Raw genomic sequence first — 72,089 nt, 5'->3', positions numbered from 1 at the left:
CATCTCAAAAAAAAAATATGTTAGATAATGGAGAACAATTGCAGATTTATTTTATCAAGGTCTTGATAGGATAAATAGAATGCTTTAGGTAAAAATATCTGGCAGAAACATTTAAGAAGATCTAAAGAATCAAATCAATAAATCCAACTGGAACAATAGAAGAAGAGAGAATGTTGGCCTCATTTTGGCTAACGTCAGTGGAAACGGAGAAAAATAAGAAATATAAAAACACTTTTCAAATGTTAAGGAAAAACAAACTAGGGAGAAATAAGCTACTGGAATATTTTATTTAGGGAAATGACATAAGTTAACTTGAAAATTAACAGGATTCCTCTAGATGTTAAGTGGGAAATGGGCTTTTGGAGAACACGTTTGAAAAGCAGGGAGACTAGTTAGTCATCTGTTACACTCATTCATTCAAGAGCTGATGATGGCTTAGAATAGGTGGAATCTGTAGAGGAAGTGAATGGTGATCATATCTGGAGTGTATTATTGAGACCTCCATGGTAAGAAGCTTGATGAACCTGCTGAGTTACCCAACACAGAGAAAATCAGAAAGCAGAATACAATGAAAGGAAAATGAGACAATCCAGTGAAATTTAAAAAGTGACGAGGAAATGGAAATGAGACCATGTGAGTGTGGGGTTGCCCAAGTTCAATTAGGACAGATGACAATAAATATAATAATTATTGCTAATCTTTTTATGGTGTTAATTATGTGCTAGGCACATAAATGTTTTACATATAAATTCTTTTAAATCTCATTGCAGCCTTATGAGTTAGATACTACTTTTATTCTTGTTTTATAGATGAGGAACTGAGGTATAAATGTTAGTAACCTACCAAAATTCATACATGTATTGTGTGAATAGTGCTGGAGCTGATATTTAAACCAGGCAGTCTGATTTGAGTCTGTGCTCTTAACCACGATGTAATACACTAGTATAGTTACCAGAAAGTACATCAGGATGTAGGTAATTACTTAGAAGTATGAATAGAGGCTTGGTTTTGGTCAGTATCAGTAGGAACAGAGGGCAAGGTAGAATATTGTCTGCAGGAATTAAGGAGAGAATGGGAAGTGTGATTGTTGAGTAGAAATTAATTATCTGAAGCACTTTACAAGAAATAAGATAGAGGATAATAAATTAGAATAAAATGATGGCTCCAATAAATACAGGGTCTAAGATTTGGAGATATATTTACCAGATACTTGAGGATATTAAATACTGATGTTAAATTGTTTTGGGGGTGACAAGGACCCTATTTAAAAGGTACCATTACCTATTAGAGATTTATACTAATATTTATTGATGGAATAAGATCTCAGGAATTTGCTTCAAAATGATGTGAAAAGAATGGAAAGTGAGTGGAGAACAGATGAAATATTGGCCTTAGGTTGATAGTTGTTAAGCAGAGTGACAGGCACACAGAGGTTTATCGTACTCCTTTGTAGACTTAGGTATATGTTTCAAATTGGCTTTGTTTGTAGTGGATTGAATAGCCTCCCCCAAATATTCAGGTTTATTCAAAACCTCAGAATGTGACCTTGTTTGAAAATAGGGTCTTTGCAGATGTTATTTGTTAAGGATCTTGAGATGAAACCATCCTGGGCTTAGGATGGGACCTAAAAACAATTGTTTGTGTCCTTATAAAAAGGGGGAGAGGATGCAGAGGCTCAGAGAAAATGGCCATATATAGACTGAAATTATGCAGCTACAAGCTAAGACATGCCTGGGGCCACCAGAAGCTGGAAGAGGAAGGGTATTCTTTCTTAGAGCTTTCAGGGGGAGCATGGCCTTGATGACTCCTCTCAATGTCCTAAATGAAATTGATAGGAATCATGGACAGAATACACCTAAAGAGGCCAGTTTCACTCTCTAAAAGCCATGCAAGGAGGAGCATTCATGTGGGAAGCTGATTCAGGGCAATGGTGCTCAAGTAGATAAGGAGTTATGTCAAATATTGACAATTATTTCCAACGGTCCAAGGCCTTTAAAAAAGTCCTGTAGAATATTTCTCAAAGATGCTGATATGGTTTGGATCTATGTGTCCAGCCAAATGTCATGTCCGGTTGTAATCCTCAATGTTGGAGGTGGGGCCTGGTGGGAGGTGATTGGATCAGAGCGGCAGTTTCTCATAGTTTACCACCACCACACTTGGTCCTATCATCACGATAGTGAGTTCTCATGAAACCTGTAGATGTCTATTAGGCCCGCTTGGTCCAGAGCTGAGTTCAAGTCCTGAATATCCTTGTTAATTTTCTGTCTTGATGATCTAATATTGACAGTGGGGTGTTAAAGTCTCCCACAATTATTGTGTGGGAGTCTAAGTCTGTTTGTAGGTCTTTAAGAATTTGCTTTATGAATCTGGGTGCTCCTGTATTGGGTGCATATATATTTAGGATAGTTAGCTCTTCTTGTTGCATTGATCCCTTTACCATTATGTAATGCCCTTCTTTGTCTCTTTTGATCTTTGTTGGTTTAAAGTCTGTTTTATCAGAGACTAGGACTGCAACCCCTGCTTTTTTTTGCTTTCCATTTGCTTGGTAAATATTCTTCCACCCCTTTATTTTGAACCTATGTTTTTATTAGAGATGGGGTTTCACCGTGTTAGCCAGGATGGTCTCGATCTTCTGACCTCGTGATCCACCCACCTTGGCCTCCCAAAGTGCTGGGATTACAGGGGTAAGCCACTGTGCCCAGCCCATTTTAAAAAATAATTTCTATTTCTTTGTTGATATTCTCTATTTAATGTCACATTGTCATCAGACTTTACTTTTTTTGTTGGGTTCCTTCACTTGTTTAATCATGATTTTATTGAATTATCTGAATATATTTATACTAGCTGCATTATTATTATTAATAATCAGTAGAGATGAGGTCTCACTATGTTGTCCAAGCTGGACTCAAACTCCTGGGCTCAAGCAATCATCCCACCTTACCCTTCCAAGTAGCTGGAACTAAAGGTGTATGCTACTGCTCCTGTATATAATAGCTGCTTTGAAGTGTTTGTCTGCTGTGTTCAAAATATAGACTCTTTCAAAGGCATTTTCTGTTGTCTCCTTTTTCTCCTGCATAGGAATCACACTTTTCTGTCTCTTTACATATTTCATATTCATTTTTGTTGAAAACCAGACATTTTAGATAATGTGTTGTAGCAGTCCAGATACTGATTATCTCCCCCAGGAGCTTGTTGTTTTTTTTTACTTGTATATGTGTTTAGTGGCTTGGCTGGACTATTTTAATAATGTTTGTTTCCCTGTAGTATACAGCATCTTATATACTTGTTACTTTTCCGATAGTGCAGCCTTGGGCGTGGACAGAGTTATCCTGTGATGATAGCAACGTTTAATAGAGCTCTCTATGACTATCTCTTTCCCTGATCTCCCTGTTAAGCTATCTGCATCTCTTGGTATCACACCTAGCTTTTGGCTTCCACTAATTGTTTGATCATTGCCTCATTGTTTTTGTCAGTGCCCTAAGGCACAAAGTGTTCCACAGTTTGATATAATTAAATTCAGTTTCTTACAAGAGTAGTCTTTGAGGCCCATCCTTGAGGTTTGTTCTGACTCCAGGAGGGCTTAGATGTTTCCCTCACCCCCTCAATCTGTCTGGTAAACTTCTATCTGGGCTTTAGCTTGCTCTCATAACACTCAGCTTCCTCTTAATCGCTTACAATTAAAATACCTATTATATTTGAAAGTACCCTCATGCTTGAACTTCCCCACTCAACTGTTCCAAATACAATCAGTTCCTTGGGGAAAGCTTCAAAGTTCCTCTCTGTTCTTATAGTCTTCCTCTCTCTGTCTGGGCAAACCTACATGCCAGTTCTCTGGAGATGGAGTCAGGGACAGTGGCCCCCTTCTCTTGGTATGATACGTCTGCTTTACTAGCAGAGCACTGGGTAGGAGCAATAGCCTCTGGTCTTCTTGACTTGCTTCTCCTGGCATGAAAACTCTGCCCTAACAGTGAGCTAAGGCAAGTAGGTCTCCAGTATTCTTGGCTTGTAACACATGGGGTAGAGCCTCTGCTTTAGGAGTGGAGGCTGGGAGGAGAAACAGCCCCATTGTTTTTTGATTTCTGAGACAGGGTCTCATTCTGTTGCCCAAGCTGGAGTGTAGTGGCATCATTTCAACTCACTGCAGCCTTGACCTCCTGGGCTCAAGCAGTCCTCCCTCCTCAGCCTCACAAGTAGTTGGGACTATAGGTGCACACCCCCATACCTGGATAATTTTTTTTTTTTTTTTTTTTTTTTTTTACTTTTGTAGAGACAAAGTCTGGCTATGTTGCCAGAGCTGGTCTTGAACTCCTGTGCTCAAGCAATCCTTCACCTTGGCCTTCCAAAGTGCTGGGATTATAGGTGTAAGACATTGTGCTTTGTGAGAGCCCTATTCTTGCCTACAATAAAGCTTCTGTAACACAGAGCTAAGAGAATGAGAAAAGTTGGAGGCCTGCCCATCATGGAGAGATGCCACAGTTCTAGACTGGAAAATGAGAAAGAAGAAGCCCTGTTTCTTGGCCACATCTCCTTGGAATAAAGCTTTCATCTTGCTGAGCTATGGGTAGGGGAAGAGGAGATTGTGGCTTAAATGCCACAGAATCTTAAAGTTCTTACCAAGATTTATTGGATTTTCTTAAATAATTTTTTTTTTCATTTTCAGTGATCCTTAGGACAATTTACAGAGCTTTGAAATGTTTTTTGGTTGTTGTTTGTTTTTTATATTTTTTTTCTACTTACCATTTATGGTAGTTTTTTGGAAAGAGAAGGTCTGTGGAGTTCCTTAAACCCCCACGTCCCCTGTGTTTCACAGATGAAACAAACAAAAGAATACTCCAAAAGGTGAAGAGAAGGCACACTAGTTAGGGACTTTGGGATTCAACGTGCTGAGTTTCCTGGGTTTTCTTTTTGGCTCCTATATCCCAGGCCTGGAGTTGAAGAATATGGTAACCTAGAAACATCAATTGATGCAGACTAAAAAGTCCTACCCCCAACTCACCTCTCAAAAGCCTTGTTGCTTTAGCTAGAGAAAACCTAAAAAATTCATAAAAAATAACTGCTGTACTGCAGTGAAACACCATGGAAAAATCTGTAGCTTCATCCTGACTTCTATGGATTAAATTGTACTCTCCCCAACAAAATTCATATGTTAAAGTCTTAACCCTGGGAACCACAAATATCTGAGACAGATCTCGGTCAATTTGGAAAGTTCATTTTGCCAAAGTTAAAGACACGTGCCCATAACACAGCCTTAGGAGGTCCTGATGACATGTGCCCAAGGTTGTCCAAGCACGGTTTGAATTTATACATTTTAGGGAGACATGAGACATCAATCAATATATGTAAGATGAACATTGTCTTAGTCTGAAAAGGCAGGACAATTTGAAGCAAATGCAGGACAACTCAAAGTGGGAAGGGGGTTTCCAGGTCATAGGTAGATAAGAGACAAATGGTTGCATTCTTCTCAATTTCTGATTAGCCTCTCCAAAGGAGGCAATCAGATATGCATTTATCTCAGTGAACAAAGGGATAACTTTGAATAGAATGGGAGGCAGGTTTGCCCTAAGCAGTTCCAAGCTTGATTTTTCCCTTTAGCATAGAGATTTGGGGACCCCAAAATTTATTTTCCTTTCACATTCCCCACTTTTCTTTTGAAAATCTTTTGGAAAAAGCATTTTAGAAGAAAACAAGTCTCTGGTTTCAGGTTTTGTCTCATCTCTTATAGCTAGGATGGTTTATTCCTAGATGAGTAGGTCCCACATTATTAGGAAAGCTCATTTTTAGCAGGTTGTGAAGTCTCATGCCCTATGAAGATAAAAAAAATAGGAGAGGAAGGGAGAAAAATAACAACAAAAAAAGAACGCTTCTGGAATATCAATATAGGCAATATTACTCTTAAGTCCATACATCAGTAGGCAGGTATAAAAGTGGCTTATGTATGTAAATAGGTTGCTGTTATTTTCTTCTGACATATAAGTTGTCTAGTTTCAGTTCACAGGGCTTTAAGAAAACACAGCTTAGTTTTCTGTGATTTCAGGAAAAAAAAAAAAGAAAGAAAAGAAAGAAGGAAAAAAATTGAAAACATTATTTTGGAGACTTATGGCCAGGAAAAATTAGAATTCAGTCCAAACTGTAGAAAATAATAAAAATAGAAAAACATTAGGCAAGACCAGAATCTAACAACAGGTATACTGTAGTTTTTGAAACATAATTTTTCTCTCTCCAGTTTCCCATTTTTTCTAAAGACAAATCATGGTAGGATGAACTTGCTTTATTATACTTGGCCAGAATATTTGTATAAGGTGTAGCAAGAATAATTATTTTTCATATAGGTTTTTAAAATTGCCTTTGATGGAACTTTGTTCCATAGAAGGAATCTCAGATAAGACTTTTTTGAAAGCTGAGCCCAGCCATGGATTTATACCATCAAATACCTATGAGTTGGGTAAATTCCTCTCCTTGTGAGGTCCTATGATAACTTGGGGCTCCTTAGCCTGTCAGAAAGTGACATTCTTTACTTACCACAAATCAGGAACCCTGTAGAGGAACTGTATAGGCAAGGTATGAGGCTAGTTTTCCCAAGGGGCTTTTATTGGCTCTATAAATCAAGTTTGAGTCCTTAAATGAAAGCACACCATTCCAGTCAAAGCCTTCGTAAAATAAAGTTTCTCCAATAGTGTCCTGTTGCAAAAGAAAGCATTCTTACTGTGCTTGTGCAAATAACTAAATTGTTATAAGTTAAGAATACTGACAAATAGTTTCCAAATTCTGGAGAAATCAGGTAAAGAGAAATATGCTCCACATTTTGTTCTTAGGAGTATATTAAGTTGTTAAAAGCTGTCAATAGCTTAAAAAAAGTTTCCTCGACTCTGAAAAAACAAAACAAAGGATCAGCAACATTTTAGGCAAAAAGTAAAAAAGATTACTTCGGTCTTCTATTAGTTCAGTCTATGCAGTTAATTCCTGTTCTGCTTGATAGTCATGAACATTTCAGCTCTCCATGAGTCCTGAAAGGTTTTCCTCTATTCTCATGTCACAATCTCCAAAGTTATCGGAACCCTGCATTCAAGAACACCTGTTAGAATTTTACAGGTGATTATAAAACCACCTTCTAAAGAGAACCAAAACAAGACAACAATTGTTCATGAATGACAAAAAGTTTTAGGCAACCATAGTCAAAGAAACGATTGACAAGGAAATCTGTTACCTCTGTAGCAAACAATAATTTAACATGACAATTATATCTGATAACATACACTAAAAGTCATATCAGAATTATAGGAGTTTCCTATAATTGTATAGAAATTATATAAATGTATAATGTATGTATACAAATACAGCCCAAAGAAAGCCAAATACCATTTCATATGTGACAATGCTTCCTGTATGATTTTGATACTAAATAAGCCAAATATGTAATTTTTGGATTTTATAGAACCTAATATCTTAAAGGATTAATTACATCAGAAAAAGACATGATTTGGGAAGTTTGTCAAATATCAAATGTTTAAAACACTTGATATCACAAAATAGGATCACAGGTCATTGTAAAATAAGTCATTTATTTAACCAAAGTGATAACTCAAGGATTTCAAAAAAGGCAAAAAGCCTTCATTGTTTGAGAGAGAAGACTTAATTTTCCAAAAAATAAGCCCTAATTAAGACAGCATGAAGCCAATTAATTTGTTTTTCAAAATTTTATAAATGATCTATAGAATTTTAATCATCTTGGCCATAAGATGTAATTTCCATAAGCCTTTTAAACCTTTATAACCTTTATTAAGGAGTTGGTTAATACTTCAAAAAAACCTTGCTAATCTGACACAGGGGCCAATATTCCAGTGTTGCATCAGTGTACCTTTGATATTAATGGTTAATTTATATAGAAACTGAAGTTACTTTATCTCTCAAAATCAGCCCTTACAATCTCATCTGCCCACCTCTTCTGTGATAGTCTCTGGGCCTTGGAGGAGTTGAATAGCTTTAATTTCTGGCTCTGTGTCTCATGAACACAGTGTACTTTGATTGGCATCTTCTATGGGGTCTGAAGATGAGGCTTTAACTGCTGTCAGTATTAAGATTTAGCAGGACTTGGTGTGCTTTTAGACCCAGGTTGTCAAAGCCCTTTAACTTAATGGCACAGGACTTTAAATGGACATACAGAAAGTTACAGGAATATAATAACTTTAATTAAAAATTTTTTATCTCAGTTTTTTCTAAGCAAACCCAACTTAATAGCAGTGATATAGAAATTATTTAGGTAAAGATTAAGATCTGTTTATTAGGCCAGTCACTCAAGGTAAAAGAAAAGACCTTCTGCAGGGTGACTGCTGTTTCCTATGGGGAATATTATGTTATAAGGAAACATTTCCTTTAGACCTTTAATATAAAATTTTTTTAAAAGTGTCAGGCCCAAATTAGAACCTGAAGAAAAAAACTTACAGGATCTGAAAATGAGTTGAAGGACAGAGTTTTAATTAATCTCTCCAAATTATTTAGATATTTTGCAAAACCTGCTTATTAGGTCTAGTAAATATTTTGTGCAGTTTTTGAGATCTTCTACATAGAAGGATATGTTGTCTACAAATAACAACACTTTTATTTCTTCCTTTCCAGGTTGCAGGCCCACTCCCTACTTTGCTTTGCTTATTGCACTGGCTAAATTCACCAGTATGTTAACCAGAGAGAGTCAAGTAAATATTCTTGCCTTTTTTCCAGCCATTAAATATGATGTTTACTGTAGGTTTTCTATCTACGCCCTTTAACTATTTGAGGAGGCTGCCCTTTATTCCCAGTTTACTTAAAGGTTTATTATTTTTTTCAATCTACATTTTTTTTGAGACAGGGTCTCATTCTGTCACCCAGGCTGGAGTGCAGTGGTGCAACCACTGCAGCCTTGAGCTCCTGGGCTCAAGGTGTCCTCCCACCTTGTCTTCCTAAAGTATGGGGATTACAAAAGTGAGCCATAATTTTCTTGTTTTGTTGGTCCTATTTTGTGTGTTTTCCTATTTCTTCATCTTCTCTTACTTTTATCATGTCCTTTTTACTTTTTTAGCGTTAGATCACAGCGTTTTTTTATTCTAACCTATTGAGACTGTTGCTTAGGTATTTTCAGGCTTTCTTTTTTTTTTGTCTGATATATACTTACTGCTACACATTTTCCTCTATTATAGGTTTAGGCAGAATAAATTTTGTGAATAGTATGCAGTAAATTTGTTTTTTCTTTGTTTTACCCATTTGGATAACTGAGTCAGAGGCATTATTGAAATGGTGAGTTTCCTCCCATTGTTCTAGAATGCTAACTTTGTCATAATCCAAGTGTCTGCAGGTAATTATCAATTTTCAGATTCTCTTTTACCATTGATCTACATGACTACTCATGTAATACCACATTGTCTTAATTACCACTGTTCTAAAAAGCCTGTGGCTTCTGTTTTGTGTGTGTTCTCTCTCCCTTGACTCACTTGGTCTGTACAGAAGTCAGCTATCATATCATGAAGCAGTCTTAGAGAGAGGGAAGTCACCTGCCATATCATGAAAACAGGAAGATAACCTAAGGAAGGGCCCACATAGTGAGGAATTGAGGCCTGTAAGCAGCCATGTGAGCAAACTTGGAAACTGATATTATAAGGCTTGCCCACAGCTATTTGATTGAGTTTGGAAGCATATCCTCCTATACTTGAGCCTTGAAATAATTGCAGCCCTGGCCTATGGCTTGATTGCAACTTCACAGAGACTAAACCTGAACCACCCAGCCCCGCTGTTCCCATTCTTGACTCACAGAAACTATGAGACAATAAATATTTACAATTTCAAGTTGCTAAGTTTTGGGTAATTTGTTACACAGCAATAGATAACCAATACATGTAGTTTTGCTAGATATTGCCAACCCCTCTAAATAGGGGCTATAAGTTTGCTGTCCCACCAGTAATACATGATATTTCCCATGGTCTAACCAACAGTGTTGCCAAACTTAGAATAATATTTTACAAGCAAATAGATGAGAAATGTTATCATACTATGGCTTTAATTTTCTTCCTTTCGTTATGAGGGATGCTTCCTGTTCCTTCAACATCTTCTTTTTAAATTAGGTACTATATAAGGACAGCTTTCCATCATTCTTAAGATAACTCAAGTTTTTACAATTCCTACAAGGCCCTCCACATAGGAACAGTAGTAGAGTCTGGCCTTTTCCTGAGTCTACAACTTCCACTGGCATCAACCCTTGAGGCTGAGGATTCTGAATTAATCATTACTATATACCCTTACCACTAAATTCAGTGTCTACACTGTCTTAAGCTCAAAGCAAGAAACAAATATTGATAAAACTGTGGAAGCCTAAATAGATATGAGAAGTTAAGTGCTCACAACCAACCATTTCTTACCCTCTTTGCCTTGACCAAACTTTAGTCAGACTTCTCTCCTTCCCACAGGCCCCTACATTTTGGCTTCCCCTGAGTTGAAACACGGCACTAATGCACTATGATTCAGAACATCTCCCCTTAACCGCTTATTCTGAATTCCATGACAACAGAAACAATTTCTGTAGAAATGCCCCGGTTTTGCCACCTGCACACCCCTACCTCATATCCTCCTCCGTACAAAGTTCCTGCTAACCCTTCTTATTCCTCCCTATAAAAAAAGTCATTTTGTTTGATACTGTGATTCTTGCAGATTTGAGATTGGAGCATTCTTCCTAATGCAACAGTGTTCTTTCTAAATACATTGTCTTCTTATCTAAGTCTGCCTTTTTTTTGACATGAGAAATAAAATTGCTAAATGTAAAATTGCTGCCTGTTTCATAATATATCAAAAAGCATCACTCGTGTGAAACTTATGATTCAAAATTGTATTCATTCATACAAATGAAACATTGGTCTGTGAACATGCATTTTGCTTTTTTAAAGCTTGATGTAAGGGCTAAGTGTTAAGATAACAATTTTAATATTCTCTTTGGCTGGTTCATTTTTTAAAAATCATGTTGTTGTTGTTTCTGAAATCTAACCTTCTCAGTCTCTTCCTATGTCCGTTCCGGTTTTCAAGTCTCTTTTCTGTCTCAATCTCTCTGTCTACCACGCTCTACCCCTTAGCTTCCCACTTCTATTCCTATGTCTGTTTTTTTTTCTCTTCAGTGTCCCATCTCTCCTCCTTTCTAGGCTTGCTCCTTTGTCCCCACTTCCCCCATTTTCTCTCTGATTCTCTGCTTCTCACTGTCCCTCTCTTTGTGCCTCGGTCTCTTCTTCCCTGCCTCTTAATTTCCCTTTTTCCTTCAGTCGACCTGTTATTACTTATTACTGCAATATCAATTTCCCTTATAAGGATTCCTTACCGTTGTTATTGGCATAATTACAGTTCACAGTGATTGTTCAGCCCCCAGATTTTGTCCCTCTCTCCCACAGTGGAATCTCCCTGGAGAGGACCGCACCATTCCACGCTTCCCCTCTCAGCAAATCGAATCTCCCGGCATGGGGCTGTACCATGCACAAACACGTCCATGGTACCATTTAAAATTCCTCCCCTTTCGTCAGAAGCATGCTTCCAGTAGAGGAAGGTTCACTCCAACTTCCTCTTCAATTCTCCTTGTAAAATCTGTCTGCAAAAGTGTGCACCTTACTGATCCTTTCGTAGTCCGCCTTTCCGTATCGTCTTCCCCTTCCTTCGCTGCCGCGTTGGTACAGCCCACCCTCGGGCTCAGCACCGGGCGAATCCTCCGCTAGTACGGAGACGACCGGGCTCTCAAGATGGCGGCCCCATGCGGAAACAGCCTCAGGGGGCAGCCATGCTGTTTCCTGAACAAAGCCTCTGAAGATGCGGAACGGGCAAAACCGCCCCGTACGGAACAACGCAGCCTAGGGAGCCTGGTGTTGTGCTCCCGGACAGGAAGCAGGAGAGTTTGCCAATATGGATGTGACAGCGGTTCCCATTATGCTGTGATGGGGGTTTTGGGACCTGATAATCCAGCTGGGAGTCAGAGGCGGGATGTGTGCGGTGAAGGGTGAGTCTGTGGTATTGGTAATGGGAGGAGAGGAGCCCGTGAGGGTCAGTAGTAGGTTTATGAAGTCACTCGTGGGGGAAGTAGGTGGGATTAGTGTTGGATTTATGTGGGAGTCCACGATGTGATTAGTAACTGGGAAGTGAGAAGTGAGGGGGTGTCTATGGGGTCAGGAATGGCGTGCAGGTGGACTGACTGGTGGGTTTAACTGGGTTCAGTGATTTACGGGGCTCTGAGGAATCAGTGATGGGAGGCTGTGGACTAAATGATGGGGACATCCATGTGTTCAGTGATGTGATGGACATGGGGGAGTTCAGTAGGGTACATAATTGCTAGGCTTGAGAATTCCGAGATTTAGATGGGGACAGTAATGGGGCCACGGTGTTGTGGTGGTTAGCCACATTTTACTGGGGAAGGCCTTTACTTACGTTAAATTTCCACAGGTCATAAGCAGCTGAGTTCTTTAAGGTCAACCCCTTTTCACATCTTTTCGTAGTCTACCATTGCCCCCTAAGCATTTCTGATGGTACCCCCAACAAGACCAAACAAATCAAAACTGATAGAATCATAATAAAAAGTTTGATTTCAGTCCTCCACTTTCTCAGTTTGTTGAAATCATTTTATATTTTATTCAAGAGACATTTATGGAGCATCTGCTGAGTGTCCAGAGATGAGTATGACTGTTTCTTTTGTTTCCTTCTAGATCTCTTTTGATATAGCCTGGGATACCCCCTATAAAATAATCTCTCTATCATGGGAACCCCCACTTCCTCTGGGCTAGTTCAGCTCTGTCTGCATGACTTGTCCTGGGACTGAGGAAAGTTTACCGGGTATGTACCTTCCTGCATTGTGGTATATTCTCTTTTTTTCAGTGATTCCAACCTATCACCGTTTTTGTATGCAGACAATAGCGCTGTTGAAAAAGAGCAATACAAATTTAAACAGAAAACATTAAAATTAACCTTTGAGTTCATGCACATTGATTTAGCAAGAGTTTTCTGAGTTGGGGGAAAATATAAGAGAGTTCTTGGAAGATTATTGGAATTCAGCTGCTGGTTCTTTTTAGGAATAGGGAATGCATGCCTCAGTTTTCCATTTGGTCATTCCCATTCTTATTGCCAAGGAGCTCCATCTTCACTTATATCTTTACATAGCTATCCATGATTATTGCCTCATGAAAATCTTATATAAATAGAATTGCTGATTCCCAGGGGGAACAATAAGTTGTTAGTAAATCAGCTGGAAACATATCTTCACATCTATCCAATTATAAACCTTGGTCAACTTCTATGTGATCATATCATAAGTACAAGAGGAGTAAAGAATGATCCCTCCTCCACATGGTGCTTGCTGATCCTTCTGTTAGGCTCAAACAATCTTATCCCACAGGATAGCCCATTAGCTACCTGACTTCTGGTGTTAGTTGTTGAAGACTGGTGAATGTGAAAGCTGCAGTCTGGGTTTGGTCTATGAAAAACATTCTGATCACCAGTTTTGCTTTTTCAGTCATCTGGCCTTTTGGAAAAGAGCAAAAAATGATGAAGTCCCAGGTGAGTTGCTGTTTTTTAAAAAAAAATTCTTCTTTGGTTTTTCATACAATCAAATGGAAAGTAAAGATAGCTAAAATCTGGATTAAGGAAAAGGTGGTAACAATAAAGATCAAGACCTCAAAAGCGTTGCTAGGTAATATGTAAAAAACCTGGCTGGAAACCATTTTTATAAATTAATGTACTAATTGTTCTGATCTTTCTTGCAGACATCATGAGTTACACGATTTGCATTTCCCTAAAGAGAAAGATAAATTTCCCATGGTAAGAAAATATTTCTTGCCATATAAGACTAAAAAAAAAATTCCTTTTTGGCTTTTACTCTAGGAGGTGGAGTGCACAGTGTCCTCACCAACACACCTTTGGTAAATGCCACAGTAGGTTTCTTGTAGTGGTGTCTTAAAATGATCTTTTTAGAGGGGATGTATCATAATGTCTAGCCAAACTCCTTCAACCTTATTCTTGAGTGAGGGATGGCAAATTATTATCCATGGGCCAAATCCCATTCTCCAACTGTTTTTATAAACAAAGCTTTATTGGAGCACAGCCATGCTGTTTGTTTACATGTTGTCTATAGCTTTTTTCTAACTACAATGGCAGAGATGAGTAGTTACAACATAAACTGTATGGCCTGGAATGCCAAAAATATAAACTTTACTGAAAAAATTTGTTGACCTCTGCTTTCAAGGAACAAACTAATTACAGATGCTTCCTATTGTCCAGCTTTATCCACAGATAAATTCATTAACGTAAGATAGGCACATTTTGAATGTTTTTCTAAACTATATATTTCTCTCAAAAAAAGCCATTCTTAAATTTTATTTATCTGGCAAATCTTTGGAGGGCAAAGGTCTCTGATGCTCCGTATCTTTTGCTGTGCTTTCAGAATTTGTAGGATTACTGTCAAGTTCAAGGCTGTTCCTTCTTTGCTCTCCCATTTTTAAAAGTTTGTATTATTTTTTCTTTCTGCCAGCATTGGCATATAAACATTTAAAATTATATAAAAGATAAAAATTTAAAACAAAGAGATCTTTTAACTTAAACTCACTTTCTACCACGATAATCAGTGTTAACCATTGCTTCTAACCTTCCAAACCTTTTTTGATACGAATATAACTGTGATTAACTGTTTACGTGTAAAAGTACAAATGTGTGAGAATGTCTTATTTTCATACACTTTTCTTTTGGAAAAAGAATGTTATGGTAAACATTTTGTTCTGCAACTTGATTTTTAACTTACTGTCCAATATAAAGCTCTTTTGTATACATTTAGAATATCTTTCCATATCAGTACATAGAATTCTCCTTTATTATTTTATCAGATGCATAATATTTCCTTGTGGCCTGGTTGTCTGGGATTGTTTCTTCATCTTACAGATAGAGATTATAATCCTTATAGGGTTGTTGTGAGAATTGAGTAAAAACCATGCTTGAAACTATAACCGGGGCATGGTTTATACTGTATTGAAGTATCAGCTGTTATTACATCATCAGTATCATTATCATTGTCAAATCTTGAAGTCAGCTTTTGCATTAGGAGTCCTTATGTATATTTTACAGTAGAGTTTAGAGTTCTGTTGCAAAAAAGACTTTTTTGTTGTTTTTGTTTTTGGATTTCAGTAGCTTTGCTTGAGAGCTGTGCTGTCTAATATAGTAGCCATCAGTCAAATGTGGTTACTGAACACTTGGAATTGGCTAGTTTGAATTGAGACATGTTGTGTTAAGTCCATACCAGATTTCAAAGTTATGTTTCCAAAAAACTCACTAGTAGTTTTTAAGGACTGATTACATGTTGAAACAATATCTTGAGTAATATATTGGAATAAATATATATTATTGAAAATAATTTTTTGAATGTGGTTCCTAGAAAATGTAAACTCACTATCTGGTTAGCTTTATATTTCTGTTACACAACACTGCTTTGAAGGAGGATGGATTTTTTAATTAGCCCAATACATCCAACTGCTGTGGCTAATTAGTTGATTAATTGCTTCTTCCTTCAGGAAGAGGGCTGTATATTAGTTCCCTATCATCCAGAAGTGAAGTCATTTTTACACATATCCTCCTTTTCAGCCTGTAACACTTACTTCCCTTTCATTTCTTCCATCTCTTAATTGTACTTCCATTTCCGCAGGGACCCGAGCTGTAAAAATGGTTCCTAGTTGACAAAGGTATAATTTTCCACTGATTGTGTACTATATTTTTCTCAAAATTAAGAAATTTATACCTACTTATTATATTGAAGCATTTGGGTATCATTAATAAAGCAAAATCAGAATGTTAGAATGATAACATCTATGAATTTACCTCTCAGAATGGATTTCCTCTGTATTCCAGATTTATTGTCTTTCTTATGTTACTTTTCTTCAGATTAAAAAAATGTAGACTAATACACAAAACAGTTTTTAACTAAACATAAGTTTTTGTTTTTCCTTTATAATCATTATTCATTTCTTTTTAACAAACATTTCTTAAGTACCCAGTTTATGTCATATGCACTGGCTAGCTGTTGAATATCCTGAGCAGATTTAGGTATAGTTTTCTTCTGGGAGGACTGCAGAGAAAAAAGAGATGTGGAAACCAACATTAACACATTGGCAGAGATGTAAAGAGATGTAGAAACTAACATTAACACATAAAAGTTCTGTAGCAGACATGGGAGCAGGTACTGTTATAGCAGAGAGTGGGGAACAACCAGATTTCTAAGGAAGTAGGTAATAGGCTTAAATGATTATTGAACTTTGGCTCATGAGGGAAGTAGGCTGAGGACAGGAAGCAGTGTTTGTAAAAGTAGGGCAGAGTGATTTTAGGAAGGCTAGGAATTTTAAAACTAAAATGGAAAGTGCTTCATAGAAAGGTCGACTAAGGTTGGTATTGAAGTGACAAAATATAAAAGATCATGTTTACAGTATCAAGGAGGCAGTTTGGACTGCAGTAGTCAAGAACTAGACTATTGAGTGAGAATAAATCTTGCAGATATGAGAGTTCATCAATCATATATTTAGTATGTAATCTTTGGCAAGTATTTACTTAACCACTGTAATCCTCAGTTTTCTTATATGTAAAATAGGAAAATTAATAGGATTGTCACAGACAACTATGTGTTTGGCAGCTTGACAGAGTGAATATGGAATTGGTGTGGGATGAGAGAAAACTTGAGATTTGAGATGAGAGAGATGAGACTGTGTTAGCAAGGAAGAAAACAAAGGAGGCTTTTAAGCAGGCAGTGGTGACATTTGAAATAATCATTTTCATTCTGAAAGTGGTGTTTGGTAATAATGGAATATTTAGGAAAAAAGTCTGAACAATTTATTTAAAATAATACAGATCACTATTAGATTAGTTTCTGCTATTAGTTAACAACTATTGTGAGGATAATGGGGACATAATTAAAATAGTCAATTTTCCCTCCAGAAACATTTTATAACTCTACTTTTACCCAATTTCTTTTTTGATGTTATGTCACTAATTTGTTGTGGTTTCTTCGTTAATGTTTTCTACACATTTTTGTTGAGTTTATCATTCGGGATTCCTTATTTTTTGTTGCTACTGTAATTGGTATATTCATTCTATTACTAGCTATTGTGTGTATATAAGACAGCTATTAAATTTGGGGGAAGCTAAGATCATTTTCCTATGAAATAAAGATATTAGATTAATGATCTTCTAGAGCTCTGACATTCTGTGATTCTCTAAATGTAGCTTTTCTTTTTTTTTAAAAAAAAAAGTACTTGCAAAGGGCATTTCTGCTCTATAATCATTAATTAAAATTCTCCCATGTCTTATTTTGTTACTTTTATGGTCTTTAGTACTTTTTAGAGTTAAAATTTTTATTCCATCAGAATTTATTCTTTTTTCCCAGGTATTATATAGTGTATTGGTTTGCTAGGACTGCTATGACAAAGTACCACAAACTGGGTGGCTTAAACAATAGAAATTTAGTCTCATAGTTCTGGAGACTAGAAGTCCAAAATCAAGGTTGTTCTTCTTCAGGACTGTGAGGGATGTATTTGTTTCATGCCTCTTTTCTTAGCTTCTTTATAACTATCTTGTTTTTACTCTTTGCATTATCTTCCCTCTATGCATGTCTTTGTGTTCAAATTTCCCCCTTTGGATAAGGACACAGATCATATTAGATTTAGTTTCACCCTAAATACTTCATATAGCTAGGTATATCTGCAATGACCCTGTTTCCAAGTCATATCACATTTTGAGGTACTGGTGGTTAGGACTTCAACATATAAATATTCAGAAGATACAACTCAACCCATAATATTTCTTCAACATTATTCCTTTCCTATTTACTATTCATTGTTTCAATACTATTCATCCAATAATCCATCTTCCTCCCGGTTATTTGGGTGCTGCCTTTGAAACGTATGAAATTACTGTATGTATTAGGTAGCCATTTTATGGTTTACGTCTTTTTTTTTCTCTTCATATGCCTGGCTCTGCTTGCTAAAAACAGAATTTTATTTTGTTTTTCCCAAAAACTATGATACAAAGCTAGATGTGGGTGTAGTTGTGCACATTACAGTAGAAATTATGAGAATGATCACTTCAGATTGAACAGGAATTTGCTATTACAGGGGTTAGTATCATTCAAGGATGTGGCTGTGGATTTCACCCAGGAGGAGTGGCAGCAACTTGACCCTGCTCAGAGGACCCTGTACAGGGATGTGATGCTGGAGAACTACAGCCACCTGGTCTCAATGGGTAAGGATGGCTTCCCCGAATAACTCAGAGTTGTCCAATAAAGTGCCTTTCCTTACCAGTTGCTGTGATTAGGTTGTTCCTGATGTATGTCATGACTTTTATGACCTTCATACCTTTGCAAATGGAGGTTATGCCTTTGTTGAGGGCTAACTGGACAGCTTCATTGTAGACCATCTGAAACTGCACCTTTTCTTTTTCCTTAGGTAAAGTCAATTTCAATCCTCTGTGATTTCTGTTTAATAGGGTATCCAGTTTCTAAACCAGATGTCATCTCCAAGTTGGAACAAGGAGAAGAGCCATGGATCATAAAGACAGACATATCAAATTGGATCTATCCAGATGAATATCAGGCAGATGGGAGACAAGGGAAGTAAAATATCAATTTATGTGTATTTTTTTAATTGATTGGTGCCTGAGGTTTATGTTTCTATCCTTATCGAAATCTCCTATTCTTTGCTTCTATGCTGAGAATTTAGTAGTCACTCAACAAGTAATTGTGGAGCCTTTCAGAGGAGTCCTATTTTTTGTTGATCCTGTCTCGTGTGTGTATATATATATTTATATTTACTGTCTTTTCTGAAAGAGTTTTAAAGGCAATAAAAGGCAAATTCCTTTCAAGAACATAAGCTGTACTTTAAAAGGCAAGATTCCCAGGTAAATGACTGTACTAAATTAAATGTCAAATGCAGTTACTGTTTTAAAAGTTCAGAGAAAATTAGAGTCTAAAGAGATGTGGGAGTATTTGAGAGATATTTTTTAGAGCATGCAACTGTAACTGCTCTGAATGACATAAATGCTGCTGAGGCTAAAGGAGGAGGGTGAAGGCAAGCAAACAGTGTTGGAGAGAGTATATGAACAAAACTAGGGTCAGGAAGATATAGCTTTTCTGGGAGAACTTTACTAGTTTTACTTGACATGTATAGAAAGTAGTTTATTGGGAGTAGTGGAATTTACATCTGTATTCTCCGTTTGACTCTGATACTGAATCTGCAGCAGGATATTGAATTTGTCCATTATTTGTGTTAGTTGTTAGGAAAATAGATGGAGGAGAGTTAAAGTATTTTGTATATAGAAGATACCTTGTTTCTTTAGAGTGATGGTAGGATAATAAAAATGTGTAGCACATGGTTTATAATACAAATGAAATTAAAAAGTGAAAAGGGGTTTCTATTTAGAAAACAGAAGTGAAAGATTCTAAAAGAATAATAAAAAGGCAGTGATGAGACCCCTGACACTTTTTCAGTGCTTTTAAGTTTAGTTTTTACATGAATATTTCTGTTTAACATTCTTGTCTATCTCTTCACCTGATGACACTATATGCTGTACTGTCTTCTGAGATGACCTGTTTCCATCCTTTTTTTGTGAGTTCATCTACTGTGTTGGATCATCCATTTGTTCTACTTCTTTACCCTCTGTTAATTGACTCTTGTGATGACTCTTAAATTGTATCTTTTCTTCTTTTAGACAGGAAGAGTAACCTTCACAACTCCCAGTCATGTATTTTGGGGACAGTTTCCTTCCATCATAAGATACTGAAAGGAGTCACAAAGGATGGTTCATTGTGCTCCATTTTAAAAGTCTGTCAAGGTGATGGTCAGCTGCAGAGAATTCTAGAGAATCAAGACAAACTCTTCAGGCAGGTCACATTTGTTAACAGCAAAACAGTGACTGAGACATCAGGGCATAAATATAATCCACTGGGGAAAATATTTCAAGAGTGCATAGAAGCAGGTACATCAATACAGAGATTCCATAAATATGATGCTTTGAAAAAGAACTTAAAACCAAATATTGACCTACCGAGTTGTTATAAGAGCAATTCAAGAAAAAAAATTGATCAGAGTTTTGGAGGTAGAAAATCATCTAGCCAGAGTGAGCCCAATTCTAATCTAGAGAAGATTCACAATGGAGTAATACCTTTTGATGATAATCAGTATGGAAACGTTTTTAGAAATACACAATCCCTTATTCAGTATCAGAATGTGGAAACTAAAGAGAAAACTTGTGTATGTGTTACATGTGGAAAAGCCTTTGCTAAGAAGTCACAGCTCATTGTACATCAAAGAATTCATACTGGAAAGAAACCATATGATTGTGGTGCATGTGGAAAAGCCTTCAGTGAGAAGTTTCATCTTGTTGTACATCAGAGAACTCATACTGGGGAGAAACCTTATGACTGTTCTGAATGTGGAAAAGCCTTCTCTCAGAAATCATCCCTTATTATACATCAGAGAGTTCACACTGGGGAAAAACCCTATGAATGTAGTGAATGCGGGAAAGCCTTCTCCCAGAAATCACCCCTCATTATACATCAGAGAATACATACTGGGGAAAAACCCTATGAATGTAGAGAGTGTGGGAAGGCCTTTTCCCAGAAGTCACAGCTGATTATACACCATAGAGCTCATACTGGAGAGAAACCATATGAGTGTACCGAATGTGGGAAAGCCTTCTGTGAGAAGTCCCACCTCATTATACATAAAAGAATTCACACTGGTGAGAAACCCTACAAATGTGCTCAATGTGAGGAAGCCTTCAGCAGGAAGACAGAACTCATTACACATCAGTTAGTTCATACTGGGGAAAAACCTTATGAATGTACTGAATGTGGGAAGACATTCTCCCGCAAATCACAGCTCATCATACATCAGAGAACACATACTGGAGAAAAACCTTATAAATGTAGTGAATGTGGCAAAGCCTTCTGCCAGAAGTCACATCTCATTGGACATCAGAGAATTCACACAGGAGAAAAACCTTATATATGTACTGAATGCGGGAAAGCCTTCTCTCAGAAGTCTCACCTTCCGGGACACCAGCGAATTCATACAGGAGAGAAACCTTACATATGTGCTGAATGTGGAAAGGCCTTTTCTCAGAAGTCAGACCTTGTTTTACATCAGAGGATTCATACTGGGGAAAGACCCTATCAATGTGCTATATGTGGGAAGGCCTTCATCCAGAAGTCACAACTAACTGTACACCAGAGAATTCATACAGTGGTAAAATCATAATGAACTGGCCACAGAAAAGCCTTAGAATTAGCTCAAGCCTTAATAATTACTAGAAACCCAATTAATTTGATAAGCTTGGGGACAATATCCCAATAGATAAAAATTTTTAAGGGAATCTGTTTCTAGTTTGGTGATGCCTAACTTTTCCAGCAAAGATGATGGAAAATAGTTATATAAATGAAGAACATTTTTAATATGGCATGTAAAGATTTTAAAGTTATGAACTCAGTGATCAGCGCAGCAAGTTAAGCATACAGAATATTGTCAAGTTGCATATTCCTTATACTACATTATGATAATCAGCCATTGTGAAACTGCTAATATTAACTTGGCATAATTATGGCCATAAAGTAATTTTCTATAAAAGACATGGAAGAAAACTTGAGTAAACAACAAAATAAAACCTATACGCTATTTTAAGAAGGGGCTTGAGCATGACCCCTAAAGCTACATGTAAAGGTCTTGTACAAAAAATGGAACGATAGGTTGATCAGATTCAGTAAAGTTGATCTGTATGCATTTTCCCATCTCAAGCATATAAGTCGACCTGCATCTCTGGAAGGACCTTGAGATTGATGCATTTTGAGCAGGTTTTCCTTTTAGTCTTCCCAACTGGGAACTTGGAGCTGAAAAACATTGGCACTGAGGCCAGATGGTCTTGGGTTTAATCCTGGCTCAGTGACTCACAGATTGTGTGACTTGAGGCAAACATACTTCCCCTGAGTATTTTTTATCCGTAAGTACAAATACAATGCAGAGCTCATTTTCAGTTAATATTAGTACTTTTTAAATCTTTACTCTCTATCTTGAAGCATTAGATGCTAAGACTAATGTGTAAAAACCACATCTGAACTTGCTTTTCCCTCTGGACACTCTGCTTTTGATTGTTCATCCCTATTAGTGGCTCATTTTACTGTCTTCTGATCCTGGTGGCCTTATTTTTACTATGTTAAGGTTATGTTTTTTAATACTTGCATTTATTTTCATATACTTATATAAACCATGGTGATTGCACATAAAGACCCTGCCTAATGTCTCTTCACTTCTTTGTGATCCTTTTCCTGAAGCCCCAACTGTTTTCCTTGAAAACTTACAGGGGAAGACTCTTGGGGGGAGAAGTAATGCCTGCATAGCCTTGAGAACTGGAGGTCTCTAAGATACCTCCTACTATACTTTCTGTCATTCCATCCATTCCCCAATAAGCATTTTTAGATGAGCACCCTTGCTGGAAGTGACCTGCAGGAGAGCATACTTGGCAAGTATGAGAATGCCTGTGTGATAAACACAGCATCTGCACATATTTCCTGCTTGATTTCCTATCCACTTGATCCCCTTCCTGCTTGGCTGAACTGTCTATTGTGAAAACATGGGGCTCCTCTAGTTGAGAATGACTGTAGAGTAGAGGGCACGCTGGACAGGGATGTGGGAACTGAGTATTAAAGATGCCATTCACTGGACAGGGATGTGGGATGGGAACTCAATATTAAAGATGTTGTTCCCCCTACATCCCAGGTGATTTATATATTGTTGGAGTGGGAAAAGAGAAATCCAAAAGAGCAAGCCCATTCATAAAATGGATCTGCTAATTTTATTGTTGAATAACTGAAATAAAAATACTATGTAGCATGTGGGTAGCTAGCACATGGCTATAAAACTCTAGTGGATTTTTAGCTCTATTTATATGGAACTAAAGCTACAGTTGTGTGGAACTAAGCTTCCTGCCTGTTGGTAAATGGCAGATACCTAGTTTTCATCAATAGTTACGTCGAGCTTACTCTGATGTCTTGTTTTGCATAATTCTTTTATCAGGCTTACTCTGACGGTCTGTTCTTTATATTTTTTTATCTGTGCATCTTATGGTTGCCCCAACAGTGTATCTAATATGTGTGATTAGTCATATTCTTCACTCCTCAACACAATTACATCAGTTTTTCACAATAGTCAATGAACCTTATATTAAAACCTCAAAAACCTTGTTTTAAAAGATCTTATAATTTGGTTCTAAAATTATATACAGAAATGCTCCAAGGCAAGAGTAGCTAAGACACTTTTGAAGAACAAATTTGGATAACTTATTAGACTTCTTATAAAACAGTGGTAATTAAGACAATGTGGTATTACATGAGTAGTCATGTAGATCAATGGTAAAAGAGAATCTGAAAACTGATAATTACCTGCAGACACTTGGATTATGACAAAGTTAGCATTCTAGAACAATGGGAGGAAACTCACCATTTCAATAATGCCTCTGACTCAGTTATCCAAATGGGTAAAACAAAGAAAAAACAAATTTACTGCATACTATTCACAAAATTTATTCTGCCTAAACCTATAATAGAGGAAAATGTGTAGCAGTAAGTATATATCAGACAAAAAAAAGAAAGCCTGAAAATACCTAAGCAACAGTCTCAATAGGTTAGAATAAAAAAACGCTGTGATCTAACGCTAAAAAAGTAAAAAGGACATGATAAAAGTAAGAGAAGATGAAGAAATAGGAAAACACACAAAATAGGACCAACAAAACAAGAAAATTATGGCTCACTTTTGTAATCCCCATACTTTAGGAAGACAAGGTGGGAGGACACCTTGAGCCCAGGAGCTCAAGGCTGCAGTGGTTGCACCACTGCACTCCAGCCTGGGTGACAGAATGAGACCCTGTCTCAAAAAAATGTAGATTGAAAAAAATAATAAACCTTTAAGTAAACTGGGAATAAAGGGCAGCCTCCTCAAATAGTTAAAGGGCGTAGATAGAAAACCTACAGTAAACATCATATTTAATGGCTGGAAAAAAGGCAAGAATATTACTTGACTCTCTCTGGTTAACATACTGGTGAATTTAGCCAGTGCAATAAGCAAAGCAAAGTAGGGAGTGGGCCTGCAACCTGGAAAGGAAGAAATAAAAGTGTTGTTATTTGTAGACAACATATCCTTCTATGTAGAAGATCTCAAAAACTGCACAAAATATTTACTAGACCTAATAAGCAGGTTTTGCAAAATATCTAAATAATTTGGAGAGATTAATTAAAACTCAGGTATTCTGATTCTAGAGTCTTCACAATTAACAATTATGTTATGCTGCCTCTCCTGCCTCCCTTTCCCTTCTGTAATTCACACAATTATCTTCCACACTGTTTTCTGAATTGGTTCCATGATACATATGCTTGCATGCAGATGCTCCTATTATTAGCCAAACTTTAATGTTGAAAAAAAAAAAAAAACTCCATAAAAACATTTAAAGTCACCATTTAATAAAAAATTTAATCTTAATCTTTATGTTTTAGTGTTCAAAAATGACCTCTCATATGTCCTGGCAGTGAGATAGTTTATTGGGAATACAGACCTATGATAATCATGTTGGATCTTTAAATGAGTTAAGAGGATTCGTATCTACAGAACACTGGGGATGTGATTGATGCTAAATATTCAGTGAATGCCCTGAGCTTTGACCCTCTAGGATTGGAAAGTATAGAAATTTAGTCCCTTGGGAGTTATGTTCTGGTTGATGATACTCTTTTTTTGCTAGTTTGCCAAAAAAATTAAAAGATCCTGGCCCTGGATTTTGTTGTTGAGAAGACCAACAGGAAGCTTGATTTAATGTCTAACACTGCTTTGAAATTACACATCTATGGAAAATCTCAGCATGTTCATGGATATGGCTGCCTGAAAAGTGTCATACCATACACAATTACAGCTGCCAGAGACAGGGCAAATCAGTGCCTGTCAAACAAAAAACAAATAGAAAACAAAATGATAGTCTTAATCTAATGATATAAATACTCAGATTAAACAGATGATCTAAAGACACCAATTAGGGGAAGAGATTGTCATATTAGATAAAAACACAGAGACTATATGCCACCTACAAGAAACACACTAAATGTAAAGACACAAATGAGTTTAAAGTAAAAGAATGGAAAAAAGATATACCATGATAACACAAATCAAAAGAAATGTGGTGGGCCTATATTAATATCAGATAAAAATATATTTCAGTATAAATAATAACAGATTTTTTAAAGACCAGTTCATAGTGATAAAGGAATCAGTTTATCATGAGAACGTAATCCTAAATACTTATGCACTTAATAGCAGAGTTCACCATACATGAAGCAATAACTAATAAAACTTCAAAGGAAAAATAGGTAAATCCATAATTACAGTTAGAAATTTCAATACATTCTCACTAATTGAGAGAATGAGAAGATAGACAATTAGTAAAGTTATAGTAGGTAGACTTGAACAGCAAAATCAACCAATTTGACCTAGTTGACATTTGTAGAACATCTCACCCCAAAATGGTACAAAACACATTTTTAACACCATGTAAAACATTTACCAAGACAGAGCAATAAATTTAAAAGTTAAAGTGACTCATTCTCATGTGATTCTAATGTAATTCATTAGAAATCAATTACATTAGAAATAAATAACATAAAAGTATCTGGAAAATACCAAATATATGGAAACTAAATAACACACTTCTAAATAACCCATTGGTCAAAGAATGAATCAAAAAGGAAATGAAGTATTTTGAACTCAATGAAAATAAAAACACAACATATCAACATTTGTGAAATGCCTCTAAAGTAATACTTAAAGAGAAATTTAAAGTGCTAAAGGAATGCATTAGAAAAGAAAAGTCTCAAACCAATGAATCAGTTTCCACCTTAAGAAGATAGGAGCAGGAAAAAATGAAATGCATTATAAACAGCAGAGTGATCTGTTCAAAGCATAAATTAAACAGAAAAAAGAAAATACATCAAAAGCTGACTTTTTAAGAAGGTATGTCAGACTCAGGAAAAAAAGAGAGGACACAATTATTCAAATCAGAAATGAGAGAAGTGACATTACTACAGACTTTACAGACATCCAAAAAATAATAAGGGAAGATTATGAACATCTTAATACCAATAAACTTGATAACAGATGAAGTGGATAAATCCTTTGAAAGATACAAGCTACCACAGCTCAATCAAGAAGAAATATATATTAACATAGTCCTGTATCAATTTTTAAAATTCAATGTGTAGTGTAAAACCTTATCAAATTCAGGATCATAGACCTTCACTGGTGAACTGTCTCAAATCAAACAATATTTAAAGAGGCAGCAATTCAAACTCTATACAAGCTTTTCCACAAAATTGAAGAGGAAGGAATAGTTCCCAATTCATTATATTAGGTCAGCATCACCATGATACAAAACCAGAAGATATTATAAGAAAATAAAACTACAGCCGGGCGCGGTGGCTCAAGCCTGTTATCCCAGCACTTTGGGAGGCCGAGACGGGCGGATCACGAGGTCAGGAGATCGAGACCATCCTGGCTAACACGGTGAAACCCCGTCTTTACTAAAAATACAGAAAACTAGCCGGGCGAGGTGGCAGGCGCCTGTAATCCCAGCTACTCGGGGGCTGAGGCAGGAGAATGGCGTGAACCCAGGAGGCGGAGCTTGCAGTGAGCTGAGATCCGGCCACTGTACTCCAGCCCGGGTGATAAAGCAAGACTCCGTCTCAAAAAAAAAAAAAAAGAAAAGAAAACTACAGACCAATATCCCTTATAAATATTAATGCAAAAGTCTAAACAAAATTTTAGCAAATTGAATGTCACATTATATAAAAAGGATAATATATCAAGACCTAAGTGGGTTTTCTCTTAGAAATGCAAGGTTAGATTAACATTTGAAAATCAGTCAATGTAAGTCACCACATTAGCAAACAAAAAGGGAAACCATATTATTATCTCAAAAGATGAAAAAAAAAGTATTTGACAAAAATCATCTAAAAAGGAACTAACTTCTTCAATAGATCAAAAGGAAGTTAATATCATATAGTGAAAGACTGAGTGTTTTTTTTTTTTTTAATAAAGAGCAAAGCAAGGATGTCTTCTCTGTCATTTCTATTGATCAATATACTGGAGGTTCAAGGCAGTACAATAGCCAAAAAAATGGCATTTGGTATGGAAAAGAAGAAGTAAAACTCTATTTGCAGATGATATGCTCATTGATACGGTTTGACTGTGTCCCCACCCAAATCTCATCTTGAGTTGTAGCTCTCACAATTCCCACATGTTGTGGTAGGGACCTAGTGAGAGGTAATTGAATCATGAGAGCAGGTCATTCCTGTGCTATTCTTGTGATAGTAAATAAGTCTCATGAGCTCTGATGGTTTTATAAAGGGGGAGTTTCCCTGCACAAGTTCTCTTCTCTTGTCTGGCACCATGTGAAATGTGCTTTTCACCTTCTGCCATGATTGTGAGGCCTCCCCAGCCATGTGGAATTGTGAGTCCATTAAACCTTATCCTTTTGTAAATAGCACAGTCTTGGGTATGTCTTTGTCAGCAGCACGAAAACGAACTAATACAGTCATGTATGTAAAAAATTTTAAATCTTGAAAAAATATACTAACAACTAATATTTGAGATTAGTAAGATCTTAGCATACAAAATCAATAGTCAAAACTCCACAATAAACAATCAGAAATTGAAATTTAAAAACAATACTACTTGCAGGCCATGGGCGGTGGCTCACATCTGTAATCCCAGCACTTTAGGAGGCCGAGACAGATGGATCACAAGGTCAGGAAATCAAGACCATCATGGCTAACATGGTGAAACCCTGTCTCTACTAACAATACAAAAAAAAAATTAGCTGGGCGTAGTGGCAGTTAATTTTCCAGCTAGTCGGGAGGCTGAGGCAGGAGAATGGCATGAACACAGGAGGTGGAGCTTGCAGTAAGCCGAGATCACGCCACTGCACTCCAGCCTGGGTGACTGAGCGAGACTCCATCTCAAAAAAAAAAAAAAAAGAAAAAAGAAAAGAAAAAAGTACTACTTGCAATAACATTTAAATATTAAATATGAATAGACATAATAAAATATGTGACAATTATAGAACATTGCTGAAAGAAATTTAGAAGGACCGAAATAGAGAAATAGATCTAGTTTATTGGTTGGAAGGCTCAATGTTGTTAAAATATTAATTCTCCCCAAATTGGTTCATAGATTTAACACAATCTCTTTCAAAATATCAGCCAATATTTTTTGTGTAAAATTCAACAAACTGCCTTAGCTGTGTCCCAGAGATTCTGGTATGTTGTGTCTTTGTTTTCATTAGTTTCAAAGAACTCCTTGGTTTCTGCCATAATTTCATTATTTATCCCATAGTCATTCAGAACCATGTTAATTTTCGTGGTTTTGAGTGATTTTCTTAGTCTTGACTCCTATTTTTATTACACTGTGGTCTGAGAGTGTGTTTGGTATAATTTTGATTCTTTTGCATTTGCCAAGGATTGTTTTATGTCAAATTATGTGGTCGATTTTAGAGTGTGTGCCATGTGGCAATGAGAAGAATGTATATTCTGTTGTTTTTGGGTGGAGAGTTTTGTAGAGGTCTATCAGATCCATTTGGTCCAATGTTGAGTTTGAGTCCTAAATATCTTTGTTAATTTTATGCCTCAATATCTATCTAACAATGTCAGTGGAGTGTTCAAGTCTCCTGCTTTTATTATGTGGGAGTCTATGTCTCTTTGTAGGTCTCTAAGAACTTGCTTTCTTTGTGTTGGCTGCATTTATATTTAGGATAGTTAGGCCTTCTTGTTGAATTGAACCCTTCACCATTATGTAATGCCCTTCTTTGTCTTTTTAAATCTCTGCTGATTTAAAGTCTGCTTTCTTTTTTTTTTTTTTTTTTTTTTTTTTTAGTTTGTCTGAGATTAGAATTGCAATCCCTGCTTTTTTCTGTTTTTCATTTGCTTGGTGAATTCCCTCCATCCCTTTGTTTTGAGACTATAGATGTCATTATGTGTGATATGCTCTTGAAGACAGCATACCATTGGGTCTTTCTTTTTTATCCAGCTTGCCACTCTGTGCCTTTTAAGTGGGGGCACTTGGCCTATTTACATTCACGGTTATTATTGATGTGTGTCATTGTGCTCTTAGCTGGTTATTATGCGGCTTGTTTGTGTGGTTTGTTTATACTTTTACTGGTCTGTGTATTTAAGTGTGCTTTTGTATTCGCTGGTGGAAGTCTTTCCTCTCTATAGTTAGTGCTCCTTTCAAGATCTCTTGTGAGGCAGGTCCAAATCTTTCCTGGCTTGTGAGAGTTCAGCTGAGAGGTCCACTGTTAGCCTGATGAAGATTTCTTTGTAGGTGACCTGTCATTTCTCTCTAGCTACTTTTAACATTTTTTTTTTCATTTTGACCTTGAGAAACCTGACTATTATGGGTCTTGGTGATGATCATCTTCTGTAGAATCTTGCAGGAGTTCTCTGTAGTTCCTGAATTTAATTGTTAGCCTCTCTAGCAAGGTTGGAGAAGTTTTCATGGATGATAGCCTGAAATGCATTTTCCAAGTTGTTTGCTTCCTCCCTTTAGGAATGCCAATGATTCATAGATTTAGACTCTTTATGCAATTCCATACTTCTTGGAGGTTTTGTTCATTCCTTTTAATTCTTTCCTATTTATTGTTGTCTGACTGTCTCATTTCAGAGAGCCAGTCTTCAAGTTCTGAGATTCTTTCCTCTGCTTGGTATATTCTGTTGTTAATACTTGTGATTGCATTGTGAAATTCTTGTATTGTGTTATTCAGCTCTGTCAGATCCATTAAGTTCTGTTTTATACCAGCCATTTCATCCTTCCACTTCTGTATTGTTTTATTTTGATTTTTAGTTTTCTTGGATTGGGTTTTGTTGTTCTCCTGAATCTTTATGATCTTTGTTCCTGTCCATATTCTAAATTGCATTCCTGTCATTTCAGCCAGCTCAACCTAATTCAGAACTCTTGTGCAGTGTTAAGAGGGGAATTCATAGCACTCAATGCCCACATCAAAACATTAGAAAGATCTCAAATTAACAACCTAACATCGTAACTGAAAAAATTAGAGAAACAAGAACAAATCCACTCCAAAGCTATCAAAAGACAAGAAATAACCAAAATCACAGCTGAACTGAAGGAAACCAAGACACAAAAAAATCATTCATACGATCAATAAATCCAGGAGTTGGTTTTCTTGAAAAACTTGATAAGAAAGATAGGTCACTAGCTAGACTAATAAAGAAAAAAAGAGGAAATGTCGAAATAAACACGATTAGCAATGATGAGGAGAATGTTACCTCTAACCCCATAGGAATAAGAATAACCATCAGAAACTACTGTGAACATCTCTATGCACACAACTAAAAAATCCTAGAAGAGATGGGTAAATTCCTAGACATATACATGCTCCGAAGATTGAACCAGGAAAAAATTGATTGCCTGAACAGACCAATAATGAGCTCTGAAATTGAATCAGTAATAAGTAGCCTACCAATCAAAAAAAGCCTAGGACCTCATGGATTCACAGGTGAATTCTACCATATGTACAATGAAGAGCTGGTACCATTCCTACTCAAACTATTCCAAAAAACTGAGGATGAGGGACTCCTCCCCAGTTCATTCTGTAAAATCAGCATCATTCTGATACCAAAACTTGGCAGATACAAAACAAAAAAAGAAAATTTTAGGCCAATATTGATAAATATTGATGCAAAAGTCCTAAACAAAATACTTGCAAACCAAATCCAGCAGCACATCAAAAAGCTAATACACCACAATCAAGTAGGCTTCATTCCTGGGATGTGAGTTTGCTTCAACATAAGCAAATAAATAAATGTGATTCATCACATAAATGGAACTAAAGACAAAAACCACATGATTATCTCAGTAGATGAAGAAAATGCTTTCAATGACATTCAACACCCTTTCATGTTAAAAACTCTCCATAAAATAGATATTGAGGAAACATACCTCAAAATACTAAGAACCATCTATGACAAACACACAGCCAGCATCATACTGCATGGGTAAAAGCTGGAGGCATTTTTCTTGAAAACTGGCACAAGACAAGGATGCCCTCTCTCACCAGTATTGGAAATCCTAGCCAGAGCAATCAGGTAACAGAAATAAAGAGCATCCAAAGAGGAAGGGAAGAAGTAAAAGTATCTCTGTTTGCAGATAGCATGGTTCTATATCTGAGAAACCCCATAGTCTCAGCTCAAAAGCTTCTTTAGCTAATAAACAACTTTAGCAAAGCTTCAGGATGCAAAATCAATTTACAAAAACCACCAGCATTCCTATGCACCAAAAACAGCCAAGCCAAGAGCCAAATCAGGAAGGTAATCCCTTTCACAGTGCCATAAAAATAATAAAATACCTAGGAATACAGCTAACCAGAGAGGTGAATGATCTCTACAATGAGAATTACAAAACATTGCTCAAAGAAATCAGAGAAGACACAAGCAAATGGAAAAACATCCTATGCTCATGGATAAAAATAATATCATTAAAGTGGGCATACTTCCCAAACCAAATAACAGATTCAGTGCTATTCCTACCTAACTACCAAGGATATTCTTCACAGAACTATTGTTAAAAAACAATTTTAAAATTCATATGGAAGCCAAAAAGATCTCAAGTAGCCAAGGCAATCCTACACAAAAAGAACACAGCTGGAGGCATTATGTTACCCGACTTCAAGCTATACTACAGTGCTACAGTAACCAAAATGGCATGGTACTAGTACAAAAACAGGCACATAGACCAATGGAACAGGATAGAGAGCCCAAAGATAAGGCTGCACACCTGGGACCCTCTGATCTTCAGCAAAGCTGATAAAAACAATGGGGAAAAGACTCCCTATTCAATAAATGGTGCTGGGTTAGTAATTGGCTATCCATATAAAGAAGATTGAAGCTGGACCCCTTTCTTACACCATATACAAAAATCAACTCAGGATGGATTAAAGACTTAAACATTAAACCCAAAACTATAAAAGTTCTGGAAGACAACCTAGGCAATACCATCCTGGATATAGGAACAGGCAAAGATTTAATGACAGAGACACCAAAAGCAATCGTGATGAACGTGAAAGTTGACAAATGGGATCTAATTAAACTAAAGAGTTTCTGCACAGCAAAAGAAACCATCAACAGAGCAAACAGATAACCTACAGGATGGGAGAAAGTATTTGCAAACTATGAGCCTGACAAAGGTCTAACAGCCAACATCTATAAGGAGCTTAAATTTACAAGAGAAAAATAAACCATGCCATTTAAAAAGTGGACAAAGGACATGAATGGACACTTTAAAATAAGACATACATGTGGCCAACAATCATATTTTAAAAAGCTAAATATCACTGATCATTAGAGAAGTGCAAATCAAAACCACAATGAGATAATATCTCATACCAGTTAAAATGGCTATTACTAAAAAGCCAAAAAATTACAAATGCTGGCAAGGTTGTGGAGAAAAAAGAACATTTATACACTGTTGGTGAAAGTGTAAATTAGTTTGACTGTTGTGGGGAGCAGTATGGTGATTCTTCAAAGAGCTAAAAGCAAAACTACCATTCAAACCAGCAATCCCATTACTGGGTATATACCCAGAGGAATATAAATCATTCTATTGTAAAGATATATGCATTCAAATGTTCATTGCAACTCTATTCACAATAACAAAGACATGGAATCAACCTAAATGCCCATCAATGACAGATTGGATAAAGAAATGTGGTATATATACACCATAGAAAATATATGAGTGGAATGGTGATACCATGTCACAATAAAAAAAGAATGAGATCATGTCTTTTGCAGGGGCATGGATGGAGCTGGAGGTCATTGTCCTTAGCAAACTAACTGCAGGAACAGAAATCCAAATACCACTTGTTCTCACTTATAAGTGGGAGCTAAATGATGATAACTCATAAACACTAAGAATAGAACAACAGACACTGGAGTCTACTTGAGGGTGGAGGTTGAGAGAAGGGAGAGAAACAGAAAAAATAACTATTGGTACTAGGCTTAATACCTGGGTGATGAAATAATCTGTACAACAAACCGCCATGATACGAGTTTACCTATATAAGAAACCTTTACATGTACTACCAAACCTAAAATAAAAGTTAAAAAAATGAATTTGACAAACTGATTCTAAAATTCATATGGATATACAAAGGACTTAAAGTAGTGAAAACAATCTTAAATAGGAAGAATAAATTGGAGAACTTACTACCTAATTTCAATACATTCCATAAAGCTATCATTTCAAGATTGTGTGGAACTGGCCTAAAATTGATAATGCATGTGACCTCATTTATTCTAGGTTCTGAAATAGGCAAAATTTGTCTGTGTTGCAAAAAAAATTGGAATGGTTTCTGCCTCAGTGGGTGGGTTATCTACAAAGGGACATGAAAGAAATTTATCATGTGCTAGAAATGTTGTATATTTTGATATGGTCACACATTTCTTAAAACTCATCAAGCAATACACTTAAAATGTTTGCACTTCACTATGTGTTCATTATACCACAATGAAAGAAATGAGAATATAAAATTTACTTTGCAAATAGAGCAAAAATTAACAATGTACCATCAGAAGTGAAAATTACTTTTTTTTTTTTTTTTTTGAGACGGAGTCTCGCTCTGTCGCCCAGGCTAGAGTGCAGTGGCCGGATCTCAGCTCACTGCAAGCTGCACCTCCCGGGTTTACGCCATTCTCCTGCCTCAGCCTCCCGAGTAGCTGGGACTACAGGCACCCACCACTTCGCCCGGCTAGTTTTTTGTATTTTTTAGTAGAGACGGGGTTTCACCGTGTTAGCCAGGATGGTCTCGATCTCCTGACCTTTGATCCGCCGTCTCGGCCTCCCAAAGTGCTGGGATTACAGGCTTGAGCCACCGCGCCGGCCGTGAAAATTACTTTATTGAAAGAATTGAATATGAAAAATGCAACCTACTTTATATTTTAAAATAATAGTTCAAATTATTCCCATAAGAACTTTGTCTCTTGGAAAAGGATCTTCATATTATTTAAAGTTATAAAGCGGTAGCATAATTTGGGAAACCTTTTTAAATATCTGTACTTGTTTAACATTTTCACTTTTCCTTTGTAGCATTTCCACTTATATATTTAAAGTTACAGTCTCCCTTCTATTGCTTTCTATCAGAGATTTCTTGTCCAGGGCTCTCGGATCATATATGATTATTTACAAAAAGACAATGATTATGCCTTATCTGCAGAATTTCAGACCATGGCACTCATCTATATAACATGTCATTGCAAAGGTACCCATATCAAGCAGCAGGTGAACTTTCCAACCTCTTCGAAATACTTCCCAAGGGCTGTTTTATTTTTTTAAATTTCTTTTTTTTAGCTAGCTACTATTAGTGTGCAGAAATGCTACTGATTTTTGTACAATTGTTTATTGTGTATCCTGCAATTTTATTGAATTTGTTTATTTTTCTAACAGTTTTTTGTTGGAGTCTTTTAATATTTTCTACATATAATATTATGTGTCTGCAAACAGGCGCACTTTAACTTCTTTCTTTTCAATTTAGATGTTAATTTAGATTCAATTAACTTATTTCTTTTCAATTTGAAGTGAGTCTCTTTTACCAGCATATAGTTGGGTCACTTAAAGAAATCATTTATTCACTCTCTCTTTTTATTGAAGAGTTTAATCTCTTTACATTCAAGATAATTATTGATAAGTAAGAAGTTAGTATTATCATTTTGTTAATTATTTTCTGGTTGTTCTGTAGATACTTTTTTCCTTTCTTCCTCTCTTGCTATCTTTTTTAGTGGTTAGGTGATTTTCTCTACAGCAAACATTGATTCTTTTTCTTTTTTCTTTTACTTTCTTTTCCTTTTTTTTTTTTTTTCCTGAGACAGGGCCTCATTCTGTCACCCAAGCTGGAGCTCAATGTCATGATCATGGCTCACTGCAGCCTCGACTTCGCAGATTCAGGTGAGTCTCCTACCTCAGCCTCCTGAATAGCTGGGACTACAGGTGGGTACCACCACACCTGCGTAATTTTTGTATTTTTTGCAGAGACAGTCTTTCGTTATGTTTCTCAGGCAGTCAGTAACTCCTGGGCTGAAGTGATCCAGGCCACTTTGGCCTCCCAAAGTGCTGGGATTACAAGGTGAGCCACTGTGCCTGGCTGATTCCTTACTTTTTATCTTTCATATAAGTAATATAGGTTTTCGCTTTGTGGTTTTCCTAAGGCTTATATAAAACATCTTACACTGATTACGCTATTTTAACTGGATAACAACTTATCTTTGATCACATTAAAAAACTCTAATCTTTTACTGCCCCCTCCCACATGTTGTTCTTGATATCATATTTACATCTTTTTGTATTGTGTAGTCCTTAAATTATTGCAGTGATGATATTGCTATTGTTATTTTTAATAATTTTATCTTTTAACTTTTATACTAAAGATATAGGTGATTTACACACCACCATGACAATATTAGGGCATTTTGACTTCTACTGTGTTCTCACTTTCACTAGTTTTTTTATACTTTCATATGTTTTCATGTTACTAATTAGTGTCCTTTTCCTTTAGCTTGAATAATTCCCTTTAGCATTTTTTTGTAACATGGGTCTGGTGATGATAAACTCCCTCAGCTTTTGTTTGTCTGGGAAAGCCATTATATCTTCTTTGTTTCTGAAGGACAGTTTGCCAGTTAAAGTATTCTTATTTGGCAAAGATTTTCACCTTCAGCACTTTAAATATATCATCCCACTCTTTCCTGGCCTGTAATTGGAATTCCTTTGTCTGTTACTTGCTTCTTTTCTCTTGCTCTCAAAATTCTCTTTAATTTTTGACAGTTTGATTATAACATATATTGGTGTCATCTTGTTTCAATTGAATCTAGGGAGACCTTTGGCCTGTCCATACTTGGATATTTAAAAACCAAAGCCATTTTTTTTTTTTTGATATGGAGTTTTGCTTTTGTCACCCAGGCCGGAGTGCAATGGCATGATCTTGGCTCACTGCAACCTCCACCTCCCAGGTTCAAGCAATTCTCCTGCCTCAGCCTCCAGAGTAGCTGGGATTACAGGTATGTGCCACCACGCCCGGCTAATTTTTGTATTTTTAGTAGAGACAGGGTTTTACCACATTGGCCAGGCTGGTCTCAAACTTCTGACCTCAGGTGATCTGCCCACATCAGCCTCCCAAAGTGCTGGGATTACAGGCATGAGCCACTGCACCCAGCCCAATCATTTTTCAATAACTGAAGAAGTTTGAAATCAAGGACAACACAAAGCAAAGGCACAGTTGTTTTGTTTCAATGATGATTAACTTCCATGAGGTACTCTCTATGAAAATATGAAACATTTTCTCACATGAAAAGTGAAAGTTATATAACATGTTGAACGATACAGTTGAATATGAGAGCAAGAAGGTGTACTCTGGACAACTAAAAAGCAGGTTCCCATTGGGAGGGCTTTCCTGGCCTGGATGAGTGATCTGACCTAGATACGTGACCTGGGGGGGCAGGAGGCTGCAGGTTGGACTTACAGATGGACCTCTGCAGTAGGGCAAACTATCACATGCAACACTCAGTGGGAGTGTGTGGTTCCTGAGAAGGTTAGGTCTGTATAAAGGATGTATATCTTTAGGATGTTTCTAGAAAACTGGAGAGAAAGATTTACTAAAATAAACCCAGGTTCTTAATTTTGGTTTAAGCACAGATTTCTATAGTTTTTCAGGTGCCTTATGAGTTTTTGCAGATATACCCACAGACACTTAGATGAACTAAACAAGGAACGACAAACAGGACACTTGCTACACATGCTGGGGACCTTCACTTTAGGAATATGTAGAAAACAATTTGGCATTTTCAAGTGGATAAAAAGCTGTTCATATCTCCCACCACAATTGACTGACTGTTCTAAGCTTAAATAAACAATTATACAAATAATGACAATGGAGTCATACAAAACTATTTAATTAATGTATATTCAATTATAAATCCAAAGAGGGGAATTTTAATGGTTCAGATAACTCCAGTTTGCCCATCCACTAGCAACCACATACCTTACATAGGGAAGAAAGTAGGAGACTAGAACCTGCTGATCCCTCAACAAGTCTTAGGTCTTGCCTGCTGCTCTCATTATGAGCAGCTCTTTGTTCTGAGGGTGATTCCTGAGTTTAAGACACACCTTAGTCTTACAATATACTGCTTCAACACAAGCTATCTTTTTATCTGGTACTCAGCTGAAGAAGCCACCCTAAGAAGTAAGTGTACCCTTGAATATTACCTTGGGCTCTTTCTCTGCAATCTCATGCCTTGGCCTGCCTCATCACAATGAGCCGTGACCCACACTGTACAGTTTATAAAAAGTGATCTTAGCTGTTGCTTCTATCCTCAGTGTTCATTGTGTATTTTCACTGTAGAAAGTTCCTAAATGCTTACATATTTCTGGGCCTTGTGGAATTCTCTGGAGTACTCTTGGGGTATGTCTCACGGCAGGCCAGCTGTAAGAGAGTGGGTAGGGAATGTGAGCCTTGTGGAAGTTATGCCCCCATTGCCTAGCCAGCACAGTGCCTGGTCAGACTAAGTACTTGGCAAGCATTACTTTTTAAATGGATGAATGAATACATTGCTTTCATTCAAAGAGGTTAATGATGACATATTCTTAACACATGAATAATTCTTTAGTGCTTAAATTACCAATAAATGCAAAGAGAATCTGAAAACAAAGATTTTTCTAATTTTTCTGTGCACATTTATGTAACACAGACCTCATCTACGTTTCTTACTTCTGATGGAAGCAAGTAAGCCAGTTTAACAAAAATGAACACTGACATGCAATTAAATTTTTGGATAATCTGCACATCCTTGGAAGCTTCATTTACCTTTCCCTTTTTACGCATTGCCTTTTCTTATGCATCTAACACTGACATCCATCTCAGCTACCATCAGCATTTTGGATTTTTCTCACTGATACGAACATTTTTATGCAGTTGTTTTTAGAATTTCAGGAGTCAAGAGTGACCTAAGTAATTACTAGGCGTTTTGACCCCTAGTTTGTATTTTTTGCATAATTTAAAGATTCCAAGTCATTGAATTTTGTTTGCTAGTATTTTTTTGTTTGCTTCATTAGATCAATTATGCCTCTTGTAAAAAGTAAATTTTGTTTTCCCCAGAGCCCTGGAAATCAACAGGTGTACCCACATCACAGCCACTTATTTCTTTCTTGCTGAAAGAATCCTAAGAGACAATAATAATTATTCTCATAATAAATTTTCAATAATAATAATATAATAATAATTATACATTTATCTTTTTCAATAATAATAATTACACAATAATAATAATGTAGACCTTTTAACAGTAATAAATATACATATTTGGATGCACAAATAGAGATTTATTAGGAATTGGGAATACCCTTCAGTTTTATTACAGTTCTACAAATTACCTATATCTAAGTGGATAAAGATAAATTCTAAATAAATTTCATAGTGATGAGCTCAAAAAGTAAACTCTTTTTATGCTTTGATTTTAAGTGGAAAGTAATATGGCCAGAAAAAAGGTGGAAAGATGAGGAGAGAGGAGGAGGAGCTGGAAGAGAGGAAGAGAGGAAGGAAGAGGTAGAGGAAGGAAGAGAGAAGAAGGGGAGTCATTTATTCCTGAAGATAATAATGATGGTGAAAATTTATAGCAATGGCAGCAAACACGTGGAGCCCTGTCCTAAGTACTTCACATCTGTTGATTTGCATGTCTTTCACCACAATCCCATGAGGTAGAGAGGATTATTACTCCCATTTTACAGATTGGGAAGCTGAGTCAGAAAGTTGGGATCACTATTTGTACTCTCTAGCCTCACAAAGTTAGGAAGCATTAACAAAAAAAAAGTTTACTATTTCAAAACTTTAAGCATACTAAAATTAGCAAAGATTTTTTTTCTTACCTGAGCTGGGCCTTACTATTTCTAGGGCTTGCAGAGCTCATCTGTATTTCTTTGTCTTGCTTTTCTCTCAGGATCCTTTCAGCAAGCAAGAGGTACATAGCTGTGGTTTGGGTACACTTGTTGGTTTCTAGAGCTCTGAGGAAAATGAGGTTTGCTTTGTACAAGAAGCAAAATTGATTTAAACAAGCAAACAAAAAGGCATAAGCAAATGAAATTCAATGACCTGAAATCTTTACGTTATGCAAAAATGCAAACTAGGAAACTAAAACACCTAGTGGTTATTTAGGTCACCCGTGAAATTCTAAAAATTAAAAATGAAGCACTTATTCAGAGGACTTCATAAGGTTGCAGAGTGAAGTCACTGCCCTAGAAGGTTAGCAAGTGTGGTACCCAACCTATCCTCAGGTGTCACTGTCTTAAAATCTGTGTAATCCTGGGCAGGCTACTTACCCTCTCTGTGTCACTAATTTTCCAGTCATGTTTCTTGCAAGTCACTAACCTTCCAGCCAAACCATTGGCTACAGTCCATGAATCAGTATATAATTTCACATCTGGCCACTTTTCCTTCCATGCAAAGTGCACAACCAGGTGCACTGCTCGAAGTTCTGCCCACTGGGAAGATTTTCCTTCATGACTGTCATTCAGGGATGAACTAGAAAGAGGTTGTATTGCTGCAGCTGTCCACTTTCAGGTGGTGCCTGCATGTTGTGCAGAACTATCTGTGAACCAGGCACTAGTCTTCTCTTTCTCTGTCAACTGATCATAAGGAACTCCCCATGAGACCATCAGTGCAGGCTGTGGGAGAAAAGGCAAGGTGGCAGGAGTGGAGTATATGGGCATTTGAGCCACTTCCTCATGTAACTTACTAGTGCTTTCAGGACCTACTCAAGCCCAATTATATATACACCACTTCCATTTGATGATGGAATGCTGCTGTGCATGCCCCACTTTATGGCTAGATGGGTCAGAAAGCACCCAGTTCATGACAGACAGTTCAGGTTGCATGGTGACTTGATGACCCATAGACAAATGTTCAGTTTCCACCAAATCCCAGTAACAGGCCAAGAGCTGTCTCTCAAAAGGAGAGTAGTTATCTGCAAAAGATTCACCTATGAGGGTGAATCACCTATGATTCACCTATGAGGGTCTGCCAAAGGCTCCAAACAACATTCCTCTCTGCCACTGATGCCTCAAGCACCATTGGATCTGCTGGGTTATATGGCCCAAATGGTAGAAAAACTTGCTCAGCAGCCTGGACATGTTGCAGAGCCTTCTCTTGTTCTGGACCTCACTCAAGATTGGCAGCCTTTTGGGTCACTCAATAAATAAACCAGAATAACACACCCAAATGAGGAATGTGTTGTCTCCAAAATCGAAATAGGCCCATTAGCTGTTATGCCTCTTTGTAGAAGAGGCCAAATGCAGCAACTTATCCTTCACCTTAGGAGGAGTATTTTGACAGGCCCCAACCACTGGAGCCCTAGAAATTTTACTGAGGTAGAAGGTCCCTGAATTTTAGTCAGATTTATTTCCCATCCTCTGGCATACAAATATCTCACCAACAAATCCAGTGTGTTTGCTACTTCTTGCTCACTGGATCCAATCAGCATAATGTCATCAATGTAATGGACCAGTTTGATATCTTGTGAAAGGGAAAAGTGATCAAGATCTCTCCAAACAATATTATGACATAAAGCTGGAAAGTTGATATACCCCTGAGATAGGATATTGCTGGCCTTGCTAGCTGAAGGCAAATTGCTTCTGGTGGGCCTTATGGACAGGAATGGAGAAAAAGGCATTTGCCAAATCAATAGCTGCATACCAAGTACCAAGAGGTGTGTTAATTTACTCAAGCAAAGAAACCATTTCTGGTACAGTAGCTGCAATCAGAGTCACCACTTGGTTAAGCTTATGATAATCCACTGTCATTCTCCAAGATCCATCTGTCTTCTTCACAGGCCAAATAAGAGAGTTGAACTGGGATGTAGTGGGAATCACCAACCCTGCATCTTTCAAGTTTTTGATGGTGGCAGTAGTCTCTACAGTCCCTCTAGGGATGTGATATTGTTTTTGATTTACTATTTTCCTAGGTAGAGGCAGTTCTAATGGCTTCCATTTAGCCTTTCCCACCATAATAGCCCTCACTCTACCAGTCAGGGAGCCACTGTGGGGCTTCTGCCAGATGCAAAGTATGTTTTTTTTTTTCTTTTTTTTTTGAGATGGAGTCTCGCTCTGTTTCCCAGGCTGGAGTGCAGTGGCATAATCTCAGCTCACTGCAAGCTGTGCCTCTGGGTTCATGCCATTCTCCTGCCTCAGCCTCCCTAGTTGCTGGGACTACAGGCGCCCACCACCATGCCTGGCTAATTTTTTTGTATTTTTAGTAGAGACGGGGTTTCACGGTGTTAGCCAGGATGGTCTCGATCTCCTGACCTCGTGATCCACCTGCCTCGGCCTCCCAAGTGCTGGGATTACAGGCGTGAGCCACCGCGCTAGGCCTGCAAAGTATGTTTATGCCAATTATGCATTCTGGCACTGGGGAAATGACCACAGGATGAGTCCAGGGACCCACTGGACCTACTCTAAGTCAGACATAAGCTAAAACTCCATTAATTACCTGACCTCCATAAGCCTCTACTTTAACTGGAGGACCACAATGACGTTTTAGGTCCCCTGAAATCAATGTCAGCTCAGAGTCAGTGTCCAGTAATCCTCAAAATGTCTCATAATTTCCCTTTCCCCAGTGCACAGTTATCTAGGTGAAAGGCCAGAGGTCTCCTTGGGGAAGGATGGGAGAAAGATTAACAGCATAAATTGTCAGTAGTGTACTGGGGTCCTTCCTCAGGGGGACCTGGCCTCCTCTTCATTCAAGGGGTTCTCAGTCTGTAAACTGGTTCAAATCTGGAAATTGATTGAGGGGCCGTGATTCTCTGTTTATATAATTCAAGTTAGTCTTTTGTCCACTCGGCCTGGAAGTTTTCTGCTTATATAAATTAAGTAAGAATATAATGGGCTTCCTGTCAATTTCACTTTTAGGAACACTGTGATTAATTAGCCAATGCCAGAGCTCTACATGAGTCAGACTATTCTGATTGCTGCTTTGCCTCTGCTGTCCATTATGGTAGCTATGCCCACCTTGCCTTTGATGGTTGAGTGCCGCCACTTGGCTCGTGCCACCTCAGGATCCAATTATTCCCATTGCACTTAAATTTTGTAGTTGAGTGACTGCAGTTCCCACTGTTAGATCTGGCATACATAGAAGAGCAATCACAGAGCTCTTCAAGGATGCAGATGCTGCCCTCACAAATCTATGTTGCAAAGTATTGGTGAAGGGTATGTCTTCTGAACCCTCCCAGCTGGGATGAGTAGGTCTAAAGTGACTAATCCACACCAGCATCCCAATCTTCCTAAGCCTTTTGATCCCTCCCTGTACATTACACCAAGGGAGATCAGGCATTGCCAGCTCACCCACAGTGGGCAATCTTTTCAGCTAACCAAGCAAACAAATTATTAGAACCTTTTTAACTCCCTGAGCTGCAACATTAAATGCATAATCCCTGTGTAGTGGGCCCCAATCAATAAATTCAACCTGATCAACCTCTATGTTTCTTCCACTATTATCCCACACCTTTAATAGCCATTCCCTGCCTGTTCTCCAGATTTCTGTTTATATAAATTAGAAAACTCAAGTAGTTCTTTTGGAATATAGCACACCTCCTTGTGGGTCACACTGTGAACCTCACCTCTGGGGGCCTGCTTCTAGTTATAGGTTTGGGGTGGGTCCTGAGGAGAATAAACATTGTCTTGCCTCACAACTGCCTCCGGGGAGGCCATCAGTGTTGCCTCAGGCAGCACAGGGTTTATCTTCTCAGACAAAGGTGGAAAAACTGATGGCAGCATGGGTCAGGGATGGGGATGTTGCCACTACTGGGGATGGGGAAGTTGTTTCTTCTGGCAAAAAAGGCTCACCAGAATATACAAACTCAGTGTCCCCAGCTTTATCAGGAATGCTGATAGAAATACATATATTATAGATTCAGAAAAACCTTTTTATTCCTGTTAGACTTTCAAATTCTTGATAACCTGTTTCACAACCCTAGGTAGTTGTAAGCTAAATAGCATTAAATATGCATATTAAAGGAAACAACTCAGGTGAAAATCAAGTAGCAAAATTTACATCGTAAGGTACAGAGAAAAGAAGTCTGATGTGCTAGAGGAAGATTAAAAATGAATGTCAAATCAAACATAAAATTACAAAAATCTATCATGGGATTGTGTAAGGAAATCAATCGTATTTAGGTAGGAACTACCTATCTTTCAACTGGATCAATGACCTCTGGGCAAAGCCGACACTTAATCCTGCGTTTCCAAAAAGGGAGAATTATTATGAGGTTAGACAATGTGATGTTTTTACGGTACACTTAAAAATTTTGTTTAAAACAGACATTTCTAAGTGTCTCCACTACACTCTTCTTAAAAACCCCAAGAGTAGCCTGTTTCAATAACTATTTTAGTCAATAAATCAGGTAACATAATACAAAAGCAAGCAGTTTAAAGCTGAGATGAACTTATCTGTTCACACTCTTGGGGTTCCATAAGGAAAAACAGGTTTATCCCCCAAAAGGAGTCTGGAGCCTTCTCTGTTTTCTTTAAGGAACCCCACCCAGGCTGTTATAAACTATTTCAGGTCCCTCATGCAGCAGAGGGTGCAAGAGAAAGGAGAGACAGCAGAAATAAATGAATAAAAGAGTTTGATCAACTGAAAAGAAAAAACTTTTGCTCAATAAAAAGGATAATGTCCTAGGAAAGGAAACAAAAAACAAATATAAAAGCCTTTTAAATACAAACACACACACAGACACAGACACGTCTTGGACGTTAGCTTTTAATTAAGCTGACTTTAACCATTGAGCTCCTTTAAACAAAATCTTTTTAAATCTCGTTACCATATTTCAGCTAGGGCAGATTGCCACTATTTCAGAAGTACCAAGTATCAAACCAGAAAGGGTTTGATTTAGGAACCAAAATCCAGGCTGTCGTGGTAGAAAAAAGGCAGAACCTTAACTATTATGCTGTAGCATGGGGTGACAGCCATTGCTTTCAGTTTCACCTGGCTAGAAAAAGGTGACCTTATATGTAAATAAAGTCCCTTAAGTAGTCAAAATCAGAAATCTCTCCTTTTTTTTTTTCCTTTTTCTGGCCGCTTTCTCCTCCCACCGTAGCACCTTTTTTTGGTGGAAATTTAGCCATTTCAGAGACCTCATTCCTCATAATTTGGAGCTTTCTTTCAGATTTGATCAAGATGGATAGAGTTGGTCAAACCCAATGGGAAACAAATCAAAACAGCAACAAAAACAGAAACAAACAATAACAACAACAACAACAAAAAAACAGTTAAGCAAAACAAATGATCACATAACGCATATGATTACTGAGTGTTCTAATGGTAAGGAGAAATTAAGACCAGCTGGCTGTTAATTTTAACTTTAGCCAAGACAAACCCCAATTTAGTTACCTACCTAGGAATGGGTCTTAGGCTGAAGACTGCTCTCTACCATCCTAGGACCAGGAAAAAAAATCATCTTCCCTGTTGGAAGCAAGCTCAAATTCCATAAAGGAGTTACCTGCCATCCATCATCTTGGAAGCAGGAAGAACTTGCCTTCCTTGTGCTTTTCTTTCCAAAAAAATAAAAATAAAATAAAATAAAGGAGTTGTATAGCAAAATAAAATTTAGATCTTGATTAAATGTGGAGAGATTAAGGATTCTCTGAAGGGTGTGCTTCCAGGCCTCAGCAAATTGTCTTATTGGTTTGAGCCATAAAGATAGCTCAAGCTGGTGCCAAGCACTGATAGGAGCTTTGTCAAAAATCAAGGGCACCTCTACTCAGAATCCCTTTGTAGTTACCAAAATGTAAACCCCAAAATCTGAGACAGGTCTCAGTTAATTCAGAAAGTTTATTTTGCTGAGGTTAGGGAGGTGCACCTATGTGTTGACTGTAATGGTTCCTATTTCGATTAATAAAGATGTGTTTGAGCCTAGTTATAATAATTTAAAAGTTGTGGTCTGAAACTGCAATTACTTTTGCACCAATGTAAGTATACATCTTACTGCAAGTTTCTCTTTATTCTCATCTGTACCCCAGATATTAGCATTATTTTTCTTTCCTCCTTGGAGATATAGGCTTGGATCCTCCATGTCCACAGGCTTTGGAGGTCTTTTGGAATCTTTAGTAATTCCTACTATTTTTTAAATCCCTCTTAAAGAAACATAATACGCAGGTGGAAATTGCAAATATCTTCAGCATGTTGAGAGGAATATGAGACCAATTAAGAGCAATAATCAAAGCTGATCCTCTTACAACTACATGAAAAGTTGCCAAAGAACTCAGTGTTGACCATTCTATGGTCATTTGGCATTTGAAGCAAATTGGAAAGGTGAAAAAGCTCGAAATGCTCAAGAGCTGAGCAAAAAAAGAAAAGAAAAATTATTAACATACACCCCTCACATATTAAGCCAGGAAGAAATAGAAACTCTGAGCAGATCCATAACAAGCAGCAAGATTGAAATGGTAATTTTAAAATTGCCAACAAAAAAGTCCAGGACCAGATGAATTCACAGTTAAATTCTTTCAGACATTCAAAGAAGAATTGGTACCAGTCCTACTGAAACTATTCCAAAAGGTAGAGAAAGGGAATCCTCTCTGAATCATTCTATGAAGTTAGTATCACCCTAATACCAAAGCCAGGAAATGACAATATCAAAAAAGAAAACTACAGATCAATATTCCTGATGAACATAGATACAAAAATCCTTGCCCAGGCGCGGTGGCTCACGCCTGTAATCCCAGCACTTTGGGAGGCAAGACGGGTGGATCACGAGGTCAGGAGATCAAGACCATCCTGGCTAACACAGTGAAACCCTGTCTCTACTAAAAATACAAAAAATTAGGCGGGCACAGTGGCGGGCGCCTGCAGTCCCAGCTACATGGGAGGCTGAGGCAGGAGAATGGCGTGAACCCAGGAGGCGGAGTTTGCAGTGAGTCCAGATTGCGCCACTGCACTCCAGCCTGGGCGATAGAGTGAGACTCCGTCTCAAAAAAAAAAAAAAAAAAAATTCCTCAAAAAAAATACTAGCTAACTGTATCCAACAGCATATCAAAAAGATAATCCACCATGATCAAATGGCTTTCATACCAGGGACACAGGGATAGTTTAACATATGCAAGTCAATAAATGTGATACACCACATAAACAGAATTAAAAACAAATTAACACGATCATCTCAACAGACAGAGAAAAAACATTTGACAAAATCCAGTATCCCTTTATGAATAAAACACTTAACAAAATCAGCATAAAAGGGACATACCTTAAGGTAATAAAAGCCATCTATGAGAAACCCACAGCCAACATTATATTGAATGGGGAAAAGTTGAAGGCATTCCCCCCTGAGAACTGGAATAAGACAAGAATGCCCACTATCACCACTTCTATTAAACATAGTACTGGAAGTCCTGGCCAGAGCAATAAGAAAAGAGAAAGGAACAAAAGGCATCCAAATCGGTAAAGAGGAAGTCAAACTGTCACTGCTTACTGGTGAATTGTATACCTAGAGAACCCTAAAGACTTATCCAAAAAGCTCCTAGATCTGATAAATGAATTCAGTGAAGTTTCAGAATTCAGTGTAAAATTAATGTACACAAATCAGTAGCACTGCTACACACCAACAGTGACCAAGCTGATAATCAAATCAAAAACATAACCACTTTTATAATAGCTGCAAAACAAAAACAAAAACATAAACAAAACCCACTTAGGAATATACCTAACCAAGGAGGTGAAATACCTCTAGAAGAAAAACTTGAAAACACTGGTGAAAGAAAACATAGGTGACACAAACAAATGGAAACACTTTCCATACTCATGAATGGCTGGAATCAATATTGTGAAAATGACCTTACTGCCAAAAGCAATCTACAAATTCAATGCAATTCCCATCAAAATACCATCATCATTCATCACAGAACTAGAAAAAACAATCCTAAAATTTACATGGAACAAAACAAGAGCCGTACAGCCAAAGCAATACTAAGCAAAAAGAACAAATTTGGAGGAATCACATCACCTGACTTCTAATTATACTATAGTCATTAAAACAGCACGGCACTGGTATAAAAATAGGCACATAGACCAATTAAACAGAATAGAAAACCCGGAAATAAACCCAAATACTTACAGCAAATTGATCTTCGACAAAGCAAACAAAAACATAAAATAGGGAACTAACACTGTATTCAACAAATGGTGCTGGGATAATTGGCAAGTCACATGTAGAAGAATGAAACTGGATACTTATCTCTCACCTTATATAAAAATCAACTCAAGATGGATCAAAGACTTAAGTCTAAGACCTGAAACCATAAAAATTCTAGAAGATATTAGAAAAACATTTCTAAACACTGGCTTAGGCAAAGACTTCATGACCAAGAACCCAAAAACAAATGCAACAAATGCCAAGATAAATAACTAATTAAACTAAAAAGTTTCTGCACAGCAAAAGAAATAATCAGCAGAGTATACAGACAACCCATAGAGTGGAAGAAAATCTTTGCAAACTGTGCATTCAACAGAGGACTAATATCCAGAATCTACAAGGAACTAAAATAAATCAGCAAGAAAAAAACAACAACAACAAATAATCCCATCAATACGTGGGCTAAGGACGTGACTAGACAATTCTCAAAAGAAGATATACAAATGGCCAAGAAATATTTTTAAAATGCTCAACATCACTAATTATCAGGAAAATGCAAATCAAAACCACTATCTTACTCCCGCAAGGATGGCTATAATTTAAAATTTTTTAAAAAAAAATAGATGTTGGCATGGATGAGGTGAAAACAGAACACTTTTACATGGCTGGTAAGAATGTAAACTAGTACAACCACTATGGAAAACAGTATGGATATTTCTTAAAGAGCTAAAACTAGATCTACCATTTGATCCAATAATCCTACTACTGAATACGTCCTCAGCGGAAAAGGAGTCATTATACAAAAAAAAAAAAAAAAAAACCTTGCAGATGCATGTTTATAGCAGCACAATTCGCAATCTCAAAAATATAGAACCAGCCCAAATGCCCATCAATCAATGGGTGGTGTATATATATACCATGGAATACCATATATATACCATGGAATACTGCTCAGCTGTAAAAAGGAATGAAGTAATGGTATTTGCCGCAACCTGGATGGAGTTGGAGACCACTATTCTAAGTGAAGTAACTGAGGAAATAGTGTATGTTCTCACTTATAAGTGGGTTATAAGTGGGAGTGAAGCTATGAGGACACAAAGGCATAAAGATGATAAAATGGACTTGGTGACTCATGGGGAAGATGACTACACATTGGGTACAGTGTACATTGCGCAGGTGATGAGTGCACAGAATTTCAGAAATCACCATTAAGGAAATTATCCATGTAACCAAATACCACCTGTTCCCCAAAAACCTACTGAAATTTTAAAAAAAGAGAGAAAAAAAAGATGTGTGATTTCAAAGTGAAATATTAGTGACTTAAATGAGTACACTGAAGAGTTTCTGCACTTCACTGTGTGTTATGTCAATAAAATGAATAAGCAAAAAAATCACTTGCAAATAGATAAAAAGTAAAAATGTTATCATCAGAAATGAAAATTATTTTAGTGGGTAATCAAAATGTGAAAGGGTCAATCTACGTCACTTTTTTTTTTTTTTTTTTGAGGCAGAGTCTCGCTCTGCTGCCCAGGCGGGAGTGTAGTGGCGCGATCTCGGCTCACTGCAAGCTCTGCCTCCCGGGTTCACGCCATTCTCCTGCCTCAGCCTCCCGAGTAGCTGGGACTACAGGCACCCGTACTTCACATTTTTGAAGACTACTTCAGTGTTCCCCCTAAGATACTCATCTCTTGGAAAAGGGTAAATGAATGTGCTAAAGGTTATTCGTATTATCAGTTACAGTTATAAAGCAATGGAATTATTTGGGAATAAGAGCTGGTGGGGTTACAATATCTTGTTTTAATATCTGTTCATGGGATATTTTCACTTTTTTTTCCTCCTGCAGAATTTTCACATCTTCAAACTTATACTCTCCTTTTTATTGATTTTTGTCAGAAGTTTCTTTATGTATCATTACCAAAAAGACAATGGGTTGTACTATCTTCAAAATTCCAGATCATCTCATCCATCCATAATGGCATCTGTCACTGCAGTGGTTTCGAAGTCAAGCAGTGGGTGAATTTTCCAGCCTTCTCAAAAAATGTTCCAAAGACTGTTTTAATTCCATCTGGAATTAGAGTATGCCAGTGCCACAGAGGAAGCAGTTTTTCGTCTTTCTCTTCTCCCTAAATGCGGTCACTCCCACACCCTAAGGTGAGCTACTTGCCGTTGGCAGGCATCATTCTTTCCTTTGCCATGGCTCATGTCAGGACAGCCAAAATACCTGCCACAGGAATTCCTAGCCAGGATACCGGAAATGACTTTATCAGAATCTGGGCTGCCTTAGATTGGAATCAATGGCTCACAAAACCATGGAAACTCAGAATCACAGAACAATAGAACCTGGGAGCAGAGTGTACAGGGAGTTAACAATGTAATTTCTTGAAGTTGAAAAGACATCCTTGGCCAAGCGCAGTGGCACAAGCCTGTAATCCCAGCACTTTGGGAGGCGGAGGCGGGTGGATCACTTGAGGTCAGGAGTTCAAGCTCAGCCTGGTGAACATGGTGAAACCCCGTCTCTACCAAAAATACAAAAATTAGCCGGGTGTGGTGGCGTGTGCCTATGGTCCCAGCTACCCAGGAGGCTGAGGCAAGAGAATTGCTGGAACCTGGGAGGCAGAGTCTGCAGTGAGCCGAGCTGGCACCACTGCACTCCAGCCTGGGCAACAGAGTGAGACTCCGTCTCAAAACAAACAAAGACATCCTTTCTGATAATGGAGAATATTTTCCTTCTTATATACCCTTCGTTTAGAAATGTGGAGGGGTGTGTTTTCACATAAAGAATAAACCTGTTTATGTTTGTTGGTTGCTGATTATTAGTCCTGGTGAGTTTTCCCTCTTCATTGCTAATAAGTTTTCCCCAATGAAATCTATTTTAGCCAGTGTGAGTAGAGCAATAACATCTTTCTTTTGAATAGTGTTTGAATAATGTGTATGTATTTTCATCCTTTTTCTTTCAAGATTTCTGTATCCTAATATTTAAAATCTGTATCTGCTATAAGCATATAGTTCTTAAAAACTCACTCTACTAATCTTTGCCTTTTACGTAATATTTAGTCTATTAACATTTAATGAAATTTTGATATATTTGAGTTTATATGTAACATCTTCCAAATTATTGTCCATTTCTCCTGCCTGTTTTAGTTCTTTTTCTAATATACTTCTGAATTGGCTGAATATTCTTTAATATTCTATTTTTCCTTTTCCTTTCTCTTAGCTTGTGAGTTATGCATTCCTCCTCCACTAATCCTTTTGTGCTTGTATATGTGTTTGTATTCTGTTATGAGGTTTCTGGATCTTATTTCTTGCACTGCAAAATGGGGACCATAACACTAACCCCATACCTTGTTGTGAACATTAAATATGAATCAGAATGTACTTTGTAAATTCCAAACTGATGCATTTATGTATTATGAAGAGTTATAATTGTTCATTTAAAATTCTTAGTTATACAGATGTTTAAAAAATTATAACCTCATATATTTACATCTATCAGGAGCCTTGAAATTGGGATTTACTGTCCCTTGCATGAGAATGCTTTCTGTTTCTCCTCTTCCAATCACCCTAACCCTTGATCCCAACATTAGAATTTCTTCTTGGAAGGCATGGCTGGAGATCTGCAACCTCCTCTTTTTCTGAATTACTCCGAATTTCTTTCCCATCCTAATATAGCCACTCTTTTCACAGACAATTGTGTCACTGAAATCTTTCTGGACTAGACACACAATCAAGGATATCTGATGTGATAATATTCTTCTCCTTCAAATATTTTTACTCAAATCAGTATCCTGGGGTAGGTTGGCGAGAGGAGAAGGAACAATGGCATGGTGCCCTTTTGAACATGTGGCTCACCTTTTCACAAACTCATCTTATCTCTCCTTAATGTCCAGCATGTCCCTTGAATGTCCAATTGGTCTGTTCCAGTGTTATGCGCTGAATAGTGTCACCCCAAATTTATATGATAAAATTCTGACACCAATATCTCATAATGTGACTGCATTTGGAGATTGGGTTTTTAAAAAGGTAATTAAGGTTGAATGAGGTCACTAAGATGGGCCCTAATCAAACATGCCCTGTGTTCTTATAAGAAGAGGAGATGAGGACAAATATGCTAGAAGAAAAACCACATGAAGACATAGAAGATGGCCATCTACAAGCCAAGGACAGGGGTGCAAGAAAAAAATCAACCTTGCCAGTGACTTGATTTTGGATATCTATCCTCCAAAACTGTGTTTAAGCTACCGAGTCTGTGGTACTTCGTTATGGAAGCCCTAGCAAACTAATACATCCAGTGTGACTGGGCAGCCTATTGCCCTTGCCTCTGGTGATATGGGCTCTTGACTTGGATATTACTTACTGGATGTTGTTGCCTACATTTCCAGGTCCCCTCCACTCTTAGCCCTATGGGACTCCTCTTTGCAGCAGTCTATTAAAGTTCTACAATCTCAGACATTGAACACAGACCTCCTTTCAATGAGCCAAAACTTACCATTTTCAGAGAAACATTGGCTTTCCTTCCCTTCATATCTCTGATTTGGAACCGATTCTGATCCAGTCTCCTGGAACGCAACACTGTGTTCTCTTTTATGAGATGTAACTCTCTGCTGCCAGTCTCCCACTCTCTTATTTCAATTTTCTTCCTTTTCTAGGATGTGACCACTCTGTTTTGTTTTCTCCCTCCTGTCAGTATCTCCTGTCTATCACAATAGCTTAGTCAAGCTGGTCTCTCCCCCGGATGACTTCATTTATTCCTCAATCTGTGAATATTTCACATTACTAATTCATCAGTGTTCTGTATCCTGGGAACTGCAGAAATGGAAAGAAGTGGGGTTATTACTTTTTGTCGTGTTTAGTCTACTCTTAAGTTTATTATGTTCATTGTTAAGAAAGGTTTACTAATAGATGTTCAATGTGTATTGAGATTATAGGACTGGTTTTCCTTTCTCTTTATACTAATTTGTGTGTTAATTTAAAAACCTAAGAGTACTCAAACAAGAAATCAATAGAAATATTAAACCCACTTAAGAGGAAAGGAAATAATCAAGACCACCATTTCCCAAGAAATAATCTTGCAACATTAGTCACCTCCATTTCCTTGTCTCCACTTCTCATCTGATTGCCAAATCAAGTCTTATTCCTCTTCTTGATATACTTACAATGCCTTATTTCAGTCACTTATTACATCATACCAATTTATTGCAAAACACTTTCCTTGGGTTAGACTGTCATCTCACCTCTATTCAGTGGAATTCATGCATGTTGCCAGAATGATCCTTCAGAATCAGAGATCTGGCCATTTCACAATCCAGTTAAAAACCCTCATTGGCCTCCAATTATCTTCTTAGCTCCTGTCTTGTATTCAGTCTTATCTGTAATCTCCATCCAACCTTTTAACCATCCTGATATTTCATTCCTTTCTTTCAAAGGACTCACCCTACCCGTACCAAATAATCTGTAGCCTCTCCCTTCTACTTTTTCTTATATTTTATATCTTTCAGACATATCCACCTGATCAAATATTATGCATTCTTTGGTGCCATCTCAAACACCCCCTGCTTCATGATGCCTTCTCCCATCTTGGCAATTGGATGTGATCTGACTTTCTATGTCCCAGCGGTTCTTTATTTGAAATTCAATTATAATATGCTATTTTGGATTATACTTATTCTTTATCTGATCTCTCTCTTTTCCCCAATCCCAATAAATAAAACAGCATTGGAAGGCAGGGTAATTTTTCATCAATGTATTCTTTAAAAAAATTTTTTTTATTATTATACTTTATGTTCTAGGGTACATGTGCACAACATGCAGGTTTGTTAAATATGTATACGTGTGCCATATTGGTGTGCTGCACCCATTAACTCGTCATTTACATTAGGTATATCTCCTAATGCTATCCCTCCCCGCTTTCCCCTCCCCACAACAGGCCCCGGTGTGTGATGTTCCCTTTCCTGTGTCCAAGTGTTCTTATTGTTCAGTTCCCACCTATGAGTGAGAACATGCGGTATTTGGTTTCTGTTCTTGCGATAGTTTCCTGAGAATGATGGTTTCCAGCTGCATTCATGTCCCTACAAAAGACACGAACTCATCCTTTTTTATGGCTGCATAATATTCCATGGTGTATATGTGCCACATTTTCTTAATCCAGTCTGTCATTGATGGACATTTGGGTTGGTTCCAAGTCTTTGCTATTGTGAATAGTGCCACAATAAACATACGTGTGCATGTATCTTTATAGCAGCATGATTTATAATCCTTTGGGTATATACCCAGTAATGAGATGGCTGGGTCAAATGGTATTTCTAGTTCTAGATCCTTGAGGAATCGCCACACTGTCTTCCACAATGGTTGAACTAGTTTACAGTCCCACCAACAGTGTAAAAGTGTTCCTATTTCTCCACATCCTCTCCAGCACCTATTGTTTCCTGACTTTTTAATGATTGCCATTCTAACTGGTGTGAGACGATATCTCATTGTGGTTTTGATTTGCATTTCTCTGATGGCTAGTGATGACGAGCATTTTTTCATGTGTCTGTTGGCTGCATGAATGTCTTCTTTTGAGAAATGTCTATTCATATCCTTTGCCCACTTTTTGATGGGGTTGTTTGTTTTTTGCTTGTAACTTTGTTTGCATTCTTTGTAGGTTCTGGATATTAGCCCTTTGTCAGATGAGTAGATTGCAAAAATTTTCTCCCATTCTGTAGGTTACCTGTTCACTCTGATGGTAGCTTCTTTTGCTGTGCAGAAGCTCTTTAGTTTAATTAGATCCCGTTTGTCAATTCTGGCTTTTGTTGCCGTTGCTTTTGGTGTTTTAGACATGAAGACCTTGTCCATGCCTATATCCTTAATGGTATTGCCTAGGGTTTTTATGGTTTTAAGTCTAACATTTAAGTCTTGAATCCATCTTGAATTAATTTTTATATAAGGTGTAAGGAAAGGATCCAGTTTCAGCTTTCTACTTATGGCTAGCCAGTTTTCCCAGCGCCATTTATTAAATAGGGAATCCTTTCCCCATTTCTTGTTTTTGTCAGGTTTATCAAAGATCAGATGGTTGTAGATGTGTGGTATTATTTCTGAGGGCTCTGTTTTGTTCCATTGGTCTATATCTCTGTTTTGGTACCAGTACCATGCTGTTTTGGTTACTGTAGCCTTGTACCATAGTTTGAAGTCAGGTAGCATGATGCCTCCAGCTTTGTTCTTTTGGCTTAGGACTGTCTTGGCAATGCAGGCTCTTTTTTGGTTCCATATGAACTTTAAAGTAGTTTTTTCCAATTCTGTGAAGAAAGTCATTGGCAGCTTAATGGGGAGGGCATTGAATCTATAAATTACCTTGGGCAGTATGGCCATTTTCACAATATTGATTCTTCCTATCCATGAGCATGGAATGTTCTTCCATTTGTTTGTGTCCTCTTTTGTTTCATTAAGCAGTGATTTGTAGTTCTCCTTGAAGAGGTCCTTCACATCCCTTGTAAGTTGGATTCCTAGGTATTTTATTCTCATTGAAGCTATTGTGAATGGGAGTTCATTCATGATTTGGCTCTGTTTGTCTGTTATTGGTGTATAAGAATGCTAGTGACTTTTGCACATTGATTTTGTATCCTGAGACTTTGCTGAAGTTGCTTATCAGCTTAAAGAGATTTTGGGCTGAGATAATGGGGTTTTCTAAATATACAATCATGTCATCTACAAACAGGGACAATTTAACTTCCTCTTTTCCTAATTGAATACCCTTTATTTCTTTCTCCTGCCTGATTGCCCTGGCCAGAACCTCAAACACTATGTTGAATAGGAGTGGTGAGAGAGGGCATCCCTGTCTTGTGCCAGTTTTCAAGGGGAATGCTTCCAGTTTTGCCCATTCAGTATGATATTGGCTGTGGGTTTGTCATAAATAGCTCTTATTATTTTGAGATATGTTCCATCAATACCAAATTTATTGAGAGTTTTTAGCATTAAGGGCTGCTGAATTTTGTCAAAGGCCTTTTCTGCATCTATTGAGATAATCATGTGGTTTTTGTCTTTGGTTCTGTTTATATGCTGGATTATGTTTATTGATTTGCATATGTTGAACCAGCCTTGCATCCCAGGGATGAAGCCCACTTGATCATGGTGGATAAGCTCTTTGATGTGCTGCTGGATTCGGTTTACCAGTATTTTATTGAGGATTTTTGCATCGATGTTCATGAGGGATATTGGTCTAAAATTCTCTTTTTTTGTTGTGTCTCTGCCAGGCTTTGGTATCAGGGTGATGTTGGCCTCATAAAATGAATTGGGAGGATTCCCTCTTTTTCTATTGATTGGAATAGTTTCAGAAGGAATGGTACCAGCTCCTCCTTGTACCTCTTATAGAATTCAGCTGTGAATCCGTCTGGTCCTGGACTTTTTTTGGTTGGTAGGCTATTAATTATTGCCTCAATTTCAGAGCTTGCTATTGGTCTATTCAGGGATTCCACTTCTTCCTGGTTTAGTCTTGGGAGAGTGTATGTGTCCAGGAATTTATCCATTTCTTCTAGGTTTTCTAGTTGATTTGCATAGAGGTGTTTATAGTATTCTCTAATGGTGGTTTGTATTTCTGTTTGACCAGACCAGACCAGATCAAACCAGACCAGACCAGACCAGATCAAACCAGACCAGACCAGATCAGACCAGATCAAACCAGACCAGACCGGATCAAACCAGACCAGACCAGATCAAACAGGATCAAACCAGACCAGACCAAGTCAAACCAGACCCAACCAGACCAGACCAGATCAAACCAGACCAGACCAGATCAAACCAGACCAGACCAGACCAGACCGCATCAAACCAGACCAGACGGATCAGACTGGATCAAACCAGACCAGACCGGATCAAACCGGACCAGACCAGATCAAACCGGATCAAACCAGACCAGACCGCATCAAACCAGACCAGACCGCATCAAACCAGACCAGGTGGATCAGACTGGATCAAACCAGACCAGACCGGATCAAACCGGACCAGACCAGATCAAACCAGACCAGACCGGATCAAACCAGACCAGACCAGATCAAACCGGACCAAACCAGACCAGACCGGATCAAACCGGACCAGACCGGATCAAACCGGACCAGACTGGATCAAACCGGATCAGACCGGATCAAACCGGATGAAGCCGGACCAGACTGGATCAAACCGGATCAGACCAGATCAAACCGGATCAAACCGGACCAGACTGGATCAAACCAGATCAAACCGGATCAAACCGGACCAGACCGGATCAAACCAGACCAGACAGGATCAAACCGGATCAAACCAGACCAGATCAAACCAGACCAAACCAGACCAGACCAGATCAAACCAGACCAGACCAGACCGGATCAAACGGATCAAACCAGACCGGATCAAACCGGATCAAACCAGGCCAGACCGGATCAAACCAGACCAGATCAGACCGGATCAAACCGGATGAAACCGGACCAGACTGGATCAAACCGGATCAGACCAGATCAAACCGGATCAAACCAGACCAGATCAACTGGATCAAACCAGATCAAACTGGATCAAACCGGACCAGACCGGATCAAACCGGACCAGACTGGATCAAACGGATCAGACCAGACCGATCAAACCAGACCAAACCAGACCAGACCAGATCAAACCAGACCAGACCAGACCGGATCAAACCAGACCAGACCAGATCAAACTGGATCAAACCAGGCCAGATCAGATCAAACCAGACCAGGCCAGACTGGATCAAACCAGACCAGACCGGATCAAACCAGACCAGACCGGATCAAACCGGATCAGACCAGACCGGATCAAACCGGATCAGACCAGACCAGACCGGATCAAACCGGATCAAACCAGACCAGACCGGATCAAACCAGACCAGGCCAGACCGGATCAAATCAGATCAAACCAGATCAAACCAGACCAGACCGGATCAAACCGGATCAAACCAGACCAGATCAGATCAAACCGGATCAAACCAGGCCAGACCGGATCAAACCAGACCAGGCCAGACCGGATCAAACCAGACCAGACCGGATCAAACCAGATCAAACCAGATCAAACCAGAACAAACCGGATCAAACCAGACCAGATCAGATCAAACCAGACAAGACCGAATCAAACCAGACCAGACCAGACCAGACCGGATCAAACCAGACCAGACCAGACCAGACAGGATCAGACCAGACCGGATCAAACCAGACCAGACCAAACCAGATCAAACCAGACAAGACCAGACCAGACCAGACCGGATCAAACCAAACCAGACCAGACCAGACCAGACCAGACCGGATCAGACCAGACCGGATCAAACCAGATCAAACCAGACAAGACCAGATCAAACCAGACAAGACCAGATCAAACCAGACCAGACCAGATCACACCAGATTAGACCAGATCAAACCAGACCCAACCAGATCAAACCGGATCAAACCAGAACCAACCGGATCAAACCAGACCAGACCGGATCAAACCAGAACAGACCATATCAAACCAGATCAATCCAGACCAGACCAGATCAAACCAGACCAGACCAGATCACACCAGATCAGACCAGATCAAACCAGACCAGACCAGATCACACCAGATCAGACCAGATCAAACCGGATCAAACCAGAACCGACCGGATCAAACCAGACCAGACCGGATCAAACCAGAACAGACCATATCAAACCAGATCAATCCAGACCAGACCAGATCAAACCAGACCAGACCAGACCGGATCAAACCAGACCAGATCAAACTGGATCAAACCAGACCAGACCGGATCAAACCAGACCAGATCAAACCGGATCAAACCAGATCAGACCAAGTCAAACCAGACCCAACCAGACCAGACCAGACCAGATCAGTTAGTATTCCAAAATATTTGGTAGTAGTGCATTATTTAGCTATATTGGGCATTGAAATCTATAAAGCTTCTCCCTGTGGGAGGTGCCAGCACCAAGCTATCCTCCCCTGGGTGACTGTCAAGATGACCTCACCCATTTCTTAGTTGTCACCCTGGACAATCAAGTCAGTAGTTGAAAATGGATGGATCCACAGCAGGTGTATCTATATGGAGGAGGAAGAGGAATTAAGAAACTGCAGCAGGCCTGGTGCAGTGGTTCACACCTGTAATCCTAGCACTTTGGGAGGCCGAGGCAGGGGGATTGCTTAAGTCCAGGAGTTCGAGACCAGTCTGGGAAACATAGCAATACCCTGTCTCTGAAAAAAGAAATCAAAAAACTGCAGCAGCATTTTAAAGGTTGGTGCATGGAAGTCATGGAAGGAATACTACCCCAACTGGTAGATGTTGGAAAAAAATATTACCAACATCACAGTTAACATAGAGAATACACAAATATAAACAGAATTTTAAAAAATATCTCCCTTAGAGAGAATAGAATTTTAAAACATTTTATTTTATAATTTTTATTTATTTATTTATTTTTGAAACAAAGTCTCTCTCTGTCGCCCAGGCTGGAGTGCAGTGGTGTGATCTCAGCTCACTGCAGCCTCGGCCTCCTGGGATCAAGCGACTCTCTTGCCTAAGCCTCCTGAATAGCTGGGACTACAGGCACATGCCACAATTCCTGGCTAATTTTCGTACTTGTCGTAGAGCCGGAGTTTCACCATGTTGGCCAGGATGGTCTCGATCTCCTGATTTCGTGATCCACCCGCATTGGCCTCTCGAAGTGCTGGGATTACAGGCATGAGCCACCATGCCCAGCCTTGATACATTTTATTTTTTAAATCACAGATTTAGCTTAAAAAATTTGGACATATATACTTTTAAATACTGTTTTCTGAAATATTCCCCTATGTTAGTCAATGCTGTTAGAAATTTATAATTTATTGTTATAAATTTCAGATCTCTTGAGTTTTGAAGTTGAAACATGTTTTAACTTTTAAAAAATGAGTGTCTCCTAATTAACATCTGGAGAAACTGTTCTTTAAGAGAATGTTTCAGAAAGTCTAAATTAATTGATATCAAATTTTCCCCTTTTACAAAACATATTGTTTCTGTGTTTTTGCCTTCTCCCTAATAGTCTTACTTCGTGTTTGGCTAGTTTATTTTTCTTTTGCTGCAGTGAACATACTAGTGTTTTACATTTCACTGGTACTCATTTTATCTGCTCCACTCTGGTAATCAGGTTACTCAGGTCAATAGAACCTGAGGAAAGAACCCCTATGTCATCCCTAAGCGAACTCAAACTAAAGGTGGAGAAAAGATGAAGGTGCCTTAAAGAATCTACTATGTTGGAAAATCAGACCTAATATGCTGACCTCAAGGCTACCTTACCATTCCTCCTTGTCACTTTTTTGATAAGTTTGCATTCTTCCTAATCTGATCACTTCTCATATGCCTACTAAATGTCTAAATCAGCAAACCATTTCAGTCACTTCTCTGGTGGCCAACAGAAAAACTAATCATTTCAATGATTTTAATAAAATTCAACTACTTACTAAGTCATCACATAATTATAATGAATAAAACAAACTCTTCCTTAAAGACAAAGAAAAAATGATAAAATTTCACTCTGCTTCTATTCATTTTTAAGCTGCCAATTATTACATTTATTTTTAATTAGAAAATAAATCTAAGTTTGAAAAAAATTACTGTGCATGTTGAATTTCATTTACCTCATCAACAAAGATACACTAGGAGCTACGCCAAGTAGGAGAATTTTGAAAAGTATAACTCAAAGCAATGCTGGCTAGGAGCCAGGCTATGGGCCTTGGTCATACTTGCATTCACAGTACTGAATGATATCAGCAAAATGGTAAACTAAGAATCTCCAAACCTTTGTTCATTCACAGAAAAAATACTATGGATGGTTTAAATAACTTTATAGAGACTCTGAAAAACAGAAAAAAGCAACCAAGTAAATTCCCATCAAGAAAAAGTCATATTCAAAATTATTGTGTTTTTACTCATTTAAAACATTATGGGACTTCCAGAAAGAGAAGAAAGGGACAGATAATTTATTTGAAAAAGTAATAGCCAAAAGCTTCCCAAGTTTGAGGAAAGACATACAAAGAAGCTCTATGAACCACAAGATAAAGCCAAAAAGACCCGTACTGAGACAAATTATAATCAAACTCTTAAAAGACAAATAGAATCTTAAAAGCAGCAAGAGAAAAGAGACTCATCATATACAAGCTATCGTCAATAAGATTATTAGTAAGTTTCTCAGCAGAAAGGTGGCAGGCCAGAAGGCACAGAGATGATATATTTAAGGTGCTAAAAGAAAAAGAAAAATACTTGTCAACTGAGAATTCTGTATTTGGCAAAACTGTCCTATTAAGATTAGGCAAAAAGAAATGCACCCCCAGGTAAACAAGCCAAGAGGCTACATTACTACTAGCCCTGCACTACAATCAGTGTTGAGGCAGCCCTTCAAAGTTGAAATAAAATGACAATAGACAGTAACTTGAACACATAGGAAAATATAAAGATCTCTGGTAAAGGCAAATACATGGACATTATAAAAACTAATGTTTTTACATAATTTTGGCTTGTAACTACACTTTATTTTTTATACAATTTAAAAGGCAAATTCATAAAAATAATTATAAATCCATGTTGATAGGTATACAACATACATAAAGATTGTTTTTTTTTTTTTTTTTTTTTTTTTTTTTTTTTTTTTTGAGACGGAGTCTCGCTCTGCCGCCCAGGCTGGAGTGCAGTGGCCGGGTCTCAGCTCACTGCAAGCTCCGCCTCCTGGGTTTACGCCATTCTCCTGCCTCAGCCTCCCAAGCAGCTGGGACTACAGGCGCCCGCCATGTCGCCGGCTAGTTTTTTGTATTTTTAGTAGAGACGGGGTTTCACCATGTTAGCCAGGATGGTCTCGATCTCCTGACCTCGTGATCCGCCCGTCTCGGCCTCCCAAAGTGCTGGGATTACAGAAGATTGTTTTTTGACATAACATAACAAAGGGGGGAAGGAAAGTTGTAAAAAAGCAAAGTTGTAAAAAAGTGTGCAACTGAAGTTTAAGTTGGTATTAATTCAAAATAGATTGTTAGAACTTTGTACTGTTACATGTAACCTCCATGGTAACCACAAAGAAAATATCTACAAAAGGCGCACAAAAGGAAATGAAAAGGAAATCAAAATGTGTCACTATGAAAAATGAACTAAAAACAAAGGAAAGTAATAATTGAGGAAATGAGAGACAAAAAAAAAAAAACTGTAAGACAAAGAGAAAACGTCAAAATGGCAGAAGTTCCACTTCATCAGTAATTGCTTTAAATGTAAATGGATGTTTCTGTCCAATCAAAAAGCAGATATTGGTAGAACAGGGTTGGGGAGATGTGATACAATTATATGCTGTCTTTATAGATACTTTACAGATTCACTGTAGATCTCAGGATACCATAGTTTGAAAGTGGAAGAGTGGAAAGAGATATTCCACGCAAACAGTAACTGAAAGAGAGCAGGGTTGGCTATACTAATATCAGACAAAATAGACTCTAGGTTAAATTTAAATTAAAAACTGTTACAAGAGACAAAGCAAGACACTACATGTAAATAAAAGAATCAGTTCTATTAAGATATAATAATTATAAACATATGTACCAAATATCATATCTCCAAAATATATTAAGCAAGCATTGATAAAATTGGAGAGAACAAATAGACAGCTCTACAGTAATAGTAGGAAATGTCAATAACCCTCTCTCAATACTGGATGGAACCACCTGTCTTGAACAATACTGCAGACCAATTGGACGTAGCAGACACATACAGAACACTTCACCCAACAAGATTCCATTAGAATATAGGTTTTTTTCTTAAGTGAATATGGAACATTTTTCAGGAGAGACCATACGTTAGGCCACAAAACAAGTGTTAATAAATTTTAAAAGATTGAAATTATGCAGCATCATTCCTAATTACTATGAAATAAAACTAAAAGTATCAAGAAAAACTGGAAAATTCACAAACGTGTGGACATTAAATAACACACTTTTAAACAACCAATGGGCAAAATAAGAAAAATTAGAAAATACCTTAGGACAAATGAAAACACAATTTGCAAAAACTAATGCAAAAACTAATGCTGTAAAAGCAGAACTAATAGCTTTAAATACTTACATTTTAAAAGGATAAAAGATTTCAGTTCAACAATACAACTTTATGTTTTAAGGAAGTAGAAGAAGAATAATGATCTAAACCCAAAGCTAGCAGAAAAAATAAAATAATAAAAGATATGAGCAAAGATTACCATAATTCATTTGAGAATGTTGCCTAAAAATACAGTAAAGACACTCAATATTATTTTCTTTTCTATTAGAAATTCAATAATATGCACTCTTAAAACACTTCTCTAGGAAATGAGATATTATTATAGACAAACTAACCTGAAATAGAAATAGTTGTTTGATTCTTCTGCTTGTTCCTAGAGTTGAGAATGAAAAAGGGTACATTCTTGTTGAGATTAGTTTCCAGAATTGTAGCCTCAATGGAGACTTGGCCTTTTCCATTCTCTGCAGAATATGGCTTTAAATTATGTCCTTAGAGTTCTCTCTAGCTTATCTCATGCTCTGGGTACCAGCCTTCATACTTACACCACACTGCATCACTGGCATCACTGCTCTTAATGAGAATGCACAAACAATGTCCTAATTTCATGAAATAAGAAGTGGACAAACAGCTCAATTAAGAAATGAATATCTAAAATGGGTTTTGACTATAGTTTTAGTATTTTGAATAAGGTGAGCCAGATGGAAAGAATGTCCATCCCCTGTGCAACTTAGGTAGAAAAAATAATTCCATTAATAATTTAATCAGAATAAATGATTGCTCTAAGGAATCAAATACAGCAGGAAAAGATAAGAATAAGAAATCTTTAAGAACTAAGGTTCTTAAAACATAAGAATATATGATAGTAATGAGAAGCTGAGTCTAAGCATTTATAGTAATATCAGAAGTACACCAAAAGCTGATTGAATGGCACAGTTCTGATTTAAAGTCATTACGCTACCACGGAGCTCAAACTGTCAAAGTGGATTTATGAAAATTATACAGCTTACTTAACACTGAATTTTACTAATTGATGAAGAATATGAGCAAAAAGCAAGCAGAGAAACAGCAACACCCATCTTTGAAAAGGCCCAAAAGATCAGACATACTTCCAAAAATATCTGTTTTTGCACTGTAATGTACTTTGTGTCTGAGTAGGAGATTAATGTTACTGTATGTACCACGTACATGCCGTACGTGTTAGCCCTAGGAGGCCATTTAAGTTTAGAGCTTCTTAGGTTTTACATTCCATTAGTTGTACAGGTAGGAAATGACTAACTTTAGCTCTCCAAGTTGTGCCCTGTACTTCACAAATTCCAGATTCATCTACAAAAAGCAATGCAAAAAGCTTATTAAAAACATTCTTAGATGAGAACTTCTTGGGTTATCTTCCTGCTTGTAAATACCATCAGAGTGTTTACACCCAGTGCAGTGCTGGGAGTGGCAATGGATTGAATCAAGCAAGATTCAGAAATATACAAATGATTCAATGACCCTTTATATTCAACTCTCCAAACTTGAGTTTTATATACCATCTTCTCAAAGGAACAAAATAAAAAATTCAATCATATACAACAATTTTGTCTGTTATAAAGTTGAATGTTTGCCCCACACCTGGCCTGCCATCGTGCATTAGGGGACCATGGATGATCAAAAGAATCCCTGTCCTGATGAGGTCACTGCTGATGCTCTTATTTATGCTAAATTGTGAACATTTGATGCACATGGGTTCATGATTCTTTACCAGCCATACCAATCATGTCTAGGACAGAAAAGGGGGAAGAAGATGGAGTGCATGCAACACCCTACCCCATTCTCTGCCATCATCTGACTCTGTACCTGCTCCATCTTCCCTTCAAGACCAATGGTAGGAGGGTGCTGCTTGTGGTAATCAGGTCACCAGGTTGCTGTTCCAGGGCCATATGCAGGGAGTACAACCAAAAGCACAGGCTTCCCTCTATCTTTTTGTTCCTGCCCAACTACCATGTCAATTCTTGCCCTGAAATTTGACCTATCCCTCTTTTCCAGTCCAAGTAACATGGTTTTTCTTACCTGCATGGCTTCATTGAAACCAAAACTAACATTTCCAAACACCTGTCTGTTAAAAGTAGAGATGAATTTTGTTTTTCAAATTTGAAAATGCTCATTAAAATAGAAAAATAATGTGTGCCAGCTGAATAATACTCAGATCCTCTGTCTCTGTACAAGAACCCTTCATCCATCTCTGCTTCGCAGTCCTCTTGGGTCAGGGAGCTGACCTCAGGCACAGCCAGGCAAGGAACACATGGCTCACTCTCAGTACAGGGGGTGGAAACCAGAATAGTCAAGACCAGTCTGGCAACATAGCAAGACCTTGTCTCTACAAAAAAATTTAAAAATCAGCCAGGCACAATAAGTGTGTGCTTGTGGTCCTAGCTACTCAGGAGGCTGAGGCAGGAAGATACCATGAGTTTGAGGCTCAAGTAAGCCATTAAATAATGGTACCACTGCACTCCAGCCTGGACAAAATAGCAAGACCCTGTCTCAAAAAAGGGGAGTACATAATAATATATCTTCCCATTCCATATTTATCCACCCCTTACCCCTGAGAAATGACCATAATATCCTTGCAGAACTATTGTATGTATACATGAGCAAGTATGCACAAGCTATTTCTCTGTTTTACAGACATGGAAGCATTTCTTAAATAATATCGAACAACTTATTTTTTCTTAAACATGTTGGTAATTGTTCTATATCAGTATATGAAGACCTCCTTTGAAGAATTTTTTTTACAATTTCTTATTAGGAAATAGAACTTACATAATAGTGCATAATTATGTACTGTTTAAATTATAAGCACACATCTTTTACTGCCATACAGATTTTTAAAAATTACGTATGTGAATAGCATCTCAATAAAGCAGACATTTAAAAAATAAATGAATGAAAGAAAGGAAAAGAAACGGACCCTTCCACAGCACAGAAAACTCTCTCGTTCCCTACAAAAGCTAGAGTTTAAAACCAGCCTGACTATTGGGTGTATTTTTGGGTTTTTTGTTTGTTTGTTTGTTTGTTTTTGAGATGGAGTCTCTCTGTCGCCCAGGCTGGAGTGCAGTGGTGCCATCTCGGCTCACTGCAAGCTCTGCCTCCCAGGTTCACGCCATTCTCCTGTCTCAGCCTCCCAAGTAGCTGGGACTACAGGTGTGCACCACCACACCTGGCTAATTTTTTAAATATATTTTTAGTAGACACGGGGTTTCACCGTGTTAGCCACGATGGTCTCGATCTCCTGACCTCGTGATCCGCCTGCCTCGGGCTCCCAAAGTGCTGGGATTACAGGTGTGAGCCACCGTGCCCAGCCTATTTTGGGTTTTTAATGAATGCTTTTACCATCTATACAGGCATCTCTGTGAAACATTATTTACTATATATTTGGCTTACCATTGCTTTATCTGACTTGGGACTTGAGGGGTAGGTTTTCTGGCATAGTTTCTGTATCCTGATCTAGTATGTCACTTATAAAATATATATGGTGACCAGGTGCGGTGGCTCATGCCTGTAATCCCAGTACTTTGTGAGGCCAAGGCAGGCGGATCACAAGGTCAAGAAATCGAGATCATCCTGGCCAACATGGTGAAACCCCGTCTCTACTAAAAATACAAAAATTAGCTGGGCGTGGTGGTGGGCACCTGTAGCCCCAGCTACTTGGGAGGCTGAGGCAAGGGAATTGCTTGAATCTGGGAGGCGGAGGTTGCAGTGAGTCGAGATCGCACCACTGCACTCCAGCCTGGCGACAGAGCAAGACTCCGTCTCTAAAAAAAAGAAAAAATATATATATACATATACACACATATATATGGTTAGAATTTAAAATCCAGCCTGATGATCATTTTACTTTTAACTAAAACATTTAGTCCAATTACACTGAATACAATTATTGATATTTTCAGTTTATATGTAACATTTTATTTTGTGCTATATATATATTTGTCTTCCTTTGGATTGAGTGTATTTTTGTTATACTATTGTTTTTCTTGTCACTTGCAAGTTATTTACACTGTTTATATTCCTTCATTAGTTATTTAAAGATATTAGGCATTACTTATAAACCATAAGATATTAGGCATCACTTATAAACCATAGTTTAAACTTAATGTCTTTACTCATGCTCTGGATAAAACAAGAACTTAGAACCCTTTAACATGGTTACTATTTTTTCTGTTTTAGAGATTTTGTTGTAGATTTCAATTGTATGTTTGTAAGCCCAGAAGTCTTTATTATTACTGATAAACTCCATCTTGAGATTCAAGCAACCTGCCTCTCCATTTGCCTGTTCAAACCTGGAGAGGGCTCCTCCCGACCGTTGCTTGCCTTAAGGTTATACCTTGGGGTTACCATTTTGTCTTGGTGGTCTCCCTGCACCCTGTCCACATCTTTGAATATACCCTTATTATTAAAGTCTTCTTAAACGACTCGGTTTGAGAGTGCTAGGACCCTGATGATACAATCTTATACCCATTTTAAGACACTGATCATTTTTAGCACCTAGTGGAGAGTTCTGTGAAGGGAAAGGACCTTTGAAGCAAGCAGCCTTGCCTGGGAATCTTGGCCCCAACACCCAAAAGGTCTCAAAGAACAACACAACCACCCTCTCTACATGCCCCCTAAAATTGTAAGATACTCTTCTGCACCAGGTGTGTTTCCCTAAGTCCAGTGACATAAAGGAGAAAAGGAAGCAATAGGATCCAATGTTTAATGAGGACAGGAATTAGTGTTCACAAACCTGTTCCTTCTGGGGATTTTCCAGGACATTTTCTCTGATCTGCAGTAGCTACACTTCTGGGAGGGCACCTGTGCTGAGGTCCATGTCCAGCTTGGTCCAGACAACGTAGAACTTTCCCATGTCCTCAATGGTTTTGGCAAGCATCACATGATTCATGCTGAATTGTGCAGATGCAACCATGATGAAGTCATACTGGTTGAACTGCATTTCCATGAGGTAGTTCTCCAGGGTTTTGGTGGCAGACCCTGTGCCAGGCAGGTCCCACAGCACCACATTTGGGAAGTGGAAAGAGAAATAGGGGGCACATCTTTGGGTAGCTTTTACCAGCCCATTAGGAGGTGAGGCCTTCCCCTCATGTCCTGTGTTTCAAAGGGCACTGATGAAGATGTTCGTCCCATTGCCAGAGTCCCTGCCATAGCAATGTTGACTGGTGTCCTGGACACTATCTTCAGAGTCTCCTTGATGGCAGAGGCCACCTCTGGCAAGTTCCCACCTACTAAGGCTTTCTCAACATTCGTGGCCTCCGTCTTTGATAAAATACCCCAATGCTGGCCGGGTGCGGTGGCTCCTGCCTATAATCCCAGGACTTTGGGAAGCCGAGGCGAGCGGACCACGAGGTCAGGAGATTGAGACCATCCTGGCCAACATGGTGAAACCCTGTCTCTACTAAAATACAAAAAATTAGCCTGGCGTGGTGGTGGGCGCCTGTAGTCCCAGCTAATCGGGAGGCTGAGGCAGGGGAATCACTTGAACCTAGGAGGCAGAGGTAGCAGTGAGCCGGGATCGCGCCACTGCACTCCAGCCTGGTGACAGAACGAGACTCTGTCTCCAAACAAACAAACAAAAAACTCAATGCTTATGGTGTGGCAAAAAGGGTTTAGGATGCAGCTAATGAGTGTGAGGGGCACGTGGGAACTCTGTCGTATCGGTGGGCACTGGAGTAAGCTGTGGAAGTAGAAGAGCAGGTGAGTTAGAATGGACAGGGTGCACATGAATCATCTGAGTTTTAGCATCCCCAGCCCTCAACAAAGACTGCAACAAAGACATCTGGATTAAAAACAATCAAAAAACACTCATTCAAGCAATATGCACATTCCTTCAGGGAGCAAGAAAGGTAGGGCCCCTGAGGAACCCTCTGAGGCTGGTTGTGCCTCCAACAGTCAGCCTCCAAAGCAGGAATGTGGTCATGAGACGGCTTGAATAGCAGGGAATGAACCAAGTCTCCTGAAAAGCCCAAGAATTTTCTGTCTTTTCCTCTTTTACTCTACCCTAACTTAGGTCTGCTCCTTCACAAGTTTCAGTTCACAACCAAGGCCAGACAAGTAAAAGAGACCTATAGATTTCTCTGCTGAAGATGGCGCCAGAGGACATAAAACATCCAATTCCCATTGCTTACTTGAAGCTGTGGTTGGTCTCAAACACTTGCCTCCTCGGCCAGGGGAGCACACGTGCAGAGCAGTCTGAAATGCTGCAGTATATACAAAGTAAGCCACCAGCCTTTGACCCCCCGAGTTTTCCTTAGGATTCTCACGTTGGGCCCAACTGAAGTGAGGGAGAGGAGAGAGTATACTCAAATGCTCTGCTCTTCTTCGAGGCAGTGATTAGACAATTGATTATCACTGCGTTTGCCAAACCTGGCTCTTGCAGGTTCCCCACGGGACCAGGTATTTGAGACTGATTAAAAGAAGGTGATGTGATTCTCTACTCCTAGCTTGGCCTGGCAGGTCTGTTTCACATACTCACTGTGAACACACACAACCCTCTGCACAGAGCCTCTCACACCTGGTGTGCACACTCACCCATGCCCAGCCATGTTCACTTACCCCACACACTCGCACTCACACCGTCTCACTCACCCTCAGCATGCACACATACACTCGCTCGCACTCTGTGCACAGGCTCACACATATTCACACTGACACACGTTCACACACCCTAACATACTTAAGCTGACATATGTAAACATAAATACATTCATCCCTGTTGCACACACTCACACTTGCTCACTCAGGCTGCAACATGTTCACTTACCCCACACACAAACACACATTCACTCGTGGTGCCAGGTTCACACAAACTTATGTTTGGTGCACACACGCTCACACACTCTGTGCATGTATATATACACTCATGTAGGCTGACACATGTTCACTCACCTACCCTCACTCATGCTTGGTGTGCCCAGTGCCCACACATTCTCTCACATGACACATGTTTGTACACTCATGCACACACAGAATCTTGCCTCCTGAGTGCCCAGGACAATGGATTTGTCCAAGTCTGTGGCCCTTTTAGAGGGCCCAGGAAACAGAGAACTGGCTCCAGCTGTCCATCTATGAAATATAAGGAAAGGCCCTAATGGAGGAGATGAATGAGAGAGGCCCTGTTCTCTGGAATGTATGTGAGTCTTCAACTTCTCAGTGCCTCACTTGCCTTGGGAAGATTTTATAACCCACCATATGGCGAGAGCAGCAACTGATCATTGACTTCCTCATGCCAGACTTCATCTGTGGCTGCTATATAAAGTTTCTCCATTGTAACATTAATTATTTTGGTTTTACATAAATAACTAGTTTCTTCTCATCAAATGCTACTTAGATATGGTTGCTTTTAATTATTCCACAAAGAGGAAGAGGTAACCTGTGGAATCTGGAGGGAAGGGGGCAGGGTAGTTACCAGGTTCAAATGTAGTCCCTCAGCAGTCTAGCAGGAAAATGGAGTGGGGAGGTCTGGCCTTCGGAGTTTTGCCCACATGTCTCTGCATGGATGGCTGGCAGGCTGGTTAAGGTGAGGAATCGAGCACTCCCCTTCCCCACAACATTATACTTCATAGATGCACAAGGGAGTGGAACAGCAGCACATGCAGGGCCAGGGATGGGCTTGGGCCTGTGGCAGGGCCATTTTCTAACCCAAGTAGTCCCAGAAAGTATTGCTTCATCAGGTATGAAATGATTGTCATCATATTAATACATACACAGGTCTTGGCATTAACCATTAAACATTTCCACTAGAATCTTTACCATTGTACTCTTTGTGCCCAGCAGGCATTTAACGTATTTTTGTTTGATTAATAAAACACAGTACACTTTGTGTGTTATTAACTTACTAACGGACAGATAAATTAACTTCCTTTTCTAAACTGTCCCTGCTGAGCACGGGGCCTACTAATATACATCTGATTTTTCAAGCATACTCTGCTTGGGTACGACACAGGCCAGTGCAGGGTACTGACTGTCCATGGTGAGTGTGGGAGGTCAACAGAAAACCCTATAGTTTTCCAGGCTTTTTCTGTGACCGTGTCTGTGAAGTGAGCCAGCATCTTCAAACCTGTCTGCTTACCTGTCCACCAGTGCTGAGCCCCATGGAAAAGAGCCTTAGCCCCTGCAGCCCCAGCTCAACTCTCCCACCCCCAGGCCTTGATCATATGATCCACTTCTTCTGGGCCCATATGAAGGCTCACCAGCTGCACACTGGACACAATTGAGCCCAAAATAATTATTTGTACAATTGAGATACTTTATATCAGTTACACCAGGACTCTTCTGTGTTGTGTCTGCCCAGGCCCCTGTGCCACTGCCAGGCCAGTGAGGGCATGGTTTCCTCTGTATGAGGTTGCAGTGTCTTCCAGGTGTTGTTAGTGGGTCTATGTGTTTGTGTGCATGAGCCTCTAGGAGCACGGACCTGGAAGTTTAGAAGAGGTCATCAGAATTCAGCCTGGGTTGCAATTGCTCCAAGCTCGGCTCTTTGAATATCTTGCCCAGATACATTGCCAGATACCTTCCTCCAGACAGGAGAAGAGGAGTCCTTTTGGAAGAGGAGGAAGAGGCCCTTCTAAAGGGAGTCATGGGACCAGGTTCAATTACAGAGTGGCAGCCATACAAAAAAAAAAAGAACCAGATCCTAGAAGGAGCATATTCCTAAATTTACTAAGTGAGCACATAGGAACCAAGTACACATGCACACAAATACATGCACACAGGTGAATGCAAGGTATTACAGAACAATTTGCCTTAAATACACTCTATAACTCCTATTCCATTCTATGACTGTTTTTTCATCTGTTCGTTTTTTAATGCTGGTCATAATCCAATGAATTAATTTCACGAGTAAAATATGCAGAATGAAAAACACAGATTAATAGATTTCCCATGTAAGGTTATATATAGTTAATTCCATACCAATTATCTTGATCCCCAAACAAAGGTACTTACAGCAAAGTAAGACCTGGCCTTAGCACAGATGTGGAGGCTGGTGCATCAGAGAACTCCATGAGCCCGGAAACCAATGTGGATCAAATCCCAGGCTTTTGCTCTGTTTGATCACTATCAGAAAAGGCTGACGGAAAAATCAATGTGATGATTCATGTAGAATAATGAAACTGGATCCCCAGCTCTCACCTTACACAAAAATAAACTCAACTGGGTGCGGTGGCTCATGCCTGTAATCCCAGCACTTTGGGAGGCTGAGGCGGGTGGGTCACGAGGCCAAGAGATCGAGACCATCCTGGCCAACATGGTGAAAACCTGTCTCCACTAAAACTACAAAAATTATACATATGTGACAAACCTGCACATCGTGCACATGTACCCTAGAACTTAAAGTATAATAATAAAAAATAATTAAAATTAGCCAGGCGTGGTGGTGTGCACCTGTAGTCCCAGCTACTCAGGAGGCTGAGGCAGGAGAATTGCTTGAACCCGGGAGGCGAAGGTTGCAGTGAGCCGAGATCATGCCACTGCACTCCAGCCTGGTGACACAGCAAGACTCCATCTCAAAAATAAAAATAATAATAATAATTTAAAAATAAACTCAAGATGGATCAAAGACTGAAATCTAACTTGAAACCATAAAAATTCTAGAAGATAACATTTGAAAAATTCTTCTAGACATTAACATAGGCAAAGAATTCATAGCTAAGATCCCAAAGCAAATGCAGCAAAAACAAAAATAAATAAATGGAACCTATTAAACGAAAAAGCTTCTGCACAGCAAAAGAAATAATCAGCAAACAGACAATCCACAGAGTGGGAGAAAATCTTTGCAAACTATGCATCTGACAAAGGACCAATACCAGAATCTACAAG

The 72,089-nt window shown here is 38.4% G+C and overlaps 2 protein-coding genes across 4 annotated transcripts; one reads left to right on the top strand and one right to left on the bottom strand.

The window, feature by feature from the left end:
- Positions 1 to 11,691: 11,691 nt before the first annotated feature.
- On the top strand, positions 11,692 to 23,635 carry ZNF300 (zinc finger protein 300). 3 transcript variants are annotated; one of them, XM_033180628.1, is made up of 6 exons: positions 11,692 to 11,992; positions 12,709 to 12,819; positions 13,496 to 13,539; positions 18,126 to 18,252; positions 18,496 to 18,618; positions 19,717 to 23,635. In XM_033180628.1, the coding sequence occupies exons 2-6, from the start codon at positions 12,786 to 12,788 to the stop codon at positions 21,264 to 21,266; spliced, it is 1,878 nt and encodes a 625-aa protein (XP_033036519.1). In that variant the 5' UTR covers positions 11,692 to 11,992; positions 12,709 to 12,785; the 3' UTR covers positions 21,267 to 23,635. The 3 variants fall into 3 exon arrangements, with proteins under 3 accessions (XP_033036519.1, XP_033036518.1, XP_033036521.1); XM_033180627.1 differs by having other exon boundaries at positions 12,693 to 12,819; XM_033180630.1 differs by lacking the exon at positions 11,692 to 11,992 and adding an exon at positions 13,746 to 13,800 and having other exon boundaries at positions 12,728 to 12,819.
- Positions 23,636 to 37,506: 13,871 nt separating this feature from the next.
- On the bottom strand, positions 37,507 to 70,244 carry IRGM (immunity related GTPase M). The gene is given in 4 exon segments (XM_033181565.1): positions 37,507 to 37,572; positions 67,006 to 67,415; positions 67,418 to 67,532; positions 70,179 to 70,244. Coding segments are annotated over 4 exon segments (657 nt in total).
- Between the last annotated feature and the right edge of the window lie 1,845 nt (positions 70,245 to 72,089).

The sequence above is a fragment of the Trachypithecus francoisi genome, unplaced genomic scaffold, assembly GCF_009764315.1.
Source record: "Trachypithecus francoisi isolate TF-2019V2 unplaced genomic scaffold, Tfra_2.0 Lachesis_group2, whole genome shotgun sequence".
Taxonomy (NCBI): domain Eukaryota; kingdom Metazoa; phylum Chordata; class Mammalia; order Primates; family Cercopithecidae; genus Trachypithecus; species Trachypithecus francoisi.
The sequence above is the reverse complement of the archived record's forward strand: the minus strand, read 5'-3'. Positions and strand labels throughout refer to the sequence as shown.

Coding starts and splice junctions, on each gene's coding strand:
- ZNF300 (XM_033180628.1), top strand. CDS start 12,786: ATGACTTGTCCTGGGACTGAGGAAAGTTTACCGG. Junction 12,820..13,495: donor GACTGAGGAAAGTTTACCGG/GTATGTACCTTC, acceptor TTGCTTTTTCAG/TCATCTGGCCTTTTGGAAAA. Junction 13,540..18,125: donor AAAAAATGATGAAGTCCCAG/GTGAGTTGCTGT, acceptor TTGCTATTACAG/GGGTTAGTATCATTCAAGGA.